At 36.0% G+C, this 66,199-nt stretch overlaps 3 protein-coding genes across 11 annotated transcripts; 1 reads left to right on the forward strand and 2 right to left on the reverse strand.

Annotated features, from left to right (window-relative positions):
* Positions 1–3,957: 3,957 nt before the first annotated feature.
* LOC132067061 (transmembrane 9 superfamily member 7-like) lies at positions 3,958–8,496 on the forward strand. The gene is made up of 7 exons (XM_059460211.1): positions 3,958–4,126; positions 5,283–5,447; positions 5,543–5,652; positions 6,016–6,124; positions 6,203–6,315; positions 7,011–7,161; positions 7,245–8,496. Exons 1-7 carry the CDS (start codon positions 3,983–3,985, stop codon positions 8,001–8,003), a joined length of 1,551 nt encoding a protein of 516 aa, XP_059316194.1. The 5' UTR covers positions 3,958–3,982; the 3' UTR covers positions 8,004–8,496.
* A 4,653-nt stretch (positions 8,497–13,149) lies between these two features.
* On the reverse strand, positions 13,150–19,195 carry LOC132068787 (uncharacterized). Of its 9 annotated transcripts, none has more exons than XR_009417511.1 (6): positions 18,857–19,155; positions 16,492–16,533; positions 16,301–16,398; positions 15,883–15,956; positions 15,714–15,806; positions 13,150–13,445 (listed from the first exon to the last, which is right to left on the reverse strand). XR_009417511.1 is itself a non-coding variant. In XM_059462492.1 (5 exons), the coding sequence occupies exons 1-5, from the start codon at positions 18,861–18,863 to the stop codon at positions 13,473–13,475; spliced, it is 375 nt and encodes a 124-aa protein (XP_059318475.1). In that variant the 5' UTR covers positions 18,864–19,176; the 3' UTR covers positions 13,150–13,472. The 9 variants fall into 9 exon arrangements, 3 of the variants coding, with proteins under 3 accessions (XP_059318475.1, XP_059318476.1, XP_059318477.1); XR_009417509.1 differs by having other exon boundaries at positions 18,030–19,151; XR_009417507.1 differs by lacking the exon at positions 16,301–16,398 and adding an exon at positions 18,030–18,188 and having other exon boundaries at positions 18,857–19,125.
* Positions 19,196–35,024: 15,829 nt separating this feature from the next.
* On the reverse strand, positions 35,025–37,292 carry LOC132068788 (probable polyamine oxidase 5). The gene has a single exon (XM_059462495.1). It carries the CDS (start codon positions 36,901–36,903, stop codon positions 35,257–35,259), a length of 1,647 nt encoding a protein of 548 aa, XP_059318478.1. The 5' UTR covers positions 36,904–37,292; the 3' UTR covers positions 35,025–35,256.
* Between the last annotated feature and the right edge of the window lie 28,907 nt (positions 37,293–66,199).

Genomic DNA, 66,199 nt, shown 5'->3' on the forward strand with positions numbered 1-66,199 from the left:
TTATTTTATACCATATTTGGTTGACATTTTAGGGCATGTATAACTAATACATAGATTATTTAATACACCAAAGGATGTATTATCTTCTCTCTAATACATAGATTATTTAATACACCAAAGGATGTATTATCTTCTCTCACCATCACCATGGGATAACTATCCATGGATAAAAAAACTAAAATGACAAAATTAGCCTTATTTTGTTTCAAAAAACCAAGCATCCAAGGGTATAATTGTAACAAATTATTTCTTAAATTTTAAAAATAAATAAATATTCAAATGGTATCTTTTTAGTGCAATGAACCAAACACTCAACAAAAATAATTCCTGTATTACTAATCAATGTATTACTAATCCCTACAGTACTAATCCCTGCGTTATTAATCCATGTATAACTTGTCTTTGAACCAAACGACCCCTAATTATTATGAATATTGATTTTCTGAATTACTCATCATAATTTTAATAAGTAAAGCAAAGCTACTACTGAGAACGTGACTAAGGAATTCTTGTTTTTTCATTCATAAATCATAGATTTATATAAATAAGTAGGCGTTTGGCCATAGAAACCAAAAAAAAAAAAAAATCTCTTTTTTAGAATTTTTGAAGTTGGAGTTAGAGTTGTGTTTGGTCATAGTTTTTGCAAATAATAATTTGTTGAAATGTACTTTTCAACAAGGTTTCAGTTGTTTTTCAAATTTCAAATACAACTTCAAGTTGTATTTGAAATTTTCATGGCCAAACACTGATTTTTGAAAAAAGTGAAAAAAAAAAATTCTGGAAAAAAAAAGAATAATTCTTATGGCAAAACGGGTCGTTAAGTTTTTAGTTGCCAGAGCAACTTAAGTTAGCTTTTTAAGAGAACACTTTGCAATATATTGAGCAGCACATCAATTTAAGGATTAGTTCCCCTCAATTAATTTGAATTTGTGTCTGCAAATGAGCTCGAATTATGATCTATTGAGTAATCATCTCACTAGCTGTCCTAAATATTTTAGATTAAGGGAAATTAATAATATTAGGGTCGGTAGAAAGTGAATACTCCCTTCATCTCAAATAATCATAGTTGTCTCAAATTATTTTTCATTTCACAAGATAAAATTATTATTTTTCCCATTTTAATTTTAGTAGTAATTGTTCTTGAAGATTGCAAACATTTAAATTACTGGATGATGTTGTGATTTTTGAAAGACCAATGAAGGGTAAATTAATTAAAACTTCTTTCTAATTAATATTTTTTAAGAAACGTGTAAAAGAGAATTACGATAGATAATTTGAGACTGAGAACGTAGTAACAAATGGGAAGACGCGGTTTTTCTGAATATTGTTCCGTGCACGCGTTCCTTCAATATGCAAATTTTGTGCAATAAGTCATCTGAGTAGACTTTTGGAAGCCGCCAACTTTCACTCAAACGGCGTCGTATTCTCCTTCATTTGTAAATTTCACTCCTTATAGTTTGTTTGGCCAATCTTTTAAAATAAGCTTATTTCAAAAAGTGCTTTTAAAAAAGAATAGTGAGAAGTAAGTTGTTTGGCTGATCAATTTTAAAAGCATTTTTGAATATCAATTAATGTTTGACCAAACTTTTAAAAAATGTTCTAAGAATATTTTCTCAAAAAATATTTTTCAAAAAAGTACTTTTGAGGACAAACTATTTGTTTAAGCTCTTGAAAAATAGCTTCTTTTACTCCCAAAAATATTTATTTTCTCCCAAAGCTTGACCAAATGCCTCACTTTATTAAAATAAGGGAAAAGGGTTAAAAATACCCTTCTACTTTGAAAAAAGGGCTAAAAATATCCTCCGAACTTATTTTGGGTCAAAAATACCCCTCTGATCCTTAAAGTTTTCAAATATACCCCTGTCTTGAAGGAAATTATCCCCCAAAATAACCCAAAATCATTTTTTAAACCCGCTCCATCATTTAAACCCGACCCAACTAAATAATAACTCATAAGATCCCCTTATTCCCCCAATTCCCTCAAACTTCAAACCTACGTATTGGGGGAATAAGGGAATCTTATGGGTTATTATTTAGTTGGATCGGGTTTAAATCATAGAGCGGGTTTAAAAAATAATTTCGGAGGGGATAATTTCCGTTAAGACAGGAGTATATTTGAAAATTTTAAGGATGGGAGGGGTATTTTTGACCCAAAATAAGTTCGGAGGATATTTTTAGCCCTTTTTTAAAGTAGAGGGATATTTTTGACCCTTTTCCCTTAAAATAAACACTTCTTGGAAAGAATAAGTATTCTCTCCATTCCAATTTAAGTGTCTTACTTTTTTTTTATCTGTCCCAAAAAGGGCTCATATTTTTATATTTAATAAGTTGAAAATTCAAATATCCTAAATGACAAGTTTAAAACACAAGATTCAAAAAATATTTTTGTACATTACACATATATTTAATTTAAGATTACAAAATTCAAAAATTTCTTTTTATATCTCAAATTTTATGCCCAATCTAATTAAGAAGCTTAAATTGGAATGAAGAAAATACTTTTTACCTCTCAAAAAGCTTGGCCAACCAGACTATAAACTACTTATGGTCTATGAGACTCAGGGGCGGATCTACTCAGTGGCGTGGGGATGCCACGCCACCCGCAAGCTTCGGACGAAACAGTACATATATATAGGTATATATACATAATGTATAGATAAATATTAAAGTGGCACCGATGACAAAGGCATGCCGTAGTGCCGGTGGTGAATGGGCCGGACGTACGCCGCCCTTCAATACGCGCGGGATCGAACCCCCGTAACTACACAATTTTTTTTTAGAAAAAAATTAAATATAGACAACACATCGACAGCGACCACGTGAGGTACAAATCCTCTTATTCTAATCGGCAGAAGCGACCACGTTCTATTCTAATCTCTTTCTTTTTCTTTTTAATAATTTGTGTTGACTTAGTTTCAATTATTAGTAATTTAGTTACTACTTTTTAGCTTTTTTATTTCAGTTAGTACTACTTTTTTGTTTAGGTATATAAACTTTACAGCATAACTTCTTCTCTCTCATCAAATCAAGAAACATAAACCTAGTTCTTGGGTTCCCCCTTTCCAAATCAAAATCAATACGGCAACCTTCCAATTCCATTGCCAAGAACCTTCATCTCCAAAATCGATGCAGCATACCTTCTCCAAATTCCATTCTTTGTATGTCTCTGTTTGTCTCTCTTTCTTTGTTTCTTTTAGTTATTTACTTGTTTTTTGTCTATTGGAAATTTGAAAGAAATAAACATTAAAAGAAGATTTATGGTGCGAGAATGTGAAAATGGTATTTGTGTGCAAATGGACTTGAAGGAAACTAATATGCATTTATTTGAATGTGACATTGAATCAGTGATATCAACCATCAAGGCTTGCTTTGAGTTTTAGGTTCATAAAGTACTTTTTATCCATTTTGGATTCATTTTTTTGCGCGGACTTAAACACAACTAAAAGTACGCCCTCCGGCAGACTTTTACTTAAACACAACTAAAAGTCCGCCCTCCGTACTTTTACTTAACACAACTAAAAGTACGCCTTGAACTTTTACTTAAACACAACTAAAAGTCCGCCCCTCGGAGTACTTTTATTTAACACAACTAAAGTCCGCCCCCCCTCCGGTACTTTTAGTTGAACATAACTAAAAGACTTTCCCTTGAAGCATATATATATATTTTTTTAACTTTTCAAGGAAACTTTTAGTAATGCCTTAGCTAAAAGTGTGTCCCATAAAACATAACTAAAAGTATGCCCCATAAGGCGTAAGTTTTCCTTAAGGTGTGCAAATAGAAATACAAAATTAGCACTTAAGTGATTCCTTCATGTTTACAGAGAAAATTTACTTCCAGCTTCTGTGCTTCATAACTGTGAGTTGAATATAAATTTTATTGAATGGCGCATGGCACCCGGAAACTTCAAATCCTGGATCCGCCTCTGATGAGACTGACTGCCACTTGATCGACCTCCACACTTTGTTAGAAACTGATGAGAAAATGTGGAAAGTTTTTGGAGAAAATGGATTGAGAATGATGTTTTGGTCATTGCAGCGGCTTTTGTTGATCATACTACTATTCCCATGTCACTTGCAATTGCATGCTTTCTATCTTCCTGGCGTTGCCCCTCGCGATTTTCAAACTGTATAAATTCTCTCCTCTCTTTCTGCTCATAGCATTCTAAACCTTAGTTTTTGCCTAGATTAATCTCACTTTTCGTGATGACAAAGATTAAGTAAGATGAAGCTGATAGCCATATTGTTTGTATGAACCATTGCTAGCTTGTTTTCATACACTGGATGAAATATGATCATTGTTTGCTACTTATTGTCAAACAATTAGCACTGAGTGCACTGGTACTCTGTATAACTGGATCCTTGTCTGTTTGATTAGGAAAATAAGGTATAAATGTATAATATGTAAAAGAAATTTGATTAGGGAGATATGACAGAGAAAAGCTTCGTTTTTTTTTTTTTTTGGTATTTTTCTTCTAAAGCATTATTAATTAGTGCATCCTTTGTTCCTGATATATTTTAAATTGGCACGGAGTTTAAGAAAAAAATAAATTCTTTTGAATCTTATGATCTAGCGCATGACTTAACATTTGTGTCATAAAACTTTTAAAACTTGTAATCTTAAAATGCCGTACTAACATTTATGGTTATAATTTATAAAATCTTCTCATTAAAGGTAAAATAGGAAATGTAAAGTTAATTATCCCAAAAATAAAAAAGTGTCATACTTTGGGAACCAACTAAAAAAAAAAGTGTATCATATGAACTAGAACATAGGGAGTATGTGCAAACATTTTCTCTCATGTCAAATGAAATTTTGGATGGGTTGATATCATGATTATTTAGTTGCCCTTTTTTAGGCCTTGTTCTAGGAAATAGCTTCAGTAAACATGGAAATGCGCTTGATAAACATCCTGGTTTCAGTATATACAGAGGTGGGGCGATGAAGAGCTTCAGCAGGGGGTGCGCTCATACTCATTTACTTTAGGTTTCAACTATACATATGTAGTTGAAAAATCTTTAATTATACCAGGACTGCACGTATTACCAAAACATGTGATAATACTTCATAGGGTGCAGGGAAAATTTTGGAATTTAAGAAGAAGTGTGTATTTCTAAGATAATAACTATTAGTTGAATGACCATATGAGAAATCAACACTATTCTGTACCCGCTGACTTCAAATCCAAGACCCTCTCTGCATAGAGGATAGTTTGATAATAGATTAATAGTACTAATTTACATTTAGAGGTGTTTTTCTTGTGAATAAACCTACCTATTCTCAGGGCGATTCTCTCCATGTTAAAGTAAACAAGCTTTCATCCACGAAGACACAACTGCCATACGATTATTACTTCTTGGCCTATTGTAAACCTCCAAGAGTTTCCAACAGTGCAGAGAACTTGGGGGAAGTTCTCCGAGGTGACCGCATTGAGAATTCTGTTTATACTGTGAGTTTCATTTAGCTATCCAGTTTGTTAATACTAAAGAAAATTGTGGTGTATATAGCTTGAATGTAAAATATAATAGAGTATGTATTCTCCAGTTCAAGATGAGAGAGACAGAGTCCTGCAAGGTGGCTTGTAGAATCAAACTTGACGCTGTTTCTGCTAAGAATTTCAAAGACAAGATTGATGAAGATTACCGAGTTAACATGTAAGGGTGAACAATTAGTTGTGACTCTTTGTTTCATTTCAAATATTGTGATGTTTCATTTCTACTAATGTATGCTCCTTTCCTCAAATGCTTTGCTTGTTGCTCATTTAGTTTCTTATGACATTTTTCTTTGGTTTTTTTCAATCATACTGCGGTGATGGTGTGTGGTGGACTTTTAGATACCTAAATAATTGTCTGAAGTGAGACTTCTTAATTGCTAGTTGTAAATAGCCCAGGGTTATGGAACAAAGGATTATCTTGGACTAAACAAGCTTTGAAGCTTGCTTACTGTTCACCTTTCGCTGATTACATTCTAAATACAGTTTTTGGCTACTTCTCTTATACATTTGAATGGTTGTACAGGATTCTGGACAATCTTCCTGTGGCAGTTCCTCGGCAAAAAGTGGACAGAAATGGAGAAAAATTTTATGAACGTGGATTTGAAGTTGGATTTAAAGGAACATTTGTGGGGGTGTGAATCCTACTACTTTGTTGTTATCTTTTAATGTTACTGGTATTTGTGTTTTGATTGTAAAAGTTGGTTTTGCAGAGGAAAGAGAGAAGTTATTTTGTAAATAACCATTTGAATTTCAAAGTTATGTATCATGAGGATGTTGAGACAGGCACTGCTCGTGTTGTTGGTTTTGAAGTTACTCCCCTCAGGTTTGAACTACTTTAAAGCATTCACTTCTTGAATAAAACTATTCTTATCCCCATTCTGCTTTCTCTTATTTTCCTTGTCCTTTTTTCTGTTATTTTCTTTTGTGAAATGATGATTAGACATTCAGAAATAGACTTAGTTTTGCAAGCTTAGTTACATAATGTGCAGAGTCAGTGGTTTCTTATAACTAATAGATCCGTTTGTTCTAGTTCTAGGACATTCATGGTTCCTAACTTTCTCGATACAGCATTCAACTTTAGACTTCTGCTGGTTTATCATAGTTTCATGGCATGTTTTGCAATGCTGAATTACAATGAAAATTGTGCTTCCAGACACACGTCTTTCTTTATCTTTCCTTCATTCTCTTCTATTTTGGGGCCTATTTCTCTCATCATTGGATATGCTGCATGAAATTGATCTGATCTGTTTGTTCACTTGTTTTGATGACAGAAGCGTTAGTGATTTTCCTGTGTCTAATTTGGTTAAGTAACTTTGATCCACTTATATCAAAGTTCTATCTGTTAGTTGTCCCTGATCTTTAATTGCATGCTAAAATTTGAATGCATAATTTTTGTTAGAAGTATGTTTGCTGGTGTGCTAATTTCTGTGAGTTTCTTTTACAGTCAACTGCTTTTCCTCTCTCTCTCTCTCTCTCTCTCTCTCTCTTATTCTGAGCTCATTGGCTGCTTTGAAGCAGTACTAACCATGACTACAAGAAGTGGGATGAAGAGAACATTCAATTAACGACATGCAAGCCTGGGAAGCCAACTGTTTTCGGAACTGACTCTGTACCTCAAGAGATCGGTGCTGACAACGAAGTAGTTTTTACATATGACGTTTCCTTTGAGGTATATTGTTTTGTCATTTACACGTCCTTTCTGTCCTCCCCTTACCGTTCATCTTCTTATTATTGGGGTTTATCCTTTGCCAGTCAAGTAATATCAGATGGGCATCACGTTGGGACTCATACCTTCATATGAATGGAGATCAGATCCATTGGTTTTCAATTATCAATTCTTTGATGATTGTGCTTTTCCTATCTGGTATAGTAGCTATGATCATTATGAGAACTATATACCGAGACATTGCCAACTACAATCAGTTGGAACAAGATGAAGCCCTGGAAGAATCTGGATGGAAGTTGATACATGGAGATGTCTTCAGGCCACCTGAAAATTCCAGTTTACTGTGTGTGCATGTTGGGACAGGAGTCCAAGTTCTTGGAATGTCCCTTGTCACAATGATATTTGCTTTACTTGGGTTTCTTTCACCTTCGAATCGTGGTGGGCTAATGACCGCCATGGTTTTGTTATGGCTGTTCATGGGCTTATTTGCTGGTTATTCCTCCGCTCGATTATACAAGATGTTCAAAGGAACAGACTGGAAAAAAATGTCACTGAAAACAGCCTATATGTTCCCTGGTTTTCTTTTCGCCATCTTTTTCGTGCTGAATGCTCTAATATTGGGAGAGAAATCTTCTGGAGCCGTACCGTTTCAGACAATGTTCATCCTGGTGCTACTTTGGTTCGGCGTTTCAGTACCATTAGTCTTCCTGGGAACCTTCATTGGTTATAGAAAACCGGCACCTGAGGATCCTGTTAAAACAAATAAGATTCCGAGATTGATCCCTTTGCAGCCTTGGTACATGAATCCTATCTTCACCACACTTTTCGGAGGCATACTTCCATAAGGTGCAGTGTTTATAGAACTCTTTTTTATCTTGACATCCATATGGCTGAACCAGTTTTATTACATATTTGGATTCCTGTTCATTGTGTTCACCATTCTTATAGTCACTTGCGCTGAGATAACCATCATACTAGCCTACTTCCAATTATGCTACGAGGACTATCGCTGGTGGTGGCGAGCCTATTTGACTTCCGGCTCTTCTGCATTGTACCTTTTCTTGTATTCCATATACTATTTCTGTGCCGAGTTGGAGATCTCAAAGCTGGTCTCAGGTATTCTTTATTTTGGTTATATGTTGATTGGCGCTTATGCATTTCTTGTCGTCACTGGGACTATTGGCTTCCTAGCATGCTTGTGGTTTGTTCGGAAGATATATTCTGCAGTGAAGATTGATTGATCACCGCCAACAATAAAGATAATCCCACGTCTGTAAAGATTGAATTATTATAGATGTCAAATTGTTGGAACTTGGACTAGATAGATCTTTTTCTTTCCGCTCTACTTTTCCCCTTTGAAAATTCTTAGGGAGCTAGAAGCACTTATAAGGTGGAGGTGAAATCTTGTTTAACTTTTCTATTGCGCAGGAAATTAAACCATCTGTTATAATCACTTACAAATGGTAAGAGGGCAAGACATCTCATTTCCTTCTTACAAATTGAACAGAAAAAAAGAATATTTTTAGATCTCTTATGTGTAAAACTGAAAATCTCTTGCAAAAAAGACATGAAACTAAAAATAAGTTTGTGAAGCACTACAAAACCATTCCCCCGCCCCCGCACCCCCGGACTATAAGAAGTATATAACTTCAGGTGTTTGAACTCAATACTTCTATGTTTGATTACTTGGCAATTTTATTAACGTCCTTGGGGGAATTCGAAGCAGTATAAGAGAAAGGGAAAAGGATCAAAGTACTCCATACAGATCCAGGTCAAAAAAGATCTTGAAAAGCTGAACTGTGATGAGTACAAGCTATTTTGTTCACTAGTCCTGCCTAGCTAAGGTTTGTTTAAAGGGACGGGACGCGATGGGCGAAACGGAACTGAACGATTTTAGTGGATCGGGACGATTTCTTAATGGGATGTGGAATGGGAGGTGGTGGGGGGGGGGGGGGGGGGGGGGGTCGAGACGTTAGTGGGACAGGACAGGGAAGACGAACCGCTAGGCCGTCCCGTCCCACTAAGCTAACAGGACGGATAGGGCCGAGAACCTTAGTGGGATTTTTATTTCCTTTAAATTTGTATTAATTTAAATATTTAAGCACTAAAAATTATTTTTAATAAATGATAGTATGATACAAGACTGCATAAATTTAGTAAATGGACACAAATTTAATAAACTTCAAACTTAAACGACTAACATTACAAAATCAAAACATACAAACTTAAACGACTAGCTAACATTACATAATCATCAAAATATACAAACTTGAACGGCTAACATTGCAAAATTAATAAACTTCATAAATTTAAAGAAGAGATACTTCAAAGTGATCTGCATCTGGGTGCCTATGCTTCGTGCGTATGCAAAAAATCAGTACTCCCATATCCCAGGCGGACTTATGCTTATATGTTTCACCACAAAGTACACTGCATCTGGGTGCCTATGCTTCGTGCGTATGCAAAAAACCAGTAGTCCCATATCCCAGGCGGACTTATGCTTATATGTTTCACCACAAAGTACACATTGAATTGTATCTTCATCTAATCGGTCAAAATACCTCCACATCTGAATTGTTTTTGCTCGTCTTCGAGGAGGATGAGGAGGAGGTAATTTGTATATACTATGTATATGAAGTGTATATATAGTGTATCACACAGATATGCAGTGCATATACAACTTATAACATGTATATAAGTGAATAACTGATACATCAATTTTTTATATAAAGTGTATAATCTTTCTCTCACGGACATTTTCACTCTTTCTTTCTTTTTCTCGTTTAGATCATATTTTTTTAAGTTCGGTGAGTAGAGTTTGGGAGTGGATTAGGGGAGTGGGTAAATCTGATTTTTGTTAATTTAATTTTTAGAGGGTGTGGGTAGGGCGGTCCGGTACTGGCTATGTGTGATGGCAGCTGCGTGGTAGTCGGGTTTTTTTTTTTTTTTTGTCACAGAAATGACCTACAAACCGTGGAAAAGAAAATATGTGAACAGGATGGAGTGTTGTTTTAGGTGTGTCAAATAGGTAGGTTGGGCTGAAATTGGCTCAATCAAAATAGGTTGAGGTATTAAATGAGTTGGGCTAATATTGGCCCAAAAGTTACTTAGGTTGGGCTGAAATAGACTAAAAAATGGGTTGGGGCATGACCCGCCCAACTTGACCCCCTTTTTTTTTTAAGGGTTAATTTTCTAGAAATATTTTTATTGGAAAATATTTTCGAGGAAAACATTTTTCGTGAAATATGTTTTCCTTCATATCAAAAACACCACAAACTTATTAGATACATGATACAAGAAAAGTGTATACATAAAAAAAGTAAAGTAAATCTCAAGTAATAAACCCAAATTTAAGTAAATCTTAATAACAGGCTAGAATTGGCCTAGTATTGGGCTAAGTTGGAGATCATTTTAAATGGGCGTTGGGTTAAAACCAGGCCAATATGAAATTATCTTGAGCCCAACCCAAAAAGTTTTGGGAGGGTTGGGCGGGCCATCATCTTGTGTGCCATATTTGACACCATTAGTTTTTACATTTTTTTTTGTGCGGATTGCCTTTCAAATTGGTGGTCTTTAATTTTTGTCCCTCAAATTGGTGATCTTTAATTTTTGTCCTTTGCCTAATACCCCAAGGTTTTGGGTTCGAACCCCAACTCAGTAAAAAAAGAAGAAATTTCGTAAGGCATAGGTTTGGATTCGCAAGGCAGAGTTTTGCAGCCTAATACCCCAAGGTTTAGGTTCGAACTCCAGCTCAGTAAAAAAGAAGGAATTTCGCAAGGCAGAGGTTTGAATTCGTAGGGCAGAGCAAAACTCTACCTCACATGCAAAACTCTGCCTGCAGGTAGAGTTTTGCATTCAGGTATAAGGCAAAACTCTGCCTTAAGGTAGAGTTTTGGCATGCCTGAAGGCAAAACTCTACCTTAAGGTAGAGTTTGCCTCAAAACTCTACCTGATCAAGCAGAGTTTGAGTCAAACTCTGCCTGATCAGGTAGAGTTTGACTGCAAACTCTACCTTAAGGCAGAGTTTGCCTGAAGGTAGCAAAATTCTGCCTGAGGCAGAGTTTTGCAAGCAAATCTCTGCCTTGCGAATCCAAACTCTACCTTGCAATTTTTTTTTTTAATTTTTGACTGAACGGGGTTCGAACCCGAAATCAAGGAGTTCTAACGGAGGGCAAAAATTAAAGACCACCGCAAAATAAGGGCATTCCTGCGAATTGCCCATACCATGCTTTTGGTATTACATGTCTTAACATTTCTAATCTCTTCCTTTTTTAGCTACAAAATGTTAATTGAAATTCTTGGGCCAACCGCATGTTAGATTTTCATTTTTTTTGCGCGGATTGCCCTTCTTTTGGGGTGGTCTTTAAATTATGCCCCTTATATTTGTGATCTTTAAATTATGCCCTCATATTGCTGGTCTTTAATTTTTGCCCTTCGCATTGCAACTACGAGCGTTCACGCAGAAATCATGAGGTTCGAGTTCGAACCCCGCTCAAAGATAAATTAAAAAAAGAATTGCAAGGCAAGGTTTGGGTCACGTGTATGCCGGACCCGGCATACACTTGTTAAGGAATTACCAAATTTATGCCGGACTCGGCATACTCATGCCTTATGGGCGAACTTGGCATAAGTATGTCGGATCCGGCATAACTTTGGTAATTCCTTAACAAGTTTATGCCTGTGGGGGCATACTTATGGGCAAACTTTATGCCGGACCCGGCATAAACTTGTGAAGGAATTATCAAAGTTATGCCGGACCCGGCATACTTATGCCAAGTTTGCCCATAAGGCATAAGTATGTCGGATCCGGCATAACTTTGGTAATTCCTTCACAAGTGTATGCCGGTGGGGACATAGCAAAATTTAAACTCTGCCTAGCAAATTTTTTTTAAATTTTTGACTGTGTGGGGGTTCGAACCTGGAACCCATGGGTTTTAGCCGAAGGGCAAAATTTAAAGATTTCAAATATGAGGGGCAAAATTTAAAGACCACCCGAAAAGATGCGAATTGCCCTTAGAGTTTTTGGCCGAAGAGGCCAGCTTTGTCAAAACCCCATTCCTTTTCAGGATAAATCTTTAGTTAATAACCCTTTTCTTATTTCTCTTATAATATATAGTCATTTTAGACCCTGGGGTAAAAATAACAAATGAAAAATCTTATGAGAAAACATTAGACATGATTTGCAATTTTGCAAGTTATTACAAATGTTAGATGATAGTCTAATATTTTATTAGTAAGGTCGAGAAATATATGAGCAAACACTAGATGATATTCTAACGTTGTCCTGAAAGGTAATTTCCCAATGACGATATTTGTACAACTTCTAAATATATTGACAAAATCAACATCGTGGCCTAAAAAGGAACAATCGTGTAAATTATCATCTACTTTAATTGATATATATCACTACACCAAAACAGACCTTTAGTGGCAATAGATTTTGCTTTTAGCGGCAATAGTTATTGCCACAAAAATATTTACCGGCAATTGATTAAATGTCATTGGATCCAAGGTCGCTAAAGCCTTTAGCGGCATTTAAGCAGAGGGCTAGTAAAACCCCATTTTATTGCCGCTAACAATAATTACTTTTAGCGGCCATTACCATTGCCATTAAAACTACCTTAGATATGTAATATCAAGCATATTTTGTGGCTTTTGTTATTGCCAGCAAAGATGCAATAATTGCCAGAAACCTGTTTTAGTGACAATTATAATGGCGATTTGATAATGAATTCACCTTAATCAGCGTATTTTATCAAATACTCCCATGTTTCAATTTATGTGAACCCATTTGACTGGGCACGACATTTAAGAAAGAGTGAAGACTTTTGAAACTTGTGGTTCAAAATAAGTCTTGAATATTTGTGTATTGTAAATCATTGCATAAAGTGAATTTGTTTCCAAATTAGAAAAGAGGTCATTCATTTTAGCACGGACTAAAGTGGAAATAGGTTCACATAAATTGAAACAGAGGGAGTGTTATTTATAACATCAAAATAGAAATTAATTAGAAGATTCTTACTAGAATAATCAAACTTAGAACAACGTATTTGTATTCCTCAAAGAAATATACGAACCTTAAAATATACGAACAATATTTCTAACACACCAACTCATATAGCAACTTGTAAAAGATGAAAGTATCTAACGTACAATGTAACTACACATCATGTTGTAAACCAAGTCGCTCCTTAACAATGTATTATTCTTGATATTCTTGATCATCTGCTCCCCTTATTAACAATGCGATATCTTGGCAGCTATTTTTGTGTGCGTTGTTTAAGTTCCTGCATTTGACCATCTCAAAATAAAAACTAATTGCATATAAAAATCCATATCTGATTGAGAGAAAATCGAAGAAGATAAAACATTTGAAGCACTCCAACAAATCCATGGAAATCCTACAAGACAGAATGCCAATTAAGTATTTAGTGTTTAGCTCCTTTACAGATCGTCAGTGCTGGAGTTAAGAGGCAACTGCACGTTTCTTCTTGGAATTGAAGCTTGTGATAAACTCGCAAAAGATGTGTACATTAGCTTTAAGAACAAGTGGAAAAGAAAAAAATATATGTATCCACGTTCTATATTTTGAATTGGCACTACTATCACCTACGTGAAACAGAAATAAGTGCACCAATGACGATGATTTTAAATATAATACAGGCAAAAAATGGTCAAAAGAGCAGCCAGTGACTGAAAAAGGAAACCTCTTCAAAATGCATATCACCAAAGGAGATAAGAAGGATAAGAAAAGAAAAGGACATACTTTTAACTGAGTTTCAATATTCTCAAGATTACAATTAAGAAAAGAAATCTCTGCACTATCAACTTCAATAACTTTTGTAACGTATACGGGTACTTCTGTTCTTCCTCCAGTGGCATAGATCATTTTATGCTCTGACTAGTGGAAAACAATCAACAAGATCATCAAGAGGAAAGGAAACATAAATTGGTCAACTGAAGATCAATGTTGGAAGCAAAATTTGATAAGGAAAGAGAAGAAGATGCCATCTAAGTTGCACGGACTCGCCAGTTTAGGTGCCGTACCCGTCTTGACACAGGTCGGGTGCGGGTGCGAGAACGGAAAACATCCGGGATACGGTCAACTACCTCCGCATACTTTGACCGGAGTCCATTGACAAATTTGGGGGAAAATTTTGAGATTTTGATTTCTCAAAATTAAAAATAAAACAGTTTTAAGGTAAGGAAAATGACATACCTTCAATATTATAGTACTTTTATCTCATTTTTGCTGCTTCATGTTTCATATAAACAAAGAATGAAACAGTGTCTCGACCTTACTAATAAAATATTTTGAAGTGACTTCTCTTCTCACTGCTGTTGTGTTTAGTGCGGATGGCAGAGAGAAGCAGTGATATAGATGGAGGGTTTGTTTCCGGCCTTGAATGACTTTCTCTTTCTATCTTGAGGAAAGAACGAAGAGACAGTGAAAGAGACGACCTAGAGGCTAACTTTGCTCTGTAAAAACTTTGCTATGTAAAAGTTTGAAAAGGAAGTTTGGAGAATTTGAAGAAGACGACTTAAAAGTTACAGGCTTACAGCTGGAGGAGATGTGTAGAAGCTAGAATTAAGACTCTTAAAGTCTTAATTGTATTAACGTAAAAAAAATGACCCCTTTATTCTCCATATATGCTATTTTTATCCCCTTTATTTTCCATTATATGCTACTTGTGACACAAAATTGAAAGGCACCTAATTATGCTATTTATAAATGTTTCTTTCTCATACAATATAGGGATAATTTCTAAATTAATTATTAGCATGTCATTTTTTTATAATTAATTTATATTTTTAATCGCACCAAAGCATGGACAAATTTACTGGTTGTACATAATAAAATTGACCCCTTTGTACAACGGATTATTCTTGGAACGTATTTTTTCATATACCATTTAAATAATTTAAATTATTAATTATTGTAACTTATAGTAATTTCAAATATGTAATTTGATAATGAATTGAAAATAACTTAGAAAAATGACAGAGAAGAATAATCGAGCATTTTAGATAACTACATCAAGAATGAGAGAATTTAAGAGCACTTAATTTATATTAATTAAAATTAATTTAGGAGCAATAACTAATATTGAACTATCAAAATACTTGAAATATAATTATAACTGGATACGCACCCCCCGAATCCCCGCACCCGTATCCATAACTGGATACGCACCCCTGAATCTTAAAATTTAAATTTTGCCGAATCCAACACTTGGATCCGTACCCGTATCGGATACTCGCACGAGTCCGTGTAACTTAGGATGCCATACCTCAAAAGTGAAAATGTAACTGCCAACATCAATGTCTTGGGGAAAAGCATCTAAGTAATACACGTTAATTTTATGGATCAAAGATAACAGTCCAAAATTTTAGATATGTTGGTGAAACTTATTAGAGCACCAAGATAACCGGATACAAGAAAGAATGCATCAGATTTATCCTCAGAAGAATTAACTGTTTAAAAAAGGCACACACAAAGCATGCTAAAGCATTGGAACTAGACACAAAGCGGGTTGTGTGAAGTCTATAATTACCTGTATTTTTTCACTAGTCCCAGTCGCGAGGGCTTCGAAGACTCTGATCCTTAACTGGTATTTCTCTTCACGAGGCTTTAATAGATTGTTTTGCTGCAGGCACAGAAAGAAAAATGATATGAACCACATTCACTGAACAGAGAATTGAGAATACAACTATATATTATACCGTTTTAAGATGTTCAGCTTGAGTAGATATCTGCCGATTAATTTCTTGCACCACTTTTCTCAACAGGGTACACACTGACAGATTTAGACACCGAACTAATGTTAGCCCATATATTTTGTAATGTATTCATATAGAACAGAAACTCTAAGAGTCAACATATGTAAGTTAAGTGTCTACTTGAGGTATCTCCCATTCTTCCGCTCAACGCTTTCATCAAGAATCTCATTTACAACTCTTAGAAGTGACTGGTTTGGGACAATCTAAAAGCAATTAAAATCAAATGAGTGGAACAATTATAAACTAGCAAAATAGCTTTATTGACAAAAAAGGGAGAACTTGTTACTAACATCCAAACTATAGAATTTATTTAACTAGCAAGATAGCTTCATTTACAAAAAGCGGGGTATTTGTTACTAACATCCAAACTGTTAGACCTCATAATGTCTGACATGTTTACAGTAGGAATTTCAGTGTGGCTGTCAAACAGTTCAGCCATGTGTAGATATGCATTCACAACTGAAAGATAGGCAACTGCTTAGAAAATATAAAAACTGCACATGAAGCATATAAATTTTACATCATATCTGCAGCAAAAGCACCAAACTTTACCTGTTTCGCCATACTACAAGCTTTGTCACATGAGTTCAGTATCTCAAAGTAGAAGACAGAGAAATTAAGTGCCAGACCAAACCTTATGGGATGTGTTGGAGGCTGATCTGCCAGTGCAATTTCTTTCGATGACAAAAAATGCAGGAAAACAGAATTAGGGGAACTCAATTTTCCAACCATATGATGGAACTCTGTATATAAAATGAAATGCAAAGATATGACCATACAAGATTTTACCAAATGTAGAACAGATAAACAAACTCACATACCAGACTAAACAATTTTCAAAATTAACAGTTCATCAAGATGCGTTGTCGCCATCGTAACACAAATCCTGCTATCACAACAAGTAACTAGGAACTAGATGTAGTTTAGCCTAGAGGCCCAACGTAACATCATTTTAGCCTCCAGCTAAGCAATTCATTTCTCACGATTTTTACCATATTAATAAGATTAATATATATGTGACAGAAAAACTATCATACAATGGAAAAATCAAACCCGATTTAACAATCTCCACTACTTTTTTTTTTTTTTTTTGATAAGTTTACAATCTCCTTCATTTTTTTCTCATAGTGAAGCAACTGGTAACACTAAGAAACCTTTTAGCCTATCTCCAGTTGTGAAATCTACTTTGCTGCTTTTGCTGCGACATCTGAGCGAACAATGGTTCTTCCAAAGTGCACACAAAGTGTGAGTGCAACTGTAAACTAGAAGAGTTCTTAATATCATTTTCTTCTACAAATTGAACCATGTATCTCATTCTCAATACAGGAAGTGAAAAACTGAAAACAAGAGACCCCTCTGGAAGTATATCAAAATATTTGAACCTGATGCCAACATCAATTGATAAAACAATAATATTCATCATCATGGAACCAGCCATCAATCAAGAATTATATGCCAATTAGAGATTACTTACTACACCAGAGAAGAACTTTGTTTGGCAAGTTTTTGAACTTATCAAGGGAAGGGCAGTCAACAAGTTCAAAATTTTGAAAGCGCTAAGTTGAAAAGGAAAAATAAATATTAGCATATCTCCAACTCTGACCGGCTCGTAACTTTTCTCCAAGTAGTTCACTATCCTTTTGCAATCATCTGATTCTTTAGTTCACTATCCTTTTGCAATCATCTGATTCTTTCTTCAAGCGAGAAAGAGAACAACTGAGTTTCTTGTAACGCTCAAAGAGAACAACCAAGTTTCAAAAATTCAGATGAAAGATCATCACCCACACATATTAAGGAAAAAAAGAAGAAAATTTAGTAAAAAGAAAATTGAAGGAGGAGCTAACCTGTAAATTGGAACAATAGCCCTAAAAGAACAAAATGGACAGGAAAAGAGAAAAGATAATCTATATATCGTGGACTAAAACTATGCATTGGGAGAAGACATAAATGCCACGTAGAATTTCTACTAATACATCAGCTACTTGAAATGACTAAAATGCCACAAAATATCGGGAATAAAACAAGCATGTCGATCTACACCTCACTCACGTTTCTATATAGTAGAAATGTTAGGATCAGAGATGACCAACCTCAAAATTCTTATAGAACCATATATGAAGTTCCTCCAGGACATGGCCTGAGCATATCAACTCCGAAGTTGTATGAAAAACACTTTCAATGGCTGGTATGATGCCTCCTAATGGATACTTTTCAAAATTTGATGGTACATATCCAACTTTAAACAAGAACTTCCAGGAATTATGTTGGAGTGCGTTAGTGTTAGCCAAGTACCACGCATAATCACAATTTGATTAGTTGACTAACAGTGAAGAAAACTTGTAAATATTGAACAGCATACACAAGGAAACTGTAGATACCAATCAATAAGAAACAGCATGTTCATATGCAATTATCAGGCATAATCACTATGCCTATATGGTTAGTCGATTGCCATTGAAGAAAAACTTGTTATATTCAACTGAAAACAAAAAGAACACGGCATGACCAAAGCCTATCGCTTTAGCTTTTGTCAACCCCTGCAAATGATAAACCTAACCTGGATTTAGCAACTAAAAGATAAAAAAAAAAAAAAAAAATTATGCATCTTTTAAACTAGGAATCCAACACTCAGGGAAGTGTGTAAAGGTATTCTCTAATGCAAAAAGTAGTCTGTGAGGCATTTTCACAAATAGGTTAGCCACAAGCTTTATTTTCATTTTCTGTTCTCCCAAATCAATCAAAAAACCTTCGATCATAGCTACTCTCAATTTCGTTCCGCAATTTTGCTCTCAATTTTGTTCCACGAACTTGCTCTCAGAAGTAAGGCGCTAGATTATTACTGATTTGGAACTGTGAGAACAGAAACCCTAAAAAATGCATCTAGAACAGAGGGAGTATATATTATGGAGGAACTTACCAGTCATTTTCACTGGAGAAATTCAAGGAGTTCGCCGGAGATAGAGATAGAGACGGCGAGGATTTCGCCGGAGATAGCGATAGAGACGGCGAGGAGTTCGTCGGAGAAGATGAACAATGGTATCTCTGTTGGGGTGGCTCTGAGGTTATTTGGTTGAAAGGAACTGAATTGATTCTAACTGGAAATAGAAATAAAATATTATACTTAAGAGGGAAATTATTACCGGCAAATGTTCAATTGCCCCCTAATAATAGACTTCATTAAGCAAATTAGTGGCAATTACCTTATTGCCGTTAAATAAATGCCACGAAAAAGTTAGTTTGTCGTAGTGTATTCGAGTTCGAAAAGAGGGTTAATGTGAGAAAACAAGTTTGGTAAAAGCATATACTTCCTAGTTCAATTTTAATGATGATATTTGATTATTTATCAAAAGTAAATATTAAAGAGATAGCTGTAAAGCAAACTCACTGAGGAAATATTATGTTGACGAATTACAACAATAACAAATAACGTACCGAGTGTGTTTTCACAACTGAAGTTTGAGAGGGTAAAGTATACGCAGGTAGGAATTAAATACATAAATAAAATTTAAATTATGAAAACTGTATCAAATACTATCATTAGTGGAATGATGTCATAAAATTTATGGTGTCTTAAAATTGCAATTTTTGAACGTACCGAGAGTTCATAGGTATATTTTTCTTAAGATTATTTCAGGTATATTAATGGATGATCGAGTGTCTCTATCGGTTTTTTCGAAAAAACCCTCTCAGTGACATTTACTGAGGCTCGAATTGCCTATGCATCCTGTACCGACAAGAGCTATAAGTAAATCCTGATTATGTTTCCGAGGGTCTTTTGGAAACAGCCTCCCTACCTTTCAAGGTGGGGGTAAGGTCTGTGTACACTCTACCCTCCCCAGACCCCATATTGTGGGATTTCACTGGGTATGTTGTTGTTGTTGTGCTGCATAATGGAGTTGTGATGCCAAACTAAAAGGATGAAAAAGAAGATTCGAAGTGGTGGAGAATTGGAATGTCTTATGCTAATTTCAACTGTAATGGTAAAATTTGGTTTTTTGTTCAACATAATGTAGATGTTGAGGTTCTTTTGGATACTGAACAATCCATTACTGTAAACTGAAGTTTCAAGAATTGAATAGAGACATGGTGGTTACAATGGCTTATGCTAAATGTTCAGAAGTGGAGAGATTGCAGTTATGGGATAATTTATACTTCTTAGCTAGTAACATGACATCTCCTTGGTTGATTGGTGGAAATTTCAATGTTATATTGAATGAAGAAGAAAAAATAGGAGGTTTACCAGTATTTCCACAAGAATATGAAGATTTTGCTTTGTGTCTGAATTCTTGTGAGTTGCATGAGATGCCTTTTAAAGGGAGTCCTTTCACTTGGTGGAATGGTAGGGCTGCTAATGACTGCATTTTCAAGAGGTTGGATAGGATTGTGCATAATGATTCATTCCAGAATTGGTTTGGACATCTTGAAATGGAGCATTTGTTAAGGACTGGTTCTGATCATGCACCATTACTTTTATCTTGTGGAGATCAAGTGGAGAATTTTATCAAACCATTCAGATTTCTTAAATTCTGGGTGGAGCATGATTCTTTTCTTGACTTTATTAAACAGCAATGGGAAGCAGACTTATCTGATGATGTTTTTCTTTCCTTTAAGCTCAAAATGAAGAAACTGAAAGTTGCTTTAAGTAAATGGAGTAAGGTTACTTTTAGTGATATTTTTAAGCAACTAGTGATCAGAGAAGATATAGTTAAGATTAAAGCGCAGTCATTTGAGGAGAACCCTTCTGAAGAAAATAGAATGGTGATGCAAGAGGCTCAAGCTGAACTTAAATTGTATCTTCACTATGAGGAAGAATTCTGGAGGCAAAAAGCTGGGATGGACTGTTTCTCAGAAGTTGATAAAAATACAAGATTTTTCCATAGTCTGGTAAAAGGAAGAAGGAAAAGAATCCAGATCAAGAGGATTCAAGATGCTGTGGAACTTGGTTAGAGGATGCTGATGGAGTTCTTTGTTGAAGCTGTTAACTTTTATCATAAGCAATTTAATCATGAGGAGGTTAGTGAAGATTCTCCAATTCTTAATCATATTCCTGAACTGATTAGAGAGGAGGATAATATGTTACTTGTTGAACAACCTACTATAGAGGAAGTACAGAAGGCTGTGTTTGAATTAAATGGAGATAGTACTTGTGGCCCTGATGGTTTTTCTGGGATCTTTTATCAGAAGTCTTTGGGAAGTGATCAAGGATGATGTATTTAGTGTTGTTAAAGCTTTCTTTGATGGTCAGACTCTTCCCAAGTCAATCACTCACACTAATCTAGTATTCCGCAAAGAAGAATGTTGTTGAGTCTTTCTACGATATGAGACCTATAAGTCTTAGCAACTTTATTAATAAGGTCATATCTAGAGTAGTTCATGATAGATTGGACAGATTACTTACAAGGGTGATATCTCCAAATCAATCAGGTTTTGTCAAGGGCAGTGTCACGACCCGAACTACGGGCCACGACGGGCATCCGGGGCTAACTACCGAACACCACTCATTCTGCTACTTATCTGCTCTCATTCATGCTATATGCTCATAACCATGGAAATATATCGTCATTTGCAACATAATCACTTTTATAAACATAAGCCCTTTCGGCTATCAAAATAATAATATATATACATGCATATACATACAACTATAGGACCATGCTACCCACACATACGTATCTACGAGCCTCTACTAGAGTACTAGATATAGGGACGGGACAGGACCCCGTCGTGCCCAATCATAACCATATACATATATATACCAAAAGAATAATCAACGGCACCTCCGGACAATGGAGTGCTCACAAGTCAGCTACTAGCTCCTATAGATCGGCACCGTCTCATTGCCTACCTGTGGGCATGAACACAGCGTCCAAAGAAAACGGACGTCAGTACGAACATTGTACTGAGTACGTAAGGCAGGAGTGAAATAAGCATAATAAGAATATCATAAGTCATGAGGTGGAGATATAACCTGTGTACTCTTATAATCATAAATACATTTCATATACATTCGTCATACATAAGCACATCATATACATTACCATAGCGTAGGCCTTATCATATCACAGATACATCATCATGCCATACATGCATCGTCACATCGATTATACATTATCATGTCGTTAACCCGCGTCCGGGTAACCATCATATGCCGCCCACTAGTGGTGTCATGCCCGACCCCTCTAGGCTCGGTAGAATCATAAGCAGCCCCGCCAGCGGTGACATGCCCGCCATCTAGGCTCGGTAGAATCATAACAGCCCGCCTTAGCGGTGACATGCCCGGCCATCTAGTCTCGGTAGAATCATATCATCATACACAGCATGCATTTATCCTCGTACATTATACATCATCATAGTCATCGCTACCATTCATTTCATAAGCATATCATAGTTTTATCATAAGTTAATATCATCATACATATGTCATCAATTCATTCGTTAGAACTTGGAAGCAAGTATAGTCATGTCGGGGTGACGTAAGGTCGTGGACCCCCGATGTCTTTATGAGCATTCGTAACTATCCTGCCTCACCTTGGAGGAACAAACATAAGGTGAGTGTAAATAGGGACTAACATCAATAGATTTCATATGACTTCATTAGCTTAGTTGGAACATCATATCATAGGCTATAGCATCTCTAGATTTAAGCTCATCATTATCATTGTCGTAATCGTAGCATATCTCTTATCTCGTATGGCTATTCATGCATAATGGCTCGTAGCCTCCTTGAAGATAGGACATTCGTAATGAAAGAGGAAATTCATGCCATATGGACTCATGCCTTAGAAAGAAGGGATTAGCCTCACATACCTTTGTCGTTTACTATTCTATCGTTTGCTCGTTCTCCTTGAGTGCACTTGTTTATACCTTCAAGAGAATTCGTATCGTCATTAGCTAACTAGTCATGAAAACGTACTTACTAGAGCTAGAGAAATTTGAGCAGCATTTCCTTTGTTTATACTACTTTCCGCCATATTCTATATCAACTCCCAACATTCATAACAATCATCACAATATCGCTAACAACAATCGTCATTCATTTACATAATTCGCATTTCACAATTCTACTTCAATTCTCCATATTCATGACTAAAAGTCCATCGTCGCATTCTTTCATATCCAATACTTATTTCATGTTCTATAGGTCATTTATAACACATTCATAACATCAACATATCCATTTCCATGATTCAATTCAACTATAACTCACTAGTAATACTATTCACACATTTGATGACCCATTTGCTATACACTTCTACAATCCATGTGTTTCAACTTATAAATACTTCAAACAACATGTAAACATCATGAAACTTACCTTAGATAATAGAGGAATAAGCTTGGAATGGTGATTCACCCTTAGCACCAAAACCCTATTTTATCTCTCTTGGGATTCCTTGACTTGGATGACTTTTAATGGGTTTCCTTCACTTGATTCACCTTAATTCTTGTTGTTGATCCTTGATTTCTCTTGGTTTCTTGTGGATGAAGTGAGTGGAATGTTCTATAGAGGTCTTGAAGTGTAGAGGTGAAGTGGAAAATGAAATGAAAAGGGTCCCTTATATAAAAATGAACTCAGTCCCGACCAGTTTATACGGACCAACATACGGTCCGTATGTTTTATACGGTCCGTATGTCTGGCCGTAGATCGGTCCAGTGAAGTATGCTCTCTTTGGACTGAATCTACGGTTGGACATACGGTCCATATATTTTATACGGCCAATATGTCTGGCCGTAGGTTGTCCAGTTCTTCCGAGAATCGTTTCGTCGACTCGTTTGATCTCCGATCCTTATGGAACCTTCTTAACACTTGTTCCTTACTTCAATACCATTCTAAGGGACGTTATAACTCTTCCTCAAAGGGTCATTAAGACATCATTAACTTAATACTCGTAATTCTCATCCGTTACTCAACATATGACTTGTTTTCCTTAACAACTTTCTTTCCTTAACTCGGATGTCTTTGAAAATCTTAATTAGGATCGTCAATTACTATCTCTTGCTTATCCCAACCTCGTATACGTCATGTCCTTCGTGAGTCTATTCACTGTACCCTAACGGGGAAATTTTCGAGGTGTAACAGGCAGGAATATTATTGAGAATGTATTGTTGACACAAGAAATTGTAACTGACATAAGGAAGAGAGGAAAACCAACAAATGTTGTGATTAAGCTGGATATGACAAAAGCATATGACAGGGTCTCATGGTTATATCTATGTAAGGTGATGAAGAAGATGGGATTTTCTGGAAATTTCATTGATCTCATATGGAGACTATTGGCAAATAATTGGTATTCTGTGCTTTTAAATGGTCAGGCACATGGTTAATTTCACTCTACAAGGGGTGTCAAGCAGGGTGATCCACTCTCTCTTGCTTTTTTCATCATAGCTACAGAAGTTCTTTCAAGAGCCTTAAACTCTTTGTTTGATCAGCCTGGTTTTGTTGGTTATGGGATGCCAAAATGGAGTGCTGAGCTGAATCATCTGGCATATGCAGATGATACAATCATCTTTTCATCTGCAAACAATTACTCTTTACAGATGATCATGGATACTCTTCAAGAATATGAGAAGATATCTGGACAACTGATAAACAAGAGGAAAAATTCATTTTATATGTTCAGCAAAGTTTCTAATGAAAGCCGAGTCAACGGAGTTGAAGCGATAATGGATTTGTGAGAGGGCAGTTTCCTTTTACATATCTTGGAGTGCCAATTACTCATGCCAGGAAAAGGAAAGTAGACTATACTGAGTTATTGAAGAAAGTCAAAGACAAGTTGCAAACTTGGAAAGGAAAGTTACTGTCTTATGGTGGAAAAGCAGTTCTGATCACAAGTGTTCTTTAAAGTATTCCAATTCATGTTCTATCTACTATAAGGCCTCCTAAATGTGTTACAAAAGAACTACACAAGATCTTTGCAAAGTTCTTTTGGAATAATAAGGAGGAAGGAAGAAACGACATCGGTCATCTTGGCTTAACATGTGCTTTCCTAAACATGAAGGAGGATTGGGATTCAGGTCTATTTATCACATGTCCAAAGCCTTATGTGCTAAACTTCCCTAAACTTTGGTGGAAGTTTAGAACCTCTAGTTCACTTTGGGCTAATTTCATATGGAACAAATACTGTAAGAAGCAGATTCCTCAGGTGGTTCAATGGAAAGGAGGGTCACAAGTGTGGAAGATGATGTTGGAAGCAAGGGAAAGTGTTGAGCAGGAAATCTGGTGGGAGCCAAAGATTGAAAGTTCAAACATCTGGTTTGATAATTGGACTAAGTTAGGTGATCTTAGCTATGTGGTTCCCATGACCTGGCATATCAGTGATCATGCTAAAGATGTTTCTGAGTTTATTTCAAATGGAAGATGGGATGTTAACAAACTCATGCAGCTGTTTCCTGAAGATATAGTGCAGCATATAACACAGGAAATTGATATTAAATATGCATCAAATGAATGGGACAGATCTTGGTGGATGATGACAAGTACAGAAAGGTTTACAGTAAGTAGTGCATGGGAGCTGTTGAGACAAAAAGCTAATGTAACAGTGCCATTTCAGAATATGTGGATTAAAGGTGTGCCTTTTAAAATTTCATTCTTCTTGTGGAGATTGTGGAAGTTGAAAGTGCCAATTGATAAAGTGGTGGCAAGTATTGGCATTCCTACAGTTTCAAAGTGTTGCTGCTGCTATACTGCTCAGAATGAGACTATTAACCATCTGTTTCTGTGTGGAGATTTTGCTACCAAGGTATGGAGAGTCTTTAATGCAGGGGATGGATTGAGCATGAATTGTATTCAGGTGAAACATGCTATTAGAAGTTGGTGGGAAGCAAAATGCCATGACAAACTGAAGATGATATACAAAGTAGTTCCTGCTTTCATTGTGTGGCAAATATGGAAGTGGAGAAACAATAAGTTACATGATGGCAATATGAATCTGAATAGAGTGATATATGAAATAAATCTGAACATTTACATGTTATGTAAAGTTCTGTTTCCTAGGCTGAATATTCCATCTAGATGGCATCAGATTATTCAGTTTTTTGAAGGATATAAGCCAACAGTTATCTGCAGAGTTATTAAATGGATGGGACCTGCATCTGGATTCTACAAGTGTAATACTGATGGAGCTGCTAAAGGAAATCCAGGACCAAGTTCTGCTGCATTTTGTATCAGGAATGAAGATAGTGATTTGTCATATGCAGCTTCTAAAACTCTGATGGATGGTTCAAATATAGTTGCTGAGGCTGAGGCTATTAGAATGGGATTGATGTATTGTGTGGATAAGCAACTATTTCCATTGACTATAGAGACTGATTCCATGACCATGAAGATGATTATCAATGCTGAATGGAAGATCCCTTGGAGCATTTCAATGTTGGTGGATGATATCAAAAGGCTGATGGAAGATCAAAGAGTGACTATGGTGCATATACACAGAGAAGGAAATGGACTTGCAGACTTTTTAACTAACTTTGTTTTTGATTTTGCAGGTACAGTTCAGTTTCATAATTTTCAGGAGCTACCAAGTCAAGCTAAGAAGATTCTGAATTTGGAAAAGATTGGAATTCCTAACTTGAGAGTAAGAACTATTCAAGACAAAGCACCAGATTGAAGTCCATGATACCAGAAGTAAAAGCCATTGCTAAGTACAGAATTTCAACAGAATATGAGCTATTGCAGCATATGTATTAGGGTGGTATTAGTGTGTTTGTCATGCTCATTCCTTAATATAAATGTTGTGATGTTCATGATATATGTAGCAGACTGTACTAGTTATGGATCAAGCAAGATAGTGGCCTGGTTTCATGCAGAAGGTGATATATACAGCAATATACAGCTACTTTCAAGCTTGCCTGAAGAATGATTCATATGACTTGATACTTTCCACCTGTGAGACTTTGAAGGTGTGATAGAAGTTATCAAGCCAAGGCTCTCGGATTCTAGTTGGTGATAATCTGTTGATGTCTACTTCTGCTGGCCATATTCCACTAGATTTTCCTTTGTTTTCTGTTAGTTTCTTTATTTGGATCAATCTTGTTGGATAGATCCTGTTTTTTTCTTTCCTTATTTCTGTTCTTTGTTTTTAGCTGGATCAATCTCCTCTGGATTGATTTGTACATATTTTCATTATCAATAAAATTCCACCTTCATGATGGCCTTTACTTAAAAAAAAAAAAAAATGGTGGTGGGTCTTCTTGTCGGAGCTCTATTATAACAACGACTGAGGTTTGTGATTTCATTGAAATCGCATTTGTTTCAACTAGATCTTGTGATGGTTAATTAATTGACAATTTGACATGAAAGGCATTTGTTGAGAATTAATAGTAGAATTTAATTTATAATACTTACTAAGTATAGACAAATTTTAAACGTTTCATGTAGTTCTAGTTACAACCACAATCCACCCATATTCGATATCTTACATGTAATTTAGTTTGGGCTCTGATTAATCCGTATTGGCAATGAAAAATTCTATTATGATGTAACAAATTCTATTATGATGTAACATGTTTTCTACATGCCAAAAACGACTATTTCAAAATTCGAACGCGAGATCTCTAATTAATGACTAAGGAATACATAAGTATCATCCTACCACAATTATTTTGGCGGGGGGGGGGGCGGGGGGGGGGGGGGGGGGGGGGGGTATCGTGACATCCTTTAGTGAGGATGGTCAGTAAATACAACTTCACATAAAAATCCCTTATATATGTACGCTACAAAAAATACTAATAAAAATATTAATACACACATAAAGATCGACATCGCCTGAAAATAATGTAAAGTAACTATTAATTTGGAATAAGAAACAAAGCCAAAAAAAACCACAATTCCAGATCCAAAAGCAATTACAAGCTGAATTCACTACAAAAAAATGGTTATCAGCAACAGAAAATATATTTTTGCATTAATATACTTACATTATTTACGTAAATTTCTGCATACGTCAGTTGAGTTCTTGCTCGTTAAAACTTGGTAACGTTTTTCCTTTTCTTTTATTTATTCCTTTCTCAGCAAAAATAAAAAAGAAAACACAAGAAAAGGGAATATAGGTAAAGAAGCTGTAAAGGATGAAAACTCTTATATGTCCAATATTACTAAAGGTCTTGATTGGAAAGGAAAGAAGGATTTATAGAAAGTCTTTAACCCTTTATAATCAACAATCGAACAAGTTAATGATAAATGAGTTGGACTGTCATTAAGGTGGGTACATACATACTAAAATACATAAACATTTAGATAGCTTAGTAATTAGAATAATAGATATACGATCACACGTGTATACATTTATCGATTTTGAAATTATACCAAATTCGCACACTGTATGGTATGAAGGAACATATTTCCAGAATAATGTATAGAAGAAACTTTGTCTAACTCCAGAACACTCGCTAAAACTTAAAAGTTATTTCAAAATGGATTAACGGAAAAAAATATAAGTGAAGAAAGTGTTTTTTCCCTTTTGTTGTGCCAGTACATTTTTCGAAAATTATTTCCTGCGTACCGAATACACCCTATAAGCTAAGATCAATGATTCTTGGCACTTAGCTAGTGATATAAAATTGAGGATCCGCATTAACGATAGTGAAGATGGCCTGTATCAGTAATGACCTGAAAAATACAGAGATAGCACTATGGAATCAAATCAAGAATTTGTTTTGTACTGTTAGCAGCAGTTTAGGCTGGACCATGCAAAATAACTCAAAGACAGATCCAATAAGATGGTCTTTCTGATTTCATTCAAAGGACAGATCTTTAAAGGATATGTTACTTTTCGATAATAACCAGAAATGTCACTGTCTGTATAATTCACTGACAGTGAAAACAAATTACAATTGCAGTTACAAAGGTGGAAGATATATATATATATATATATATATATATATATCTTTCTTAGTTTCCCACCCAGTGTCCGGTACCCGCATTGGAGCCCAACTATATCCGGATTCGCGTCGCGTAGCGCCGTTCAGTGGGGAAGCGCTCCCTACCAATAATTTTTTTTTTATATCCGGACTCAAACCCAAAGACAGTTAAGAAGGAAGGCTGCCCCATCCGTTGCACCACTATCTTTTGGGGGTCGAAAGAGAAACTTTTTTAAAAGGCCCTATATATTCCCCTTACCCTCTAGGCTTTAGTTCTAAAATTATGTACAAATTAAAAGGAGGTATCTCTCCCTTTACTTTTAATTTACCGCAAGTTGCATTTATGTATAGGATCTAACTTACATCAATGACACTGAGATTGTAAATAAAATTTTACACTATCATTGCGATTTGCGATTTAACTTGTTTTCAGAAGTTATTTGCATTATTTTTCATGGTACCAATTGTTTTTATTTCACTTATGGACATGTATTTATCTTTTAAATGATTTGATTGCGCAAAATTTATTTACTTTTTGCGTAAATAAAAAAACCTCTTATATATATCTCGTGGCTATTGTTCCCATTTTGTAAAAAAAAAAAATATATATAAGAAAAGAAAAAGAGAAAAGCAATGTTCCTCTTATATGCACCGAGGGCAATATGAGATATTGCTTTAATCAACGGATTGGAATTGACTTTTACAAAGAATCTATTTCAACTAATTGTCAAAAAAATATTCTAACACATTGAAAGATCGTTTCACTTCATAATAAAAAAAAAATGCACTTTATTCATATATATATATAGTATATTGAATGATTGTAGATTTCTACTTGAGGTTTATATGATGGATCCGCATAGTCTAGCTGAAGACAACATTATATTTTGGCTCACTCCTCCATTTCATGCTATACTTTATTGTCACAAGGACTATTTGGGAATTAAATCACCACGATCGATTCCCTTGTGTAATAAACTCTCTTAAATTACCCTTTTTAATTTAAGTCACTTTTATAATAAAAAATGAATCAGTGGACATAGGCCTATTGGCATTTTTATTTATTTAGTAATTAATAGGAGAAAACATATTTAAACATATTTCCATTAAGATGGTTGGCAAACGATGAAGATGGAATTAGTTCATGATACCCATGGTGCTTTTAAACAAACAGAAAATAAGACAAACATCTTATTTTAAAAACAGAAAAAAGACAGAAATCATGTTTCGTATGATCTGACTAAAGAAACCAACAAAATACTTGGTTTGGATGCCAACCTCAAATAATTAATGCACTATTTGGAAAATCTTGATTATCAAATAAGTAGTATTGCAACCGCAGCTAACTGCTCATAAACAGCACTAAAACAAGTACTCGTACATGAGTTTACTGTTTACAACAGTTGCTTGGACAATTGAGAGAGAAATTAAAAAAAAGAGAAAAAAACAAAAAGATGCTGACATGACTTGTGACTATTTCAAGATTAATTTAGCCTTTTTTTGTATTTCCAGTTCTTAATTATCATTCAAGCAAGAGATATTCCATTCTTACACTTAATCTAACATTTCAGTTACATCAGAAGCAAATCTATATATGTCCTCTTTCCATGTTATGAAAGAGCTTGAATACATATTAATATGATGACTCACTAAAACTTTGGCCTTTGCTTAATTGGTTGATTAACTTCTACATGTTTCTTTAGATTAAAAAAAATATGCTAGGCCCAATAATTATTAATTCTTCTGTCCCAAAAAGATTGTCTTCCTTTTGCTTTTTAGTCTGTTCCAAAAAGATTATTCCCTTTTTATATTTAGAAACAATTTAACTTTATGAGATGATTTACAGCCACACAAATATTTAAGGCTTGTTTTGGACTAAACATTTCAAAAATCTTTCTTTATTTCTTAAATTTTGTGCCAAATCAAAAAAGGACAATCTTTTTAGGACGGAGGGAGTACTATATTCTTTTTTGTTCACATTATATAATTACTGGGTCTAGCATTTCTTTTATTAAGAGGTAGGCAATGAGTAGTTGGAGCTATACAAAGCGAAAAAATTTACAATGATAAGAGGCACAAGCATGACATGATCTGGGAGGAAATTTTTAATTAATATTTTAATGTGGAACCCAACACTTTTTGCTCCCTCTGTCGTCCTTTCTCACCCGTCTTATCTCTCCTCAGTCCCCTTTTTTTTTTTTAACTTACGTCTTCACTCTTCTTTCTCTCTCCTCTTTCCCTTTTTTTTCTTCCTCATTTTTTGTTTTCATCAATTTTGAAACTATTTCTATTTTACACATTAGCAAACAAAATTTAGATATTCTCGATTTTATTATCTAGTTTTTCAACTTTATATTAAAAATTCAGTTAAACTCTAAACAAGTTTAAAAGAATGTAATTGACACTTGTAAAAAATTAAATTAAATTTTAATAACTAAAATGAACTTAGGATACTTCTGAAAGTAATAACACCACGAAAAATTTATTAGACTTCCTTTTTTCACTTTTTCTTTTGGTATATATTCAATTTAAAGTTTCTACATTCTGTACCCTAGAAATCCAAATTTTAAGTGTCATCAAAGTATATCCTAAATCTAAGAGTATTAAAAATTGGTTTAACCAATAAACTGAACCAGCAAATTCTTCAATCACAATTAGTTTGGCCTTCCACATCTTTCATAGAGAAATATCACTGAAATATACTTAAGAATATAATTTTAATAAGACCTTAGGTTATCGGTTTAACCATTAATGTAAATTTAAAAATTGAAAATCAAACTGGCAGTCAAAGAAAAAAATTACATAATTGTTAAAAATCATTTTCCTTGAATATCTAAAATTGTCTAAGTGGAAATAGCTTTCTTATCATTCAATAAGCATCTTGTATTTCACAAAAATTGGGGGCAATATAATCCTTACGTAAGGGCCAACCTATCCAACTTTCAAGCATTAAGATACATTTCAAGCAGATTTTTTTTTATAAAATCTTGTCTAATACTAATATCTAATCACTAACTAATCTAACAATCTAAAATCTAATTCTAATAATAAGAAATAAATTCCCAATAACTCGATATCGGTTATCCAATAACAATTTTTTTTGGTAAGTTTATCGGTTAAACCAACTTTTAATAATCCTAGATTTAGGATTTACTTTGATGACACTTAAAATTTTGGATTTCTAGGGGTACATAATGTAGAAACTTTGAATTGAATATGTACCAAAAGAAAAAAAAAATTAAAAAAAGGACGTCCAATAAATTTCCAAGGTGTTTTTACTTTCAGAAGTATCCTAAGTTCATTTTTAGCAATCAATTTTTTTTTTTTCAAGTGCCAATTTTTTTCTTTTAAGCTTGTTTGGAGTTTAACTGAAGTTTTAAGATAAAATTGAAAAACAGATAATGAAATCGAGAATATCTTAATTTTTTTTTTGCTAATGAGTAAAATAGAAATAGCTTTAAAATTGATGAAAACAAAAAATGGGGAGAAAAAACAAAAGGAAAGAAGAGAAAGAAAGGAGAGTGAAGACGTAGCTTAAAGAGAAAGAAAAAAAGAGAAAAGAGGAAAGAGGAGAGAGAAGACGGAAGAGAAAGGGGGAGAGAGGGAGCAAAAAGTGGTGGATCCCACATTAAAATATCAATTAAAAACTCCCTCACAGATCATGTCATACTTGTGCCTCTATCATTGTAAAAATTTTCATAGAAAGCATACGTTTCGATAATACAATGGCTACTTTGAGTAATGATCTTTCCAGGATTGTCTCAACAATATTGGAGGCCTAAAGTCAAACTTCAGAGAGAAATGTCCTTTTTCTTTTTAAAGGAAAGATCGTTATATATGTTTTTAGTTATAGTCGATTTGTTCTAACAATTCCTTTTCAATTGATAATATAGCTAATCCATTCAATCTATATTGAGACATTATTGATCTTAGATAAGATTTTATCAATTTTAATTTTGAAAAATTCTTTCGGCGGAGGCAACTGTTATATATATAAAATACATCTTAAGAAAAAAATGTTTATTGGCCTTATGGCCGAGCCACTCCCGGATGCTTCTATAACTATCAAATAATTAAGGAATGGAGAACTAATCCAAGAATAGAAGCATTACTGTTAGTGTTGATAATGAATGATAATTAGAGTAGAGTGAAAGAGAAATTAAAGAGGGTCCAATTTGATAAAGGATTCTCTCATTTGTTACTTTATGGGGAGTATGTATTCTCTCATTTGTTACTTTATGATTTAAAAAAATGTTGAATAAATTATCAAAGGTTGATTGAAGCCCACAGGAGGGTGAAAAGAGACATAAAGTGGGCCATTTCAGTTCTTTCTTGGGGTAAAGCCAGGCAAATCTCAACAATAATAGAGTCTTCATTAACAGCTCCCTTTGATTTGACTATTCAATACCCAAAACAAAAAAGATTGCCCTACAACAGTCAATTCAAAAGAAACATTGGGAAATCTCAGCAGATTTTGATAACTTACACTATTGAAATGAAGATTTATGTGTTTGGTTGTTCATGCGGAAATGATGTTAAATATTGTATTATTGGATGATGGAAAGTTATGTCTGTGGGACTGATGTAAGGACCAGTATCTATGATCGACTAAAGGGATTGCCGGGGGCGGCATTCCCATGCTATGGAAAATCTTAGGCACTAGAAAAAGCGGTCTGTTTCCTACTTGGAAACCGACTTGGAGGTCATCCACTTTCCACAGGGTTTAGGGTCTTTCACAGCCTATATATACATGGCTTTTCTTCATAATTATGTATCCTTGTAAAGCATCTTTCATTGAGAAATAAGAGTCGGTGACGATCATTGTTTTCTTCCCCTTGAGGATTTCCACGTTAAAATTGTGTGTTCTTCTTTTTCATTATCATTGCTTAAATTCTCGTTATCTCATAACAGGAAAATCTTAGGCACTAGAAAGACATTGTCTTTGATTTGGCCCTTAAGTAAAAGCTGTAAATGACACCAAAAGACATGTTGCAGTAATAGCTCAAATAATGGCAAAACATGAACACATGAAGCTAGATATGCTGAGTTTTGTTGCTTGTGGACAGTTTTCTTTCTGTCAAATTAATAGATTGATGTTATGTGAATAGAAATCCAATGTGACAAAAGGGGTTGGGACTTGGGCACTGTTGAGTCTAATGAGGCTTAACTGTCTTAGTATGTTTGCATATGCATGGAATAGGACCTGTCATTCTAGTGTGGGTCTAAACCTAAGGGACACCACAAAAATTTCAGAGGTGTCATCAGATGGCCATAGCCATCCCTACTTACTGTCTCATTGTTAAGGACAGTAGTTTTGACAAAAAGTTAAAAACGGAAGGTCTAATTTTGAATTTTACTACTGCCATTTTGGGATTTCAAGCTATTTCTGCAGGAAATGCTGCAGAAAAAGGGGATCCTGAAATGTGAATTAACTCATCAATTTAGCCAGTTCATAGTCCTTTCATCCAGGGGTTAATTTATAGGGTAATTAATGGTGCCCGTGAACCCATGGTCTTTTAGTCAAATAAAATATTTTATTTACATATTTTTTAGAATTGGCCTAATATATATATATATATATATATATATATATATATATATATATATATATATATATGCTCTTGTCCTCGCGAGTCTCTCTGGAAACAACCTCTCTACCTCCTAAGAGAGGGATAAGGTCACAGACACTCTATCCTATCTCTTCGACCCCACTTTGTGGGATTTCACTGAATATATTGTTGTTAATCTAATATATGCTCCAAAAAAAGGCTAAATGGTGCATTTGTTTGAATTCTAAGTTATCTACCTCAAGGAGTAGGGATCAATTCCCACTTAATATTTCTTTTTTTTTTCCCTTTTTAGTAGTACACCCATATTATAGAAATTTTAGATCCGCCTCTCCTTGTGTTCACCATTTTGGTTCAAGACTTTCTCTTTGGAGGACTAAAAGAAAAACACATCTTTCAAAGCAAAGAAATATTCTAGCTGTGAATAGGCGCTTTTAACGGATCCTGTCAAGTAACCATCCAAAAAGCGACTCCAAAGTTAGACCAAACATGATGATATCCAAAGCTTCTTTATCTTTTATATTTAGTAATCAAATAATTGGTGCTCAAGCATAATGAAGTAGTCTGCTTTATGAGCAAAGAATCATCAAATTACAGGAAAGTAAAGGTAAGGAGATTGAAAAGATCTCTTAATCACAAATAAAATAAAACAGCAAGCAATAGCACATTGAAAAGAAGCTTCTTTAATTCATTCATTAGTACATCAAGGATATGTCCTCTTCCCCCCTCTTACAGTTCCCTTTTTCTCTCTCAAATTCCCAATCATACAGAGGAATTAATAACAAACATCTTTACCAAACGAATATAGAAAATAAATAATCACTGCAAAAATATAAAACAAAAGCCAATAACTGAGAAAAACCTGCCTAGTTTCTATGGCAACAAACTTTAATCATATATCAATACAGTGGTAGTGCTGAAGGAGCCTATTGGCTTCTCTTAGTCCACTACAGTAAGCACCATGAGTTGTTGAATAATGGGTTCTATGCGTTGCTTCCCCTGCAAACAGAATTTGAAGTGGAGGTGAACCCTTTGAATTAATACTATGATTGCTCCTTTTTGGCAATGGCTCAGCCATAGTATCCAAATCATCTCCACTTGATCCAACTGCCACATAACTATATGACCCCAAAAAGAGTGGATCACCACCCCATTGGCTCTTTAAGACCTTATCAAATTTGATGGAACTTTCTGCAGAATTTGTATGTCCATTGCACCATTTGGACTTGTTGAGATGCTTTGAGTTTTCTAGTAAATTGGAGATCATTGTTGAGTACCCATTAATGATCTCCTCATCACCAAGTGATTCAAGTTCAAGAGCCTCTTTACCTGCAAACCATGACAAAACAACATTTGAACTGCCATATATAGGACATAAAGAAGCTGTCCTCCTCGTCCACCATGGTATTTTTGGATGCCTTAGCTTTGAGTCGGACTGATGGAAGACCATCTGCAAGTAGGGAAACCTCATGGCATCACTGCCATCTAATTCATCACTGTTTGGACTTAGTTGCAAGAATAGCTTGTTAACAACACCAAAACCAAGCCTTGAGATTGCTTGAGTCTTGAATCTAGGAAGTGGAGGACTAAACATACCAGAATTATCGCGAATCCCTTGTTTTAGAACCCCAAGTGACACTGTGACAATCACATGATCAGCATACATGATTGATCCATCACTAAAATGTAGCTTTACTGGCATAGTACCTTCGCCATTTTTGATATCTACCGATTGGTTGTGACCACCATCATCAGGCTGCCATTCAATTTTTGTGACCTTTCGGCCTAATTGAACCAAACCATCCGGCAGAAGAGATGCCAAAGACTCAACTATAGTGGAGTAGCCTTTGGCAATGGTTATTTCTTTCCCAGGAAACATACGATACTCGCTTTCTGCATTGAAATCTAGTGTCTCCAAATCACCAGCTGATGTGTAAGTCCTTTGTGTGTTCTCAAGCATTGCAAAAATGCCTTCCTCCAATAATTTTCTTGTCCATTTATCAAACCCCTGGATTTCCTCTTGTTCTTTCATTGAACCCCAGTAAGCATGAAGTCCTTTCCTTAAGAAAGAACCAACACTTAGGCCACCATTCTTTATGCATCCATTGACAAATTCACTACACACACCATTTTCTTCTATAGCTTTCCCTTGAGCAAAATCCATCAGTTTCTTGAAAAGGTTGGATATGGGGTCAACAAGGGAAGAATTGAGCTCATAACCACCTTCAGCTATTGTCAATGGCTCATCCAAGAACTCATCCATACACTCCCACGGCTTGTCTGATTCAAGTGAGTTAATCTCTTGAGCTATCTTGTAAACAGGACTACCCCCAATTCCATGGATCCAAGTAGCACCCATCTCAATCCTGCTTCCAACAAACTCTGAAGTCTTAATCCTTCCACCAATCCTATTACCACCTTCCACAACACACAGCTCTAACAATTCTTTAGAACCTGCACTTGTGTAGAGCTTGTTTGCTGCTGTAATACCTGCCATTCCTGCTCCTATTATCACAACTTTTGGTTTCTTGGTAACCATTGTAGCCTATTATTTGCTAACACTATCTTATTTGTGTAGTGATAGACACACAAGGAAGAAAGAGTGAACAATTTTTGTGAGGGTGTATAGGAATAAATGAACTAGAATCAAATATATAAAGAGGGTGCTACATGTTATTCCCCCTTCTTTTACATAGTTTATTTCCCTAATAAAGACACTCATCTATCTACCCATAGTTTATTTCTCTAATAAAGACAGGCCTCTACTTTTCTTAGCCTCCACTGTTAGTGTAGCCAATACACTAATGCCACCCCCTTAAACACCTCTTTAACTACACTCATAAATATTAGTATACATGTCTCGAGTTCGCATATAAAGAAAAAAAAAAAGAAAAAAAATGAAACACAGACATACACACGGACACACACGAAAGCTTCAACAACTCACAACCCCCTCAACAATCACAAACATGTGTACACATATTTGTAATATTGAGCTACTAAAAACATCAAAAGCTTTGGTTAAGCAAGAGTATATTGATGCCAACACCAATAATAGGTTGATGATGCCTTTCACCGACCTCACATGTGAATCAGGTAAACAAAGGCCCACCAACTGAAACACATTAAATGGTCCCGAGTAGTCAGTGAAGAACTAGCCAAGAATCTCTTTCAAAGTTGTAATAAATTAGACACTCATCAACTTACACAACTCTATGTGGACTAAGCATTAACAATTGTTATCCTATTTCGGGTTGCACGGAACATTTTTCTTTTTCTGATTAAGCCATTTTATGACTTACATTTGACTTATTATTATGATTAGAAAAGCAATAGGGAAAAAAATATTTAAGTGATATACACTCTCAGAGTTTAAGGAACTTTTTTACCATTAGTAAAACTTAACCCATTATAACATCTTACTTCCGCCGTTTCAGTTTATGTGAACCTATTTCCTCTTAATCTATGACATAAAGAATAACCCCTATAAGTTATTAAAAATAATATAATATGAACTTCTCATTTTTACTCTTAATGAAAAGTTTTTATAGTCACAAAAATATTATGAAATGTTTAAGACCATAAATTTCAAAAGTCTTATAGCCACAAATATTATGACATCTTTAAAATCACAAGTTGCAAAAGTCTTTTTTCTTTCTTAAACTCTGTATCCAATCAAATAAATTCATATAAATTGAGGCGGAGGGGAGTACTTGCAAATTCTTTTAATTGAGTTGATTATGTAAATAATACAATATCACTCTCAATATATATGATAGTTTTTCTTTTTTAGTCCTTAAAAGAATGACGGTTTCTATATTTAGTAATGATTTAATTTTAAATTTCTCATTTTATCCTTAATGAGATGACTTATAACCAAAGAAATTGCTATGGCTTGTTTGACTATAAATTTCCAAAACAAAATTATTTTTCTTTTAAATATTGTTCTCAAGCACACACCCACATAAATTAGGAAGAAGGACGTATATACTATACTTTTTATGCATAAAACTTAAAACAAAAAATATAAATACAAAACAGCAGGTCATTGATGAATAAACATAGATAAGTAAAGATAAAAATGAAATGAATAAATGAGAGCCTGAAAGGCTCTTCTTGTAATCTTACGCCAAGGTATTTATGTCCTTTCTCTTACATTAAAGTAAAAGTTCCATTCGGGGAAAAGGGTTCAGCCTTCTATTGTGGCGACAATAAAGTTCAAATTCAAGATATTTCGGCATATTATTAGACAATGAAATGTTATTGGCCACAATGATATGAGGATATGTTAGCCAGCATCCTATGTAAAGTGTAAGGGCTCGTTTGATATGAGTGTTAAGGAATAATAAACTCTGATATTAAATTTGAGATGAGTTTATTTTATATTTGGTTGGGATAAAATTGCGAAATCCGGAATCAGTTATTTCGGGATTGTAGTATTATTTTTATCCTTTGAGAAGGTGAGATAACAATCCCGAGATAATTAATTCTGGGATAACTTGTTTCCCAACCAAACGACCCCGACGTTCTTTTCCCTTGAGCATAAAACGAGTAATATCTCTTATATACACATATATAATTTAATTGATTATTAAACTTTTGTTATGACATAAGTTGACTTACGATGTATTGGTGAAAAATACAATAAATTACAGTTGAAAAATAAAATGAACAATAAATAAATAAATATTCATACTAGATCTCGCTCTCTTTGAGGAGATTCAAACTTAGTGCGGTAGAATCTTTATTGGTCCAGCAGTACAACTCTTGACTTGAAAACTCCTAGATAAAATAGTCCAACAACATCATGTGACTCGAACGACTCTGGACCAACTGTTGAGTCCAAAGCTCCACCACAACAAAAATACACCTTCTGTCTACAAAAAAAAATATTCTATTTTTGTAGAGAATAAGTTAGAGACTTAAGAATATTTTTCTATGTCTCAACTCTCCCTTTCACTACACCAACCTCAAATTATAAACGCAATACAATGTTCTTTTCATCTACAACATAATACTTCTCATCCACATGACACAGGAAAGAAAGCTTCCTTTTATGTAGGTGTAGAGTTTTCTGACTTTCTCATATAGTAAATGTCAAGATAGTGGATAATAATTTGATATGTAGTCGGGTAATTAGCGCGAGGTAATGGGGAGAACATGTCATAGTGGTTATATGAGTTATATTGATCGCTTTTCTCACTTTATGCCAACTAATATATCATGCATTTTAATATTTTAATATTGAAATGCTTCTAAACTCCAACATTGCCCCACTCGTTTTAATATTAAAATAAGAGACTTCAACAGTTGAAGGGAGACTATTATGCATAAGCAAGGTGTGTGGTGCATTAAACCTTCACTTAGTAAAGCAATAACCTTGTACTCTAGAGTCATTATAATGGTGTCAGACTTAAACTATGACTGCTTGAGGGAAATAAAGTATCAGTGCTTACAAATAATAATCAAGGTATTCACATGAGCTTTATTAGCCAACACGTTACAGTGTTGTGTTATCTCGATTTTCATGAGTGTTTTGAGAACAAGTCCAATTATCATAGGAAGCGGCCTACTTCCCCACTCACACAGGTGAAATCTGTCAACGACGCTCCTATTTCGACACCCCAACATACAAACTACATATTTTCATTAAGATTTCATAGACTCAACCTTCCCAAATAATTACAGGATAAATCCACTCACACCATAGGGAGGGAATAGCATTAATATTAGTGCATTTCTAACGAGCTAACCATCATATGATTCGTTTTTCCCATTAAACCTGGTTATAGAATCTCTAGTCCCCAGGTTGAGTTTCCTCATGTATAACTCTTGAAATTAATGGTTTCAATCCCATCTCCATAGATGTACTCCAAACCCTATTTCTTGCTAAGGTCTTGAAGCTGTAAGATTAGCATAAGATTTAACGCAATCAATATAATGATGCTGTCGGTGTGAAATTTTTTGAGTTAATTTCACCCTTAACAAACCATTTGATCCCTGATTTCTGATGCCATAAGTTTTCTTTCTTCTCAAGAGCTATAATAAGATTAGCATTGGCTCTATTAAGTTCAGCTCTATAGTTCTCAGTGTTGTCCCCAACATTTGCCTACTCCAGCTCAAAGACTTTGTCTACCAGAGACTTCCTAATAAAAAAAATGTTACCAAGACATTTATAGGTGTTCTCGAGCTTCAAATGGAATCTTCAAAGATACGAACCTTGAGTGTCAAACCAAGCCTGTTTTACCACTTCAAGGAAGTCAGATTCATCAACCCAGAAATCTAAAATCCTGAAATACTTAATATGGGCATTGGCATTGTTCATAGCGCTGACGAGAAGAGGAGAATTATCAGAGTCAGTTCTTGCAAGATGGTTGATATTGGTGGAACTGATAAATTCATCCATTAATGATTAACAAAGGATCTATCAAGTCTTTGCCAAACCCTTCTATCAGGCCCCCATCCATTACACCAAGTGAAGTCAGAGCCAGAAAAACCAAGATCAAGTAGGTCACAATCCATAATACATTGGATAAAAGAAAAGCTTTTGGATATTCTATGAGGAGCACCACCCTTCTTTTAAATAGGACCTATGATACAGTTTATAGAGGATAAAAGTTTTGTGATTTTTCTTTTAGAAAATATAATTATGTGGTTTGATGAAAAAAAATCATCATTATTATCATATGTGAAATTTACCCTCATTTTTTGTTTATTAATAATCAAAATACTTCTAGAATCAATGCACAAAGTAGACCTCTTCCCCTAGTCCATATTACTTTAAGATCATTGTGAACTTCGTATCGCACAATCATATTCTGATGGAAAATGTATTTAAAAAATTGGTGTTAATAGTAAAAAGGTCAAAGACTCAAAGCTATGGTTTACGAATTTACGTGCACGCAATAATGATAAATATTTATTGCAATATAAATTCGTCATTATAAAATTCTAGCAATGTAACTATGAGTAACTATCATCCAGTCGTTATACTTGTACAAGTTTTTGATAAATATTACCAAGATTAAATTTATTTTAGTCTCCGTCTAATCTTCAAATATTTTACGTTATATGTCATGGTTAAGTTTATGATACCCAAAGCTTTGATCTTTATCTAATTCTTCATAAAAGGCTGTACAAATATGTGAGCATCGTGGCTTAGTTTAAAGTATAAGATAAAAGTTATCAAGGCTATACGAAATTAGATGTTTTAAAGGTGACTCTAGAAAACGCATTATGTTGTTTCTCTTTTTGGTCGGGAATAAACGTAATCGCTTCTCATCTTCTTTTTTTTTTTTTTTTTTTTTCCAACTACAAAGTTTGTTATCTTTACCTTCTAGCTGTAACAGTAATCAATTTATCTTCGTTTTAAGCAAACCAATTTAGTCTAATGTCAAAATCAAGAGGACACTAATTTATTAATAATAATGATATGTCTTTTAAAGTTTTTGCACACTTATTAAGAATCAATAACCGTAGTTATCGTATGAAAAAATCATTCGTAGGGAGCGCTTCCCCTAAAAATGGCCCCTACGGGTGCTAATTCGGACATAGTCGGATTCCAATGCGGATACCGAACACCGGATGAGAAATAAAATAAAAAAAACAGTCGTTATTAGAATATTTGTCCAAATTACCTTTTGTTTAATTTGTCTCTTAAACGTCTCACTTAATTAACACTCCAATAATCGAAGCAACAAAGATGATCATTCGAAACAAAAAGTGGTAAATACTTTGTGTTTTTTCTAGAAAAACAAATATTTTAAGACAATTATGTTTAATGTAGTGTAGTGGATGCGGCTGCTCCTTCCTTAACTAGAGGTCACGGTTTCGAGCTCTGGGTATGAAATTTTTTTGGTAGGGAGTGCTTCCCCCGAATGGGCCCTATGTGTCGTGAATCCGAAATAGTTGGGCTCTAATGCGAGTACTACACACCGGATAAAAAAATGTTTATCAAAACGATTAATACTCCTCCTTCTCAAATTTTTTTTTTTTTTTTTTACACGCCCCTTAAGAAATATTAATTAGGAGTGGTATTTAACTAACTTTACCTTTATTATATCTACGTTATAATCTCTTCATTAAATGATTGCTCTATTTATGTGTCATCTGATAAAATTCTACTAAGAATAAAATAGAAAAAAATAATTAATTGTGTTTTAAACTCTTAAAAAACCAAAAATATTTAATCCAACTATTATTAATAACCACAATAAATAATTTGACACAGAAGGAGTAGTTGGGTGGGGAATAAACTTCTTTGTTTAGGTTTCTAAGACCCTTTCTTACTGACGAAGCCTAAGTTATGATCTCATGATGAGTCGCTGTAGTAAATGGCATTATCAAGACCATAATTACTTGGTTCCGTCCAACTAAGCATCATTAATGTCTCATTATTTTTTATGCTTTGAGGTGATGCATCATTATCAATGCTTAATTAAGAAAAAGTCAACCATATTCTTGAGTTCCAAATATATAAATAACGACACAATATTGTACATCGATGACCTAAACTTTCTCCGATTACCCAACTCCCCAAAAGACTAAAGGAGTGGAAAACAGGAGAAAAGAGCACATAAGACAAACATCCTGTTTGGCCAATGTTATTTTCACTTACATAAAAGGTGCTTATTTTTTAAAAGTTGAGGTGTTTGGCCAAGCCTTTGGGAGAAAAAAAATATTTTTGGGAGTATAAGAAGCAATTTTCAGAAGCTAAACAAAATAGTTTTTCCCCAGAAATACTCTTTTGAAAAACACTTTTGAGAAAAATATACTTTAAAGCACTTCTTAAAAGCTTGGTCAAACGCTAATTGCTGCTCAAAAGTGCTTTTTAAATTAATTGTTCAAATACAAACTGCTTCTCACAAAAAAGTACTTTTTTAAAAAGCATTTTAAGAAAAAAAAAACTTTTCAAAATAAGTTGATTTTAGAAGCTTGACCAAACAGGCTAAAAGTCACCCTTACGTATCAGACTCCTCCGTTTCACTTTACTTGGCCCTATATTGGAAATAGAGCTTTCTTACTTATTCGTTTTAGCAAATTAAGAGAATTTATTAATTTTTCTTTTTCATGTTACCTTTAGTATTAAATAATTACATAAAAACTTTTTAGAGTTTCAACGCATCATTAATAAGATTAATTTAGTAAAATACAAATACACCCCTAGTATAAACTTTCTTAAAGAATGTACCAAATTAACATGGGCCAAATAAAATAAAATGGAGAGAATATGTTGAATAGAATCACTTGGATTTTTGGAGCAACGAATCCCACCGAGTAATTCTAGATTGGGCAATTCGCAGAATTGCCCTTCTTTTGGGGTGGTCTTTAAATTTTGCCCTTCATATTTGAAATGTTTAAATTTTGCCCTTTTTAACACCTATAGGTTCGGGTTCGAACCCACGCGCGATCAAAATTTTAAAAAAATTCGCAATGTAGTTTAAATTTCGCTATGCCGCCAACAAAGATATTAATTTGTTAAGGAATTACACATTTTATGCGGACCAAGATACTCATGCCTTATGGGCGGACTTGGCATAAGTATGCCGGGTAAGCATAACTTTGATAATTCCTTCACAAAGTTATGCCGGTGGGGGGCATACTTTAACGGGCAAACTTTTATGCGGACCAAGATTTTTTGTGAAGGAATTATCAAAGTTATGCGGGCCGCAGCATACTATGCCAAAAATGCACGATAAGCGTAAGTACGGTCCCATAACTTTGATAATTCCTTCACAAAGTTATGCGGTGGGGGGCATACTTTTAATGGGCAAACTTTTATGCCGGACCCGGAATAACTTTGTGAAGGAATTATCAAAGTTATGCCGGACGACATACTTACGCTAAGTACGCCTGAGGGATAAGTATGTCGGTCCGGCATAACTTTGGTAATTCCTTAACAAAAGTATGCGAGTCCGGTGATAAATAAATTTAAACTTGCCTTTGCGAATTTTTTTTAAAATTTTAATCGCGCGTGGGTTCAACCGGAACCTATGGGTGTTAAAGGGCAAATTTTAAAGATTTCAACATGAAAAAATTTAAAGACCACCCCAAACGAAGGGCACTCCGCGCAAAAAAATGTTCTAGATTCATCGGTTCTGAATTTAGATCGGACATTAATTAGTTGTTGTTCCCATGTTGAAAGGTACTCCCTCCTATGCATTAAAATCACATAACAAGTTGATTTGGCTAAGTATTAAGTGAAACAAGTTGGATGACTATTTGTTCAATTTCATAAATAAAAAATAAAAATAAAAAGTGGGTGTAACAAGTTGTCAACATTATGGTTGGCTTTAATTGAAATATTGAATTATCTCAATTTAACTAAGTATTAGATAGAATTAAGTAACAATTAGTAAGTTTAGATCTAATTTAATCAATAAAACAGTGGATTAACAAGTAGTCAATACCATAATTGACTTTAATCGAAACATTGAATTGCTTCAATTTAGCTAAGTAATGCATAGGATTGACTAACGATTAGCAGCTTTTGATTTAATTCAATCCATTTACTTAAAAAAAAAAGTGAATGTAGCAAGTAGTCAATACTATGGTTGACTTTAATTAAAACATTGAATTATCTCAATTTAGCTAAGTATTAGATAGAATTGAGTAGCAATAAGTAAGTTTAGATCTAATTCAATTAATAAAATAGTGGATGTAAAAAGTAGTCAATACTATGATTGACTTTAATTAAAACATTGAATTGCTTCAATTTAGCTAAGTATTATATAGGATCGAATAACAATTAGCAACTTTTGATTTAATTCAATCAATTTATAAAAAAAAAATAAAAAAAAATAAAAAGTAGATGTAACAAGTAGTCAATACTATGGTTGACTTTAATTGAAATATTGAATTATCTTAATTAGTTAAGTATTAAATAGAATCGAGCAACAATTAGCAAGTTTAGATCTAATTCAATCAATTTAAACAAAAATAGTAGAGGTAACAAGTAGTCAACACTATGGTTGACTTTAATTGAAATATTGAATTATCTCAAATTAGCTAAGTATTAGATAAAATTTTGCTAGGTGTTGATTCAATTTCATCAATTTTTTTTATAAATTTGTGAATGTAGCAAGTAGTTAACACTTTGGTAATGGCTGACCTTGATTGAAATATTTACTTATCTCAATTAAGGTAAGTATTGTATATGATTGAGTAACCATTAACAAGTTTTAATTTAATTCAATTAATTTTCTTTTAAAAAATAATGGATGTAACAAGTTGTCAACACTATGATTGACTTTAATTGCAACATTAAATTATCTCAATTTAGTTAAGCATTAGATAGGATTGAGTATCGCTTAACAAGTTTTGATTTAACTCAATCATTTAAAAAAAATAGTCGATGCAACTGGTAGTATCCCTTCGAGAACATCTGATAAAATTGAAACGATATAAAGAGATGTAACAAGTAGTCAATACTATGATTGATTTTGATTGAAACATTAAATTGTCCCAGTTTATCTAAGCATTAGACATGATTAAGTAAAAGTTTTGCTAATTGTTCATTGAATTCAATCAATTATTTTAAAAAGAAGTGGATATAACAAGTATTCAATACTATGGTTGATTTTGAATGAAACATTGAATTATCTCAATTTAGCTAAGTATTAGATAAATTGAGTAACAATTAGAAAGTTTTGATTCAATTTAGTCATTTTTTTAAATGAATGTAACAAGTAATCAACACTATGGTTGACTCTAATTGAAATATTAAATTATCTCAAATTAGCTAAGCATTAGATATGATTGAATAACAATTAACAATTAACAAGTTTTAATTTAATTCAATCACCTTTAAACAAAATAGATGTAACAAGTAGTCAACATTGTGATTGACTTTAATTGAAATATTGAATTTTCTCAATTTAATTAAGCATTAGATAGGATTAGATCGAACAAATATTTTGCACTAGGTGATTAATTCAATCAATTTTAAAAAAAATAAAAAAATAGTGAATGTAACAATTAGTCAACACTGTGGTTGACTTTAATTGAAACATTGGAAAAGGGCCAAATGTACCTTTTGTTATTCTTTGGATCTAAATATACCATTGCCGTCATACTATTGGTTGATATATATACCCGTTATCTGTTAAGTTTTTCCAAGATAGACATCTAGTCATATGTGGCAATGAAATTCGATGAGGTAGATGTCACGTGGCATGCCACCTCACCACCCCTAACCCATTTTACCCCTTCCCTCTTTTTCTTCTTCCACCACTAAAATTCTCTTTCACCTCCACTACCTTTGCCACCATTACCGCCATATAGTTCAAGTTCTGAAAAAATTATCCTTCTGATTCTCTTTCTATACATCCATCTTATACTTTAGACATGTTGACTGTGTTGGGAAGGAATTATACAAGTGATCATCAGATCGAAAGTTCCGGATTCGCCCAAGGAATGACGTCTATTCCGATCTATAAGTCGCCGAAGTTTGATAAGAAGGACGATCGAAGATCTTCTTTCTCATCTTCTTCATCATCCTCTTCTTCAATAGCAGAAACAGTAATGACTCGTCAGACGGCAGATCGTCATCGGACGGCGGTGACGGGGACGAAAATGGCGTTATGTGCTTTTGCGATTTCAGTTCAGCCTAGTTGGTGTGATTATATGAATCTTCTTTATTTATTCTACTCAATTTGGTCCTATTTTCATTCCCATACTGTTATATAATTTAAGAAATTGGGTTTCTTCAAATTTCTAGCTCATTAAAATTGGAGTTTATATACTTGATTGTTTTTGCTAGTTGATCGGCTTCTTATGATGAATTTTGTTCTTAAGACCCTTTCTTGTTTTCAGTGTTCGCTTTTACAAATTATAGGTTTAATGATGATCGTCTGGGCGTGTAGTTTTGCAATTTGATTAGTTTTTCAATGATGGATTTCATTATCAGATAAACAATAATGGAGGACAATTTTTTTGCAGCTCGAACCATATGGCAATGGTGGTGGAGGAGAAAGAAATTTTAGTGGTGGAAGAACAAAAAGAGGGAAGGGATAAAATAGGTTAGGGGTGGTGAGGTGGCATGCCACGTGGCATCCACCTCATCAAATGTCATTGCCACGTAGGACTAGATGTCCATCTTGGACAAACTTAACGGAGGAGGGGTATATTTGAACCAATAATATGGCGGTAGGGGTATATTTAGACCCAAAGTATAACGAAGAGTATATATGACCCCATTCCAATAGAACATGGGTATATTTGGCCCATTTCCATTGAAACATTAGATCATCTAAATTTAGCTAAGTATTAGATAGAATTGAGTAATAGTTAGCAATATTTGATTTACTTCAATCAATTTTCTTATAAAGAAAAACAGCGGATCTAACAAGTAGTTAACACTATGGTTGACTTTGAATAAAATGTTTAATTTAGCAAAAACTTACATAAGTATTAAATATGATTAGCAAGTTTTGATTTAATTCAATTAATTTAAAAAAAAATGGACAAAACAAGCAGTCGACACTATGATTGACTGTCGTTGAAACATTTACTTCAGTTTAGCTAAATATTATACAGTGTTTTAAAAGGCGAGGGCGTAAGGCGGGGCGTTTTATGTCTGCCTCAGTGAGGCGTAAGCCCCGAGGCCCGTAAGCCCATGGGGTTTTAATTTTTAGTATTTTATAAAATGATATAATTATAATAAATACTTTTAAATAGGTGAAATAGCGTAAAAAATTGAAGAAAACTATAAATAAGTGATATATATATATATATATATATGCTCCACCCCTAAAAAAACTAATTAGAACAATCTATTATACGTCTATATATATATGTTCCACCCCCACAAAAAAAACTAATTAGAACAATCTATTATACGCTACTTACAAGTACAAGTGACCGCTCGTTACTTTTTTGAAATAGTAGAAGACAAGATAAATAATTGGAAAAGAACATATATTAGGCATTCTAGCAATAAAAAAACGTCTTGACTTTTAAATTTAATGTTTCAGTTTCTTTTTAAAACATTTGAGTAATTACATGTTGACTTTTGAGAATTTGGGCATTATACTAAGGACTTATTTAACAAATTTCGTTTTAGTTTGAAGAAGTTTTCTGGGCTTAGGCCCCAACACGCCCCAACAAAAAAAACTCGCCCCAACCGCCCGGGCGTACGCCCCGAATTGCTGGGTGTACGCCTTTTGGGACTTTCGCCCCGGGGCATTTTTAGTACGCCCCGCCCCAGAGCTCGCCCCGAAAACGCCTTTTAAAACACTGATATTATATAGGGTTAAATAAAAAAATTTACTAAGTTTTGATTCAATTCAATCATTTTCCCTATATAATAAATGGAATTTCGTCAAAAAATTAGGCAACTTTTGTATGTAATTTAGTTTTTTTTTTTTTTTAACTGTTTATGGGGTACGTCTTCCTTTGTGGGTTTTCTACTTTGGCGAAGAACCACTTGGTGTTTCATCCTTGCTTGCGGCCCTGCAACTTTGGCAAGACATCACTTGGAGACTTTGTTGCCACGTATTTGGACGGGCTTCATTCCTCTTGGGAACAAGACTTGGTGCGTCCACCTTTCCTGAGGCATCGAACAGATCACTTAGAGTATCCACCTTCCTTGTGACGTTGATGGAGGAGACTACGTGAGCTCTTTCAACCTTGGTGAGCAAGATTTTATCTAGATGGTGCATCTCATCCATGCGACTTGGAAAGAGAAGTGGATGTCATTTGAGGAAGACGTACAAAGAGCATTTCATCCTTCCAAAGACTTGTGTGAGAAGAATTTGTAAAGCGTTTCATCCTTCAAGATTTGATAGAGAAGTGTATGTCACAATGTTCGCCATCCCGCACAGAAGAATTATGGCGTCTTCGTGGTGGATTTTTTTCTTTTTTCTAGGCTTGTGAAGGATCACAAATGGTCTCGATATCAGACCAAGAAGACGTCCACATGATCAGTGAAGAAACTTGGCGTGACCATCCTTCGAGCATTTTTGCAGAAACAACTTGGAGACTCGAATTTTCTTGTGATGTTCGTAGGACAATTACATGGTGCCCCTCATCCTTGCAGCTTAGTGAGCTTGACACCTAGTCTTTTCCAACCTTGGCGAGAAAGTTGATGATGCATCTCTCTCTTCAGCTTGGTGAGAGAGACTTGAAGTATCTCATTTTTTCATCTATGATGACCAAGTACATGAACTAAGTAGATATGCCCCCAGACAGAGTGAATAAACTCATTGATGCACAAAGATCCATCTACAATGAAGAAGTTGATGTAAGCAGATCATCATGGAAAATCACTCCATCCTCCAAAGTTGTAGAAGCTTATTTTTAGATTCTCTAAGTGTTTGAAAAGCACCAATGGAAACTTCGTGAAAGAAACTTTTCTTTGGCTCCGCGTTGAAAGGATGAGTATTTTTTTTTAACTAATGTAACTGCACTTAGAAGGAAATTCTAAATTGCCTACGTACCTCAATGAAGAGGATCAAGTCATTAGGTAGTTCAGAAAATAAGTTTTTTTTGTATGTAGTTTATACTCGTGCATCATGGAGTGTTGAAACATGCAATTTACGCTCGTATGAAAAGGTGTGTTGCAACTGGCAGTTCAGGCTAGTGCATTGATGAGCATTGTGATGTGCAGTTTAAGCTCGTGCATCGAGGAGCACTGGAACTTGCAGTTTAGTCTCTTGCATTGAAGAGCATTGTGATGTCCAGTTTAAGCTCGTGCATCTTCGGAGCATCTTCGGAAAGAACTCCAATAGTGTAATTGGATTTCGCAGCCTTTGTGATGAAACATTCTTACACCAACTCTTGATGTTGGACTTAGTGCTTCTCAATGTTTGCAGATGAATTGTGCTTGCTTTTGCTTTGAGAATTTGATGCTTATGTCTTTTGTGAACAACCAAAGTCCAACTTTCACCATCTTTTTTGTTGGAGTGGTCATCCACCTTAGACGTGTTTAGAGATTTCTTCAAAGCCGGAACTTCAAATGGTTCAGAGCTCCCAAATTGTAACATGACTTTTCCTTGTCCAATTTTCGAAGATGCAACAAAATGCCTACATATTCGAGTTTCTAGCATCAGACTCTTCTTGTTGTGAAGATAAGAACTAGCATGATTTGCCTAGAGTATATCTTCATCATCAATGATTATTTTTCCATCCCTAACCAACGTCATAATCTTCTCTTTCAAGATGAAACATTTTTCAGTAGGATGACTGATGATGCGATGAAATTTGCAATACTTGGGATCGTTGACTTTGTTAGCTTCGTCGGGTCATTTTGATGGAGGAAGTTCAATGACCTTCTTGTTCAACAACTCGTCAAGAATTGAAGGGACATCAGAGTTAGGAAAAGGGTACACTTTTGCTTCTAACTCCTTCAATGTTGGATGCCGCTTCTTTTCTGGAGGATGTTGAGTTGAAACTTTTTCCTTCATATTTTGTTTAGTTGGAACTTTTACAGATGTTGTTCCTACCACCATGGTTTCTTCAGTTTAGTTCCTTGATGGTCGCTTGAATTGTTTCTCTTCCTTCCTAGGATCGAAAACATATGAAGACTTTCCATGAGTCGCGATGCTCAACTCCATGTCATGTGGTCGCGTTGCCAATTCTTCAAAAGTTCATGGCTTAAGTCCTTGGAGAATGTATACAAGGCCACAATGCATTCCTTGGATGCACATTTCAATAGCAGACATTTCTGAGAGATAATCTTTGAAGTCTAAACTCAATGTGCGCCAGCGGTTGATGTAGTCAATCACGGGTTCGTCCTTTCGTTGCTTGGTTCTTTGTCAACTCTATCATGCTTACTGTTCGACGTGTGCTGTAGAAGCGATTCAGGAACTCTTTTTCAAGTTGCTCCCAACTATCAATTAATTCTCGCTCGAGATCTGTATACCAATCAAAGGCGTTTCTTTTCAACGAGCGAACAAATTATTTGACAAGAAGATCGCTATATGTACCAGCATTGCTACAAGGTTCCACAGAATGTGCGATGTGTTGTCTTGGGTTTCCTTTGCTGTCGAATTGTTGCAGCTTTGGTAGTTGATATCCAATCGGCATAGGTAGACAGTCGATTCGCTTGGTGTATGGTTTAGAGTAGTATAATGAGCTTTGGGATGGTCTACCTTATTGAGCCTTGATGGTATTTGTTATCATGTCTTGTAGTTGTTGGACAGACAACATCGCAACTGAATCAACTTGATTTGCACTTTGATAGTTGGGCATCTTGGTGGCAGATTCAACCCCTTTTTCTTGTGGTGTTGGGATGTGACTTGGCTCATCAGTGCTGTAGAATTCCAACTTGTTCATCAATTGGGCTATTTGAAGATCTTTGTCCTTCACGGATTTCTTCAATGCCTCAATAGTTTGCATCATCGCGGCAAGTTGTTCCTCTTAGTTGGTCGCACTAGTCATCATGACACTCACCACGTTGGAAGTTGAAGAATCCACCAAGACCTCGGAGTTGTAGAAGTTAAAGCACGCTTGAGAAACTTCTCCAGATGACGAAAATGAGGTTTTGCCCCTAGATCTTGCAGTTGTCATCGTTGGTTTGGCTTTGTCTAATGTCTACAAGGAGATGAAACACTTTGATTCCTCCAAACAACCAGCTTTGAACATGCTACGTGTAATTGGGCAAGAAACGACAATAACACTTGTGGATGGAACATTAAAGCTTTTCTCCGAGGCCATCACAGTAGTAGATTTGAGAATTTGCAGATTTGATCTTGGAGATTCATTCAGCTAGTGGAGGTAGCAGCTGAGTTAAACCCTAGCTCCTCTCTCTTCTTCACCCATTATCCTGCCCTTCTCATAATCCCACATAACCTAGCTCCTTTTTTTTTTAGATCATCGTCCCTAATCAGAAACTAAATTAGATAACCACGAAAAGGCCGGAGACTGCAAAAGGCTGCTTTTCTCATATCTTGCCCGAAGTGTAAATATTCATCTTCTAAATTTGAGGGCTAAACTTTCTCTATGGCTTCCAGGAGTAGCGTCCGTCTTATTTCATACTCAGAAGAGATTATAAATGGTGAACCTATCTATATTTCCTCGAACTGCTGTCCTATTAAAGCTCACAAATATAAGCCCGCCGGGCTTGCTTTTCCCTCTGTTGCTCTTGGCCGATTGGCCATGTTGAGAAAGAAGACCCCAAAGAAAGTAAAGAAAATGTTCCTAGTGACAAGGAGCAGTAGACATTTACATATTCATCAGAATCATACAGCTCTAAGGGTAAAAAGAAATCTTCTACTGGGGAAAAGGATAGACCTTTGCTTCTAGCTCCTTTAAAGTTGGGCGACGTTGCTCCTCACGCAGATGTTGACTTGGTGCTTTCTCCTCCTTCACCTTTTTCTTAGTGGTGACTTTGACAGAAGTCGCCTTCACGGCCATGGATTCTTTGATTTGTCCTCTTTGCATTTTCTCTATTTTCTTAAAATCCTTCTGCTCCTTCCTTAGATTTACCACCGGGGAAGGTTCGCCATGACTTGTGAGGCTCAACTCCATGTCATGTGCTCTAGTAGCAAGCTCTTCAAAGGTACGGGGCTTGATCCCTTGTAATAGATATAAGAGACCCCAATGCCTCCCTTGGATGTACATCTCTACAGCAAACGTCTCTGACAAGCGATCCTTGCAATCTAAACTCAATGTTCGCCAATGATTAATGTAATCAACCACGGGCTCATCTTTCCATTGTTTTGTTCCAATCAACTCTATCATGCTTACACTACGACGGGTACTGTAGAAGTGATTGAGAAACTCTTTTTCAAGTTTATCCCAACTATCAATTAAATCCGACTCGAGGGTGGTGTACCAATTGAAAGCATTATCTTTCAACAAACGAACGAATTGTTTAACGAGAAGGTCTCTATGTGTACCAGCATTGATACATATCTCCACAACATGCACAACGTGTTGTCTAGGATTCCCTTTGCCATCAAACTGCTGCTACTTTTGCGGTTGATATCCGGCGGGCATGTTCGGTCGATCCGTTTAGTATACGGCTTGGAATAATACAAAAAGCTCTGGGATGGTCCTCCATATTGAGCTCTGATTGTGTTTGTTATCATGTCTTGTAGTTGTTGGACTGATAACGGTGCAACTGAAGTAGCATGTTTTGCACTTTGCATGTTGAGAGAGTCAGCGGGCGACTCATTAACGAGCTTTTCTTGCGGTACATAACCATGTGGATAAGTAGGTGCGTAACTTGACTCCCCTCCACCGTAGACTTCCAATATGTTCATTAGTTGGGCAATCTGGAGATCCTTGTCCTCCACAGATTTCTTGAGAGCCTCCATAGTTTGTATCATCGCGGCGAGTTATTCATCCATGCTAGTCGCGTTCGTCACTAAGGCATTCACCGTGTTTGAAAACGAAGAATCCGCCAAATCCTCAGATTTGTTAAAGTTGGAGCCAAGTGTTTCCAGTGATATGAAATACTTTAATCCCTCCAAACCACTAGCCTTGAGCAACCTACGAGTCACCGGGCCAGTAGCAACGTCAACATTCATGGGTGGAACGCCGTGGTTGTTTTTCGAGGCTATCACTGTAGTAGAATTTGCAGATCTGATTCGTGAGATAATGAGATGAAGGGTAGAGTCGGCCCCACTGGGCGTGCCAAAAATCTGTTCGCGATAAATTATACTAGAAGAAAATAAATAACTGCAATCATAAAACAAATATCAGAAAAAAATCATTTTGTTGATTAGTTTGTGAGTACAACTCTGGATGTATCCCTTGATTCTAATATCCTTCTTTGTACGCCTTGATTCGAGCGCTAATGTAGCGTCTTTCTCGAATGTAGGATGGACTTGTGTTGATGTGTTGAATCTTAGAAGAACTTTGAGCAGCACTTTGGATTGTTCTTGAGGGAAGACGTCTCTTGAACTCTCCTTCTTGTTGAAGACCTTAGGAGAAGAAGTATGTAGATATCGTTGCCCTCCTTTGCCTCCAGTTAAGATGTTATGCCACTTTTCAAGATGTCAAGATGCTATATCACTTTTTAAGGTGTCTTCAAAAGGGGATATGTGACCCCTTTATATAGGTGTGAGCTAGAGCTTGGGGGTATTTTGGTCTCCAAACAAAATTCTAGCCGACCTTGGGCTAGACAGATCAAGAAAAATTCTACAGCGCAAACCTCTACAGTGCTGGTAAGTCAAATCACAGCCCAACACCACAAGAAAAAGAGGTTGAATCTGCCACCAAGATGCCCAACTATCAAAGTGCAAATCAAGTTGATTCAATTGCGACGTTGTCTGTCCAACGACTACAAGACATGATAACAAACACCATCAGGGCTCAATATAGTAGACCATCCCAAAGCTCATTGTACTATTCTAAACCTTACACCAAGCGAATCGACTGTCTACCTATGCCGATTGCATATCAACCACCAAAGCTGCAACAATTCAACGACAAAGGAAACCCAATACAACACGTCGCACATTTTGTGGAGACTTGTAGAAATCTTTTGGTACATATGGCAATCTTCCTGTCAAACAGTTTGTTTGCTCGTTGAAAGGAAACGCCTTTGATTGGTACACAGATCTCGAGCGAGAATCAATTGATAGTTGGGAGCAACTTGGAAAAGAGTTCCTGAATCACTTCTACAGCACACGTCGAATGGTAAGCATGATAGAGTTGACAGCCATCAAGCAACGAAAGGACGAACCCGTGATTGGCTACATCAACCGCTGGCGCACATTGAGTTTAGACTTCAAAGATTATCTCTCTAAATGTCCTTTATTGAAATGTGCATCCAAGGAATGCATTGGGGCCTTGCATACATTCTCCAAGGACTTAAGCCACAAACTTTTGAAGAATTGGCAACGCGAGCACATGACATGGAGTTGAGCATTGCGACTTATGGAAAGGCTTCACATGTTTTCGATCCTAGGAAGGAAGAGAAACAATTCAAGCGACCATCAAGGCACCAAACTGAAGAAACCATGGCGGTAGGAACAACATCTGTAAAAGTTCCCGCTAAACAAAAAAATGAAGGAAAGAGTTTCAACTCAACATCCTCCAGAAGAGAAGCGGCATCCAACATTGAAGGAGTTAGAAGCAAAAGTGTACCCTTTTCCTAACTCTGATGTCCCTTCAATTCTTGACGAGTTGTTGAACAAGAAGGTCATTGAACTTCCTCCATCAAAACGACCTGATGAAGCCAACAATTCCAAGTATTGCAAATTTCATCGCATCATTAATCATCCTACTAAAAAATGTTTCATCCTGAAAGAGAAGATTATGACGTTGGTTAGGGATGGAAAAATAATCATTGATGATGAAGATATAGTCAAGGCAAATCATGCTAGTGCTTATCTTCGCAACAAGAAGAGTCCGTTGCTAGAAACTCGAAGATAGAGGCATTTTGTTGTTTCTCTGAAGATTTGACAAAGGAAAAGTCATGTTACAATTTGGGAGCTCTGAACCAATTGAAGTTCCGGATTTTAAGAAATCTTTAAAAACGTCCAAGGTGGATAACCACTCCAACAAAAAAGATGGTGAATCTTGGACTTTGGTTGCTCACAAAAGACATAAGCATCAAATCCTTAAAGCAAAAGCAAGCACAAATCATCTGCCAACATTGAGAAGCACCAAGTCCAACGTCAAGAGTTGGTGCAAGAATGTTTCATCACAAAGCGTGCAAAATCCAATTCTGGCATCGGGAGTTAACGAAAATGCGCCGATGCAGGAGCTTAAACTGCACATCACAGTGCTCATCAACGCAAGAGACTAAACTGCAAGTTCCAATGCTCATCGATGCACGAGCTTAAACTGCACATCACAATTCTTCTCAATGCACGAGCTTAAACTGCAAGTTGCAATGCTCCTTTTTGTACGAGCGTAAACTGCTCGTTTCAACACTCCATGATGCATGAGTATAAACTGCATACAAAAAAAAAACTTATTTTCTTAAGTAATGATTTGATCCTCTTCACCGACGTACGTATGCAATTTAGAATTTCCTTCTAAGTGCAGTTACATGAGTAAAAAAAAAAAACTCATCCTTTCAATGCGGATCCAAAGAAAAATTTCTTTCACGAAGTTTCCATTGGTGCTTTTCACACGCTTAGAGAATCTAAAGATAAGCTTCTACAACTTTGGAGGATGGAGTGATTTTCCATGATGATCTGCTTACATCAACTTCTTCATAGTAGATGGATCTTTGTGCATCAATTAGTTTATTCACTTTGTCTGGGGGCATATCTACTTAGTTCATGTACTTACTCGTCATAGATGAAAAAATGAGATACTTCAAGTGTCTCTCTCAGCAAGCTGAAGAGGAAGATACCCCATCAACTTTCTTGCCAAGGTTGGAAGAAGATTACTCCAAGTGTTAATCTCACTAAGCCGCAAGGATGAGATGCACCATGTAATTGTCCTAAGAACATCGTAAGGAAATTCAAAGCTCCAAGTTGTTTTTACGAAAAATACTCGAAGGGTGGTCACACCAAGTGGTTCTTCACTGATCACGTAGACTTCTTCTTGTTCTGATATCGAGACCATCTGTGCTCCTTCATAAACCTGCAAAAAAAAAAAATCCACAATGGCGATGCCATAATATTTCAGTGCGAGATGGTGAAAGTTGTGTCATTGTACTTCTCCGCCAAATCTTGAAGGATGAAACACTTCTTATCGTGAGAAGAACGCTAGCTCCTTGCACTTTTTCACTAAGTCAAAAGAAGAGGTTGTTAACACCAAAGCTTAAAGGACTAGCTATGGATTCTTCCATCGCAGGGATGGGATTCTCCATGAGTTTTCTCCTCAAGGTTGGGAAGGGCTAATCCAAGTATTCGCTACCAATGCTACAAAGGAAGGATGAAGCACCAAGTGGTTCTTTGCCAAAGTATAAAACCCACAAAGGAAGGATGTGCCAAGTATTTTCTCAGCAGAGCTAGACAGAGTGATGCAACAAGTTTCACTGAAGTAGAACGGACGAACATTCCAAACAGTTCTGCGCCAGTCAACAATGGATGAACTTTGAAGGCCGTTTTATCTTGGGGTGGCAAAACTAGCCCAAACCCATTTGACCCGCCCAACTCGCCCAAGCTTTAATAGGTTTGGGCTAGAGTGATTTTGAAGATGGCCGATTTCAATAGCCTGGCCGACCTATCACAAATCATCAACCCAACCGGCCCCATCAAATGAGCCCAAACTGACCCATGAATTGTCCTCCATTCATAATAATAAAAGCTACAAAACATGATTAACTTCTTTTTTAATTATTATTTAAATTTATTTTCGTAATTATTTTTATTTTTTAAAATGTTTATGTTTAATTTTCTTTAGAAAAAAATATTTTTATTTTATTTTTTAATTTTTATTTTCTTATTTTTTACTAGTAACTTTTTATTTTTAAGTTTTTTTTTTTTTTTTCCCTGAGGGTCTTTGCTAATCCGTTTTTGTTTAACCTATTTTCAACCCACCATATTCGACATATGTTTGCCACTCTTAGTTATGTACAAGACAACCATAAACATATATAAATAAGACAAAGGGGTAAAACAGAGGAATCTGACAAAATCAATAGTCATTACGTCAATTAACATTTAATTTTCTTTTGATTTATTTTCGGAATAGTTTCGAATATAATTTATGTACTAGGATAACTTATGAGGAAATATTTACAGTGAATATCTTTATTATTTTGAGTAAAAACATGCGTTTGAGTTTTTTTTTATATGTCCAAAAAGTATTTAAATTTGATTTTCAAAACATCGTTTATTTAGAAAAGCATGAGCGAGAGAATATTTATAATCAAAGAATATCACAATCAAAGAATATCGATATTTTTAGTTTCTCAAAATGTTGAAAAGGTGGGTTAAGTTGGGCGGGTTGGGTTATGACCCTTCTTTAGCCCATCTTGACCCAACCCAACTTAGCCCAAACAAGCTTTGGGCGTGTGGTTGGGCTTTGGCCCATCTATAGGTTCAACCCATCTTGTTCTGCCCAACTTTAGCCCAAATGGCCCATTTGCCACCCCTAGTTTTATCCTTGGGAATTTTGCTCGATCTTTATAGCTTCAGGGAATGGATGTAATTTGTAGTCTTGATCTTTTCCTGACGAAGATGTTCCCGGAATTTTGGAGAGTTCGCTAGCACAAAACGTCATTGAACTCCCTGAGTCAAGCGTCCAAAAGAAGTTGGTAAAGTTGGTGACCCCAAGTACTGCAAATTCCAACGCATTATTGGACATCCTATGGAAAAATGTTTTGTCTTGAAAGAGAAAATCATGATGCTAGTGAAAGAAGGGAAGATAGTCATAGACACTGATGAAATGGCAGAAATAAATCATGTTACTGCCACTTTCCTCCTACGGTGATTTTTCGAGCTAATAAAAATGACTACTACAAGGAAACACCCGAAGATAGTCAAGAAATAAGCAATCATTGTGATGATGATGAAGGCGGAAGCTGGACTTTGGTTACTCGCAAGAAATGAAGGAGCCAAAAGTCTCTCAACCGACAACAAATTAAGCTGAAACCATCAAAGCCAAGATTGTCACACTGCGAGAATTCTTCCCTAAAAAGTTTCTTGAGGAGAGTCATGTCAGCACAACTCATGTAATTTAAAGTTCGGTTGAGGACGAAGCCAAGTAAAATCAAGCGGTACCTCAACAATTGTGCCACGATAACCTTCTCGGATGATGATCTACTTTTGGGATCCAAGCCGTATAACAGGCCCTTGTTCGTTATAAGTTCAATTCGAGAGCAGTATCTGAATTGGATACTCATTAATGGGGGTTCAGCTGTCAATATTATGCCAAAAGTAGGACTCAAAAGGCTTGGACTTTCCATCGACTAATCGTCAAAGAGCAATTTAACAATCCAAGGTTTCAACCAAGGATCGCAACGAGCCATAGCGGTGATTCGTTTGGAGTTAAACATTGGCGAGATAACGTCAAGCACGTTGATCCACATAATTAATGCTAAAAAATCGTACAACTTGCTACTCGGGCGTCCATGGATCCATGAAAATAGAGTAGTACCATCTACCTTGCATCAATGTTTGAAGTTTAAGAAAGATGATGAAGAAGTTAGGATTAATGTAGATCTCAATCCTTTCACCGAGACTGAGTCATACTTCGCAGATGCTAAGTTCCTCCTCGACCAAATTGTGCTGAATCAAGATACTACATCAGTTACACCTCAAGTCGAAGTTGGAAAAAATGAAGAGACCCATGTCGAATCAACGACCGTCAAGATGTCCACGAAGATCACACATGAGCTTTCTGCAAGAGCTTTATCGTCAAATGATGATATGTTGCTGAAAGGGAAAACAGAATCTCGAGTTTTGCGCGATGTTCCACAATGGCGCCACAAGGAAGGACAACCATTGTTAGAAGAATGCACCATGTCTAAGAAATCGGTAGATCATAGAGCCCTTCAAAATTTAGAGGGAAATTTACCGTCTCGCTTGCAAAATTCCTTCAATTGCAAGTAATTCCTCCAAAGAGGCTATCAGGTGCAAGGAAATAAAGGGGTACTTTGACCCAAAGTCTTTTAAACTCCTCGAGAGATTAGGCTATGATTTCTCAAACCCCACAGGATTGGGCAAGCTCAAAGATGAAGTGATTCATGAGAAGATACATGGGCTTAACAAGTCAATGAATTTGAGGAAGCAAGGGCGCTATGTTGCTATTCCCAAGTTTGGTTTGGGATTTCATTTAGCCGAGCCTGTTCGAATTTCATCAAGGAAAGTAAAGGAGTTGGTTTCTTCCCAACATGTGTCAATGGAGGAAGGAAAGGAAACTGGAGAAAAAGGGGAAGAACAATGGACATCGGTGTTTGATCGCATAGGAAGTTCTACTCCACGCATATCTGTGTTCGAAAGGCTAACTCAAATTAACGTAGGAGTTACGTCCCAAAGATTAAGAGCAGCTAACGCCGGGCAAGGGTCCGTCTTCCACCGTTTAGGAGACAAAAGTGGATCACTTGCGAGAGATGTGTTGGGTTTGAACGACAAGTCAAGATCTCGAGCAGATAAAGATGACGGGAAGATTCGTAGTGCTTTTCCTTCATGTATGAAAAGAAAGTTGATTTTGTCAATCACCACAAATGATCCGTTAAAGGTGAAGTGGAGTACTATTGCTTACACCGGTCCACATAAGAAAATAAAGCTGGACCTCAAGGAAGATGATGCCATCATCAAGGAAAGTCAAGAAGAGTCAGACCTAATACATACGTGCTATCACATTACTGTAGAGGACAACTCATGGTCAGATGAAATGGATGATGAAGTCCAAGAGGCACTTCCACAGTTGGAGGATGACGTGAATTCTACTGTGGATGAGCTTAAAGAACTTAACTTAGGCTCTTTGGAAGATCCACGACCAACTTTTATAAGCGCGCTTCTTACGCCCTAAGAGGAAGAAGAGTATTACAAATTGTTGATGGAGTTTAAATATGTCTTTGCATGTTTATACAAAGAAATGCCCGGCCTTAATCCGAAGGTAGCTGTTCATCACTTAGGGATCAAGCATGGAGCACGTTCTGTAAAGCAGTCAAAACGCATGTGTCGACCTGAATTAGTGCCACAAATTGAAGCAGAAGTAAATAAATCCGTTGAAGCAGGCTTCATGAGAGAGGTGAAGTACCCATCGTAGATCTCTAATATTGTACTTCTCAAAAAGAAGAGTGGTCAACTCCGTGTTTGTGTTGGCTTTCGTGAACTCAACAGAGCATGTCCAAAAGATGATTTTCTATTACCAATCATTGAGCTTATGGTTGATGCTACAACAGGTCATGAAGCTATGTCATTCATGGATGGATCGCCTGGTTACAATCAAATTAGAATGTCGCCAAAGGACGAAGAGTGCACTGCCTATTGTACTCCAAAAATGGATATACTACTACAAAGTGATGCCATTCGGTCTCAAAAATATTGGAGCAACTTATCAACGTGCTATGCAAAACATATTTGATGACATGCTTCACAAGAGAGTGGAATGTTATGTTGACGACTTTGTCTTTGAAGACAAAGAGAATGACCAATCATATTTCAGACGAACTACCGGATGAAGATGCATTGTTTATTGAGGTATCTTCAGCATGGACGATGTTCATTGATGGAGCCTCACGTCATGAAGGAGCGGGGGAAGGCGTAGTAATTACCGCGCTAGAAAGACACATATTACCATTCTCTTTTGTCCGAGGAGAACCATGCTCAAACAATGCTGCTGAGTACCAAGCCTTGATCATTGGCCTTGAAATGACATCTGACATGAAGATTCTGCAACTGGAGTTATACGGAGACTCTAAATTAATCATCAACCAACTCTTAGGGAGTTATGAGGTGAAGAAAGATGATCTTATGCCCTACCATCAGTATGCCACTTATTTGCTTGGAAAATTTGAGCAGGTGTTCTTAGATCATGTCCCTACGGAAGAAAATCGCATAGCGGACTCTTTGGCAAACTTGGCTACAACAATGGCACTAGAAGAAAATAAGTCCACAAAACTTCATGTATCTCATCGCTGGGTTATTCCTAAGATCCTAGATCTTCAAATGCATGAAAGCCATCACATGTCTATTCGAGTGATCGAAGATGAAGATTGGAGGCAACTATTGATCGAGTATTTGGAGCATGGGAAACTGCCTGAAGATCCAAGACGAAGAACTGATATAAAACGAAGGGCACCATGATTTATCTTTTACCAAGGGATGCTATTTCGTCGTTCTTTTGAAGGACCCTTTCTCCGATGTCTAGACAAAGAAGAGGCTCAGCAAGCAATGGATGAAGGACATTCAGGTTCATGTGGTGCACACCAATCTAGACCCAAACTTCACTTCCGCATTAAGAGGATGGGATATTATTGGCCAATTATGGTGAAAGATTGTATGGAGCATGCTAAAAGTTGCCAAGCTTTCCAGTTTCACGCTAATTACATAGATTAACCTCCAGAACCTATTGATCCTACTGTAGCGCCATGGCCATTTGACGCTTGGGGACTTGACATCGTTGGACCCCTTCCGAAGTCTTCTAAAGGACAGATGTACATCTTTGGCTATTGGAAGAGAAGAGCAACAAAGCATCTACAAAATCTTCTCCAACGGCTTCTACTACTCGGAGCGGTCAACGGAGTTCCTTCCCGGAGATCAATCCAACAACTACTCGACATTCTTGGCGATCAACACATCTCAAGGAGGTCAAACATCTTCTTAGTTCGAGAGAAATGCTAATTAGGCCCTTGAATCACGGAGAACTACTTAGTGGTTAGAATCAAGGGATAACAATAGAGTTGTACTCACAAATCGATCTGTAGACATCGAAATTTTAATTGAATTAATCCATACAAAATTTGGATTAAATTCTAAGTTATTGACATATTGACCAACTAAAATTTTGGTTAATAAAATCGGATTAATTATTTAAGTCAAAATTACATGATTTGAATGAAATCCAAATTACATATGGGTTAATCCATTAAGTTGGGCTTGTACAAGATGAGCCCAACCCACATCTTTCTAGCCCAAGGCCCGCTAGAATTTTGTTGGAGACCAAAATACCCCCCAAGCCCTAGCTCACACTTATATAAAGGGGTCACATATCCCCTTTTGAAGACACCTTAAAAAGTGATATAGCATCTTGACATCTTGAAAAGTGGCACAACATCTTAACTGGAGGCAAAGGAGAGCAGTGATATATACATAAGTCTTCTCCTAAGGTCTTCAACAAGAAGGAGTGTTCAAGAGATGTCTTCCCTCAATAACAATCCAAAGTGCTGCTCAAAGTACTTCTAAGATTCAACAGATCAACACAAGTCCATCCTACATTTGAGAAAGACGCTACATTGGACCTCGAATCAAGGCGAACAATACGGAGATTAGAATCAAGGGATACATCCAGAGTTGTACCCACAAACTAATCAATAAAATGATTTTTTTCTTATATTTGTATTATGATTGCAGTTATTTAATTTCTGCCAGCAAATTCATCGCGAAACAGATTTTTGGCACGACCAGTGGGACCTGCTTTACCATTCATCTTCAAAATCAAATCTACAAATTCTTAGATCTACTACTGTGATGGCCTCAAAGAAAAGCTTTAATGTTCCATCCACAAGTGTTATTGTTGTTGCTTGCCCAATGAAACGTAGCATGTTCAAAGCTGGTGGTTTGGAGGAATCGAAGTGTTTCATCTCCTTGGAGACGTTAGACAAAGCCAAACCGATGATGGCAACTGCAAGATCTGGGGGCAAAACCTCATTTTTGTCATCTGGAGAAGTTCTCAAGCATGCTTTAACTTCTACAACTCCGAGGTTTTAGTGGATTCTTCAACTTCCAACATGGTGAGTGTCGTGATGACCAGTGCGACCAACGAAGAGGAACAACTCGCCGCGATGATGCAAACTATTGAGGCATTGAAGAAATCTGTGAAGGACAAAGATCTTCAAATAGCCCAATTGATGAACAAGTTGGAACTCTACAACACTGCTTAGTCAAGTCACATCCCAACACCACAAGAAAAAGAGGTTGAATCTGCCACCAAGATGCCCAACTATCAAAGTGCAAATCAAGTTGATCCAGTTGTGATGTTGTCGGTCCAACAACTACAAGACATGTTAACAAATACCATCAAGGCTCAATATGGTAGACTATCCCCAAAGCTCATTATACTACTCTAAACCATACACCAAGCGAATCGACTGTCTACCTATGCCGATTGGATATCAACCACCAAAGCTGCAATAATTCGACGGCAAAGGAAACCCACGACAACACGTCACACATTTTGTGGAGACTTGCAGCAATGCTGGTACATATGGCGATCTTCTTGTCAAACAGTTTGTTCGCTCGTTGAAAGGAAACACCTTTGATTGGTACACCGATCTCGAACGAGAATCAATTGATAGTTGGGAACAACTTGAAAAAGAGTTCCTCAATCGCTTCTATAACACACGTTGAACGATAAGCATGATAGAGTTGACAGCCACCAAGCAATGAAAGGACGAACCCGTGATTGACTACATTAACCGCTGGCGAGCATTGAGTTGTAATCGCAAATATCGTCTCTCGAAATGTATACGTTATTGAAAACGTGCATCCAAGGAATGCATTGGGGCCTTGCATACATTCTCCAAGGACTTAAGACATGAACTTTTGAAGAATTGGCAACGCGAGCACATGACATAGAGTTGAGCATCGCGACTCGTGGAAAGGCTTCACATGTTTTCGATCCTATGAAGGAAGAGAAAGAATTCAAGTGACCATCAAGGCACCAAAACGAAGAAACCACGGCGGTAGGAACAACATCTATAAAAGTTCCCGCTAAACAAAAAATGAAAGAAAAAGTTTCAACTCAACATCCTCCAAAAGAGAAGCAGCATCCAACATTAAAGGAGTTAGAAGCAAAAGTGTGCCCTTTTCCTAACTCTGATGTCCCTTCAATTCTTAACGAGTTGTTGAATAAGAAGGTCATTGAACTTCCTCCATCAAAATGACCCGACGAAGATAACAAAGTCAACAATCCCAAGCATGGCAAATTTCATCGCATCATTAATCATCGTACTGAAAAAATTTTCATCCTGAAAGAGAAGATTATGACGTTGGTTAGGGACGAAAAAATAATCATTGATGATGAAGATATAGTCAAGGCAAATCATGCTTGTGCTTATCGTCGCAACAAGAAGAGTCCGATGCTAGAAACTCGAAGATATAGGCATTTTGTTGCATCTCTGAAGATTAGACAAAGGAAAAGTTATGTTACAATTTGGGAGCTCTGAACCAATTGAAGTTCTAGCATTTAAGAAATCTTTAAAAACGTCCAAGGTAGATGAACACTCCAATAAAAAAGATGGTGAAACGTGGACTTTGGTTGCTCACAAAAGACATAAGCATCAAATCCTCAAACCAAAAGCAAGCACAAATCATCTGCAAACATTGAGATGCACCAAGTCCAACGTCAAGAGTTGGTGCAAGAATGTTTCATCACAAAGGGTGCGAAATCCAGTTACACTATTGGAGTTCTTTTAAAAAATGGTCCTCGATGCAGGAGCGTAAACTTCACATCACAATGCTCCTTAACGCAAGAGACTAAACTACAAGTTCCAATGCTCATCGATGCACGAGTTTAAACTGCACATCACAATGCTTCTCAGCGCACGAGCCTAAACTGCCAGTTGCAACGCTCCTTTTCATGCAAGCATAAATTGCACGTTTCAACACTCCATAATGCACGAGTATAAACTGCATATAAAAAAAAAAACTCATTTTCTGAACTACGTAATGACTTCATCCTCTTCACTGAGGTATGTAGGCCATTTAGAATTTCCTTCTAAGTGCAGTTACATGAAAAGAAAAAAAAAACTCATCCTTTCAGCGCGGAGCCAAAGAAAAGTTACTTTCACGAAGTTTCCCTTGGTGCTTTTCACACGCTTGGAGAATCTAAAGATAAGCTTCTACAACTTTGGAGGATGGAGTGATTTTCCATGATGATCTGTTTACACCAACTTCTTCATAGTAGATGGATCTTTGTGGATCAATGAGTTTACTTACTTTGTCTGGGGGCATATCTACTTAGTTCATGTACTTGCTCGTCATAGATGAAAAAATGAGGTACTTCAAGTGTCCCTCTCACTAAGCTGAAGAGGGAGATGCATCATCAACTTTCTGGCCAAGGTTGGAAAAGACTACTCCAAGAGTCAATCTCACTGAGCTGCAAGGATGAGAGGCACCATGTAATTGTCCTACCAACATCACAAGAAAATTTGAGTCTCTAAGTTGTTTCTGTAAAAATGCTCGAAGGATGGTCACACCAAGTTTCTTCACCGATCATGTGGACGTCTTCTTGGTCTAATATCGAGACCATTTGTGATCCCTCACAAGCCTGGAAAAAAGAAAAAAATCCACCACGAAGACGCCATAATGCTT

This window comes from Lycium ferocissimum, chromosome 8, assembly GCF_029784015.1.
Source record: "Lycium ferocissimum isolate CSIRO_LF1 chromosome 8, AGI_CSIRO_Lferr_CH_V1, whole genome shotgun sequence".
Lineage (NCBI taxonomy): Eukaryota > Viridiplantae > Streptophyta > Magnoliopsida > Solanales > Solanaceae > Lycium > Lycium ferocissimum.

Excerpts from the sequence above, each read along its gene's own strand:
- LOC132067061 (XM_059460211.1), top strand. The coding sequence starts at position 3,983 with ATGTGGAAAGTTTTTGGAGAAAATGGATTGAGAATGATGTTTTGGTCA. Across the intron at positions 5,653-6,015 it reads GAAGATTACCGAGTTAACAT|GATTCTGGACAATCTTCCTG; the intron begins GTAAGGGTGAAC and ends ATGGTTGTACAG. Across the intron at positions 7,162-7,244 it reads CATATGACGTTTCCTTTGAG|TCAAGTAATATCAGATGGGC; the intron begins GTATATTGTTTT and ends ATCCTTTGCCAG.
- LOC132068787 (XM_059462492.1), bottom strand. Across the intron at positions 15,807-16,491 it reads CTTGTAGTATGGCGAAACAG|CAAAACAATCTATTAAAGCC; the intron begins GTAAAGTTTGGT and ends CTGTGCCTGCAG. Across the intron at positions 13,560-15,713 it reads GGACTAGTGAAAAAATACAG|GATTTCCATGGATTTGTTGG; the intron begins GTAATTATAGAC and ends TCTGTCTTGTAG.
- LOC132068788 (XM_059462495.1), bottom strand. The coding sequence starts at position 36,903 with ATGGTTACCAAGAAACCAAAAGTTGTGATAATAGGAGCAGGAATGGCA.